At 39.6% G+C, this 72,089-nt stretch overlaps 1 protein-coding gene across 4 annotated transcripts; it reads right to left on the bottom strand.

The window, feature by feature from the left end:
- Positions 1–11,870: 11,870 nt before the first annotated feature.
- LOC122028864 (mitochondrial thiamine diphosphate carrier 2-like) lies at positions 11,871–59,205 on the bottom strand. 4 transcript variants are annotated; one of them, XR_006124982.1, is made up of 9 exons: positions 58,764–59,205; positions 50,775–50,891; positions 48,828–48,939; positions 48,096–48,223; positions 42,938–43,090; positions 38,324–38,476; positions 37,372–37,602; positions 13,037–13,236; positions 12,160–12,951 (listed from the first exon to the last, which is right to left on the bottom strand). XR_006124982.1 is itself a non-coding variant. In XM_042587803.1 (8 exons), the coding sequence occupies exons 1-7, from the start codon at positions 58,878–58,880 to the stop codon at positions 37,384–37,386; spliced, it is 999 nt and encodes a 332-aa protein (XP_042443737.1). In that variant the 5' UTR covers positions 58,881–59,205; the 3' UTR covers positions 11,871–12,153; positions 37,372–37,383. The 4 variants fall into 4 exon arrangements, 3 of the variants coding, with proteins under 3 accessions (XP_042443737.1, XP_042443736.1, XP_042443735.1); XM_042587803.1 differs by lacking the exons at positions 12,160–12,951; positions 13,037–13,236 and adding an exon at positions 11,871–12,153; XM_042587802.1 differs by having other exon boundaries at positions 12,160–13,236.
- Between the last annotated feature and the right edge of the window lie 12,884 nt (positions 59,206–72,089).

Here is a 72,089-nt window from a genome sequence, read left to right as displayed (position 1 = left end):
ATAACTCATACCACTAAAGAGTTATTATTGCACTACCGCACAAATCCCATATTACAATATAGGCTCCTTCTTATCATGAGTGTGTTAGTCTCCCTGTGTTTAAGATATTAAATGTCTACTAATTAAATGAGTTACTGACAGCTCACTTAATTAATATCTAGCTCCAAGAGTAGTACCACTCATCCTTATTATAATGTCAGACTAAGTCCACCTACAGGGTTTACATGACAATCCTTATGAGCTCCTCATGGGGACATCATCAACCTAGATTACTAGGTCATAGTTTCATTCTATAAACAACAACACACCATATAAATAATATCATTTCCCATTTTATCGGGCCTATTGATTTAACAAACTAAATCGCACCCTTTGATAAATTAACGAAATAAATATTAAGTATACGTGCTTGTTATTATATTATGATTAAGAGTACGTACTTCCATAATAACATAGGTTTTGTTCTTTTATGTAGCTAGTATAAAAAAAAACTACCTCAAATGGTCATGCTCAATACACTCATAGTGTACTAGTATAATTTTATAGTCAAGATAAACTAATACCAAATTACACTACAACCACTCCAATGGTTTATCCCATTCCATCTTGGTTGTGAGCTACTATTTATAATTTATAAGGAACTGATAACATGATCTTCTGTGTGTCTCCTCACACCATGTTATCTACAATATAAATTAAATAGACAACTACACTTAGCATAAATGTTGACATTTAACCAATGTGATTCTTATTTCAAAATAAATATTTATACAAAAAGCTAGAATTTTAGTATACACTCTAACAATCTCCCACTTATACTAAAAGACTATGTTGCCATAAACGCTGCCATACATCTGATTCTCATCCCCTCAACATGCCTATCAAAAGTTTTCACTAGAAGGGCCTTAGTGAAAGGATCTGCCAGGTTATCTGTTGATGCAATCTTGGCGACAATAACTTCTCCTCGCTTTATAATATCTCGTATTAGGTGGTACTTGCGCTCAATGTGTTTACTCGCCTTATGGGCTCGTGGTTCCTTCGAGTTTGCTACTGCACCACTATTATCACAATAAATTGTGATGATTTTGGGTAAACCAGGAATCACATCTAAGTCCATTAAAAAGTTCCTGAGCCATACAACTTCTTTGGTTGCCAAAGATGCTGCCACATACTCAACTTCCATGATTGAGTCTGAAACGCATTTCTGCTTAACACTCCTCCATGCTATGGCTCCACCTCCTAAAGTAAACACATAACCTGAGGTAGACTTACTATTGTCCCTATCTGATTGGAAGTTAGAATTCGTGTAACCTATAAAGAGCAAATCATCTGCTTGATAAATCAGCATATAATCTCTAGTCCTTCTCAGGTACTTCAATATAAGTTTTACGGTTGTCCAATGTCCCTGTCCTGGATTACTTTGATATCTGCTAACCATGCCCACGGCAAAATAGATATCCGATCTCGTGCATAACATTGCATACATTAGGCTTCCTACAGCTAAAGCATAAGGAACTGCCTTCATTTCCTCTATCTCTTTTGATGTTTTAGGAGACATCTCTTTAGATAAAGACACTCCATGCCGAAAAGGTAGAAAACCTTTCTTGGAGTCTTGTATGCTAAACTGAGCTAGGATTGTATCAATATATGAAGCTTGGGATAAGCACAACATTCTTTTCTTGTGATCCCTTATTACTTTGATCCCGAGAATATGTGTGCATTCTCCCAAGTCCTTAATATCGAATTGCTTGGACAACCATACCCTTACTTCTGACAATACTTTGATATTGTTGCCAACTAACAAAATGTCATCTACGTATAGTATAAGAAATACCACCACGTTTCCATCACACTTCTTGTATACACAAGACTCATCCAGACACTAAATAAATCCATAAGACTGGATTACTTCATTAAACCGGATGTTCCAAGACCTTAAAGCTTGCTTCAGTCCATAAATAGATCGATTAAGCCTACATACAATGCTCTTTGCCCTTTGCAATAAACCCCTCTGGTTGCTTCATATGGATGTTTTCTTCAAAACTTCCATTAAGGAAAGCTGTCTTGACATCCATTTTCCAAACCTCATCATCCATATGAGCAGCAATAGATAAGAGTATCCGGATAGACTTAATCATAGCTACTGGTGAAAAGGTTTCCTCATAATCGATTCCCTCTTTCTGAGTATACCCCTTCGCAACAAGCCTTGCTTTGAAGGTTTTCACCTTCCCGTCTGTCCTTCTTTTCCTTTTGTAGATCCATTTACATCCAATAACTTTTACACTATTTGATGACTCTACTAGCTCCCAGACTTTGTTAGAATACGTAGATTCTATTTCTGAATTCATTGCTTTTTTCCAAGATGCTGCATCTTTATCTTGGAGTGCTTCGTCATATGTTCAGGGATCAGGTTCATGTTTACCTGGGATCAAATCCAAAGACTCTCCTAAAAACATGAATCTTTCAGGTTGTCTCACAACCCTCCCACTACGACGAGGCGTTGTCTGTAGTTGTGTAACATTTGTGATATGTGTTATAGTTTCTTGTGATATTTCATCTTGCACTCTTGGTACTAAAGTAGGCATGCCCTCTCTCATTTCTTCTAGAACAATTTCACTCATGGGCTTGTGGTTTATTACATAGTCCTCTTCTAAAAATCGGACATTAGTGCTAACAATGACCTTCTGATCTTTAGGACTATAAAACAAGTCACCTTTCGTTCCTTTAGGATAACCTATAAATAGGCAAACTTTTGTATGAGATTTCAACTTATCAGCATCTCCCTTCAGCACATGTGCTCGACTACCCCAAATCCGGACATGACTCAGACTAAGCTTATGTCCATTCCACAATTTCATGGGAGTAGAGGGTACTGATTTAAAAGGTACCAAGTTCAGAATGTACACTGACATTTCTAAAGCATATCTCCAGAACGAATTTGGTAATTATGAATAACTCATCATCGATCTTACAATTTCCATAAGAGTCATATTCCTTCGTTCTACCACACCATTCTGTTGGGGTGTACCAGGTGTAGACAATTGGGATTAAATCCCAACCTCTGATAAGTAATTCCTAAACTCTCCTGAGAGGTACTCGCCACCACGATCAGACCGTAGTGTCTTAATACTTTTACCATGACGTTTCTCCACATCAGCCTTGTACTCTTTGAACTTATCAAAGCACTCAGAATTGCGGCGCATCAAGTAAATGTACCCATATCTCGAATAATCATCTATAAAAGAGACAAAATATTTAAAACCACCTCTCGCCTGGATAGTCATAGGTCCACACAAATTAGAATGAACAAATTCCAACACATCTTTTGCTCTATACCCCTTGGCCTTAAAAGGTCTCTTGGTCATTTTTTCTTCCAAGCAAGATTTACAAGTTGGAAAGTTTTCCAACACTAATGAACCCAAGAGTCTATCAGCTATAAGCTTTTGAATCCTACTCAAGTTAATATGACCAAGTCTTGAATGCCAAAGATATGTTTGGTTCATTTTCGAAGGTTCCTTTCTCTTATTAGAATTAGAAGATGTGTTATTAATTTCCATTTGTTACTTTGCGGGAGTTATTGGATTTAGAGTATACAAATTACCAACTAATGTACCAAAACAGATAATAACTATATTTTTTTTGATAACCACTTTGTCATCAAAAGAAACAGCATATCCATCCAAAAACAGTTTAGAAACTGAAATTAAATTCTTTCTAAAACATGGTACATAAAGATAATTTCTCAAAATCAAAGTTCTATTCCTATCAAATAATAAGTAGACATCTCCCACTGCAACAGCCGCCACTTTTGTAGCATTGCTAATGTAGACGGTTATCTCTCCCTCATATAGTCGTCGGGTTTCCTGGAACCCCTGCAATGAATTGCAGACATGATCAATGGCTCCTGTATCTATACACCAGGTACTGGTAGATAACACCGCTAAACATATTTCAACTACTAGAGAATAAAATATACCTTTATTATTCTCTTTCCTACGAGGACAGTCCGCCTTCCAATGTCCAAACTGCTTGCAAATAAAGCACTTGCCCTTCGGGTTCTTTATTCCTACTTTTAGTCCAGTACCTAGAGATCGATTCACTTTCTTTGTCGAGCCAGCTTGTTTCTTCTTCTTCTTTTTGCCTTTCGATTTAGAAGTAGAAACATTTTCAGCAAAGTGAATTTGAGAATTATGACGAAATAACCCTTCTGTTGCATGAAGTTCTGTAAGTAGTTCTTCCAATGAATAAATCCTTTTATTCATATTGTAGTTTAGGCAGAACTGCTCAAAACTTTTGGGTAGCGTTAGGAGAATAATATCGACCTGGGTTTCCCCATCGATTTCACCTCCAAGGATTTGTATCTCATTCAAGTAAGCCAACATTTTGAGGATATGATCCCTTACGAGTGTCCCCTCTGACATGGTGGTTGTCATTAAGTTTCTCATAGTCTCTTGCCTAGCAGCCCGATTCTAGTGTCCGAAGAGTTCCTTGAGATTGTACATCATGTTATAGGCAGTAGGCAAGGACTGATGCTGATATTGCATCACATTTGACATAGAAGCCAAAATGTAACACTGATAACCATGATTTTGGCTATATTATCTTGATTCATAATGCATGCTTTTGATGGTTTATTCATAGCTTAATCTTACATATACATTAGATTTCATAATTACATATGATCTTGGACTTAATTGTAATTTAGCCAATTATCATGGTATTTGATGCTAATATTTGTTTATTATTTTGTAGGCATCAAAAGGGTCATGGACCCGAGCAAATCAGACCGCATTTGGGCTCAAATCAAAGGCTTAACGAGGCGATCAAACCTTGGAGCATTATGGACCATCCATTGAAGATCAAGCAGATCTGAGCCATCCTTTGAAGATCTGGCTCATCCAAACTAATGAGGAGTAGATCTGGACCATAGATGAAGATCAATACCTTTTGATCCAGATCTGAGATGTTTTCCACCGTTGATCAAGCGCCGAGACTCCTCAGCCGTCCGATCAGAATTGAAGTTGTTTAAATGCCGCGTGAGAAGCTACAGTGATGTTTGAACTCGGCTCGCAATTTTTCTACTGTAGCTGTTTCTACTTCTTCGCGTCGCCGAGATCCCATTCCAGAATTCCAGATCCAAAGGCAAATTTCTTCACCAACGATGATCTCTAGCTTACGACGTCCATCTTCCGAGTTCGGAGAGTGTCAGAGGGAGGTTTCTCTGCGCAATTTTGGTTCTGTTTCATTGTCGCGATCCTCTTCAAGGGAGTTTTCTTGAACGGCAATCTTCGTGTCCAACTGAGCTCAAAGGGAGGTTTCTCTAAGTCTCAGATCTTCTTTCGACTCTTATTCCGCAGCTAAATTGGTGCGATCTGATCAATCACATGAGTTTGGGAAATTTCAGAATTCAAACTCTGTTCTTCGGCTGTTTGGGGTTACCAGATGATTGTGAGTTTGAGGGGAGGTTTCCAAGAGCTGTGAGCGATCCCTGGTAATAGAAGGAAGCTTGGTGATCATTGTTGAATGCTTGAGGGGAGGTTTCCGATGGCATTTCTGTTGCACAGCAGATTGATGAGATTTGTTCCCGGATTGGGTTTGTGGAATGCTTAGGGTTTATGTTTTCTTTACCTTTGTCTTTGAATTGTCTCAAACTTGCTCAGATCTAATGATCTGATGTCTTTGTTTGACAATTTCAATTCTGATTTCCTACGTGCAATTTTGATTTTGATTAATTTCTGCAATCAAACCATGTTTAGCTTTAACTTAGTTTGCAATTCTTTTTTTTTGTTCTGTTTTGAATTAGAAAGATCTGATTACCACATGTTTATTTAGTTTTGGTTATGTAGCTAGCTAATCTTTGCTCTCGGAATTTGATTGGTATTGATTGAGATGGAGTTTAAATGTGGAATGCTTACTTAAGCTTTTAATTGTTACCCAAATTGTATGTTGATGAACATGTATGAGATTGGATAATTTGTTAGTTGAAGAGCTTGAGTCAATGATGATAGTTTGATGTTAATTTGATGAAATGAAGGAGATCATCTTTTGAGAAGAACCATACTTCTTGAATCTGTTCTTGATTTTATTAGATGAGATTAATTTGAATTGCAAGTTAAAGGGAAGTGCTAGGTTGACCTTGTTTATGTAATAACTCAATTTGAATTAATTCTAAGATATGCACACATTTATTAGTTACCCTTGGAAAAATACGACTTGGGACTCCTTACTACGCGTGTTTCATTTAGTTTATTTGAGTTCCTGATTTTTATTAATTTGATGTGCCACGTGACATGCAAATCGTTGACACCAAATTTTGGCACCGTTGTCGAGGAATAACTAGTAGTGCAAGTTTATTTTAGATTGATCATTGAGTGATTTTATTTGTTAGCATTTTTCTTGATTTGATTGCCTATTCTTTTGAATTTTCATGTTGGTTTATTCTTGAATTTTTAAGTACTTTTACTGTTTATATTTTCATATGATTGAAAATTTATGCTCTTGAATCTTCTAATCTTGATTTTTAGTGTTGTAGTGAAGAACAGGAGATTTCGTTAGCATGGATCCATATTTTCAGAATTTTTGAGGTGAAATGGAGAGTTATCAGCGTTTTCAACCTGAGTATCAAATTTACCCAAACATGGATCAACAAAATTGGTATGAGTCATTTTTAAATGGTTTTAATACTAATTGGGTAGATAATTCATGTTTCAGGTATGAAAGTGCACAGAGACCATTTATTGAGCCATATCCAGCTTACCAGAGTTCATATGGGTTCCAAGAAGTTTCAACAAATTTTATGTCACAATCTTTTCAACAAAATGACCCTCAGATGGATGAGTCAACATGGAAACTCAGAGAGATTATGCACCAAATGAGTAAGCATCAAGAGCAACAATTTTCAAGGATACAGAACATACAGATTCAATTAGATCAAATTGCATCATCCATCAATCAGCTGCAAGCAAAAAATTTCAGTGGAGAGATGGAAAGTAGTGATTCTATCAGGCCTGACCCTACTCCCATTACTTCATATAATTTTACTAGTATTTTTTGTGATGATTATGTGATTATGCAAATTTCTGATCCTAGTGATATTGTTGCTGAAGATGTTGTGAGTGATTCAGGTTCTGAACATCTCTTTGAAGATGATTTAAGTGTAGGGGATTACTTACTGGAAGCATTACCTCAAGAATCACTAAGAATTGAGGATGAAAGTGTAGGGACTTATGCTATGGAGCCAAGCACCCAAGGATCACCACAGGAGATTGAACATTCACCAGAACCAGAGCTTGAGCATTTACATGATGAGAAGGAGGTAACAATCACCACTCCAGGTACTTTTCAAAATGACAAGGTGAGTATTTCTTGTGACTTATCAAAAAATTCAATAGAGGTACCATTTATTGATTTTATTAGGTGTGATTCATTTCTTGATAAATTTTCTACCCACACTAACATTCTCCTATTTTCTTATCCCACATGTGTATGGGAGGTGTTTTTTTAACGATGTTGTAGGAGAATACAAGCTCCCGGAGTGGATGCTAGAACTGAATCGCCTCCGTCCGCCAGAAAAAGCTTTGAAAGGAAAAATGAAGAATAAAAAGAATTTTAGTGGAACCACAATTACACCTCTACTGGTGTGGATTTTGTTGCTAAATCTTCTTCGACCACCGGAATTAAAGGGGAGTTGGTTCCAATTTCATTTTCTTATGCATTTTAATTCATGTTTTGTTAATAAATTCTTTTTATGCATTTTACTTCCATACTTTGCATTTTTGTTTAGTACATAGCATTTTATTTTGAATAAATCCTCCATGGAATTTTCTAGTAATATTTTTAAGATGGTAAAAGCTTCTTAAATTTGATCATCAATTTTAGGTCATTTAACATGATTGGATGTTTTTCTTGCATGATATTGGTTAATTTGGTGGTGGATTCCAATTTGATCAATTGAGCTTGATTGCATATGAAAATACCTAGAGAGGACCACCTTAAGCCTAAACACTATTATATCTTTGTGTGACATGTACTCATAGCAATTGAAACTCTAGAACTTGCTTAGTTTCTTTTCAAAATCATAATAGCATATGTATGCATGAAAATTGAGGATTTTGTCAATTTTGTTCCTCCTCATAATTTCCAATTTCTTTCCTCATGATTATAGATTCTCATCTAGCACTTTAATCTTTGATCATCTTTGCTTGTCATTCTTTAATTGAGAGCTTTGGTGGATTTACTTGATGAGTGGATTGTTTTAGATGGATAAATTTCAAGTGTGGGAGAAGGATTTGGATTTAATCAGAGGTCTTGAAAATCTTTGATGACTTCATGAAGATTGATCTTTGATTTTTGAGCATAATATGGTAGTGAAAGGAGTTCTTTAATTGTATGATTTACTGGAATTTTTATTGCTATGAGTTGGTTGGTTTGGAAGAGAGTTCCGATCAAATTATGGTTGGAAGTTTGTTTTAACAACTGTTCAAAGTGAATCAGTATATGCATGAGCTGTAAGTTGAGCTTGTGAGGCTGATGTGCTGAATTCTGTTGCTGAACTTGTAAGCTGGAATTAGTCTCTTATTCTTGTTGCTAATAAAAGAACTATCTTGATATTTTATGGGAGTCTAATATCTGTGAAGGGATCATATCTCTTTTCAAATGAAGCATACTTGACAGGACTTAGATTATTCATATCTGGAACCAAAATGTTGAAACCAGAATTCAGAATTTAACTTTGAATTGGATTCTGGATGATGGGCTGCTTCTCTATAGTTTACAGTATATTTAGACTGGGAATTGGGTACGAATCAGAAATATGTGCAATTGAAAGAGATTGTGGTTAGAACTGGTTGTAAATTGGAATTGTACATAAATGAATTTTACTTTTGAATGCTAATGAAGTTACTAGAAGTACTTGATAAACTTTTGATTTGTTGGAAGTGAAGCTGATAACAGGCAGAAGTTGACAGAATTGAATCTATATATCTGGATTTCTGATGAAAAGTCAATGTTGTAGGTGTCTAGGGAGATCAATTCGGTTTTCTACTAATGTAATAGAGTTGCATGTCTCTAGCCGAGTGTTAGTTGAAAGTGAATATTTTCTGTTTGGGTTTGCAATCACACGAAGTGAGTGTGCTATCCTAGCTAACCAAGTTTAATTTTTGTTTTCAAGCTTGAAGCTGAAAAGAGTGCCAGCTGCTAAAACTAAAGAAATCAAAAGAGCAATCTATTGAAAAACACAAGGGAAGGGACTGTTGGATTATTCAGCAGTGAAGGAAATGCTTATGAAAATGAAAGTTGTTGTTGTATAGATCACACAGATGAAATCATTTTTCATCCAACCAAGGAACAAGTGTTTAAGATACATGAAGGAATAGTGGTAAAAGGATGAAAGGCTGTAAACTGTAGAATGAAGCAAACAGAATTCAGATTTAAAAGGTGGTATCAAATTTGTGCCAAGCTTACTTGCTGATTTTTAAAAGCAGAAATTTTTAAGTAGAAGAGTTAAGCATGGAGTTCAGAATTCAAAAATCCGCAGAAACATTGAAGTGATAGAAATGTGCAGGAATTATTTGAAAGTGCAGAATTTTGTGCCAAGGAAATCAAAAATCAGGTCCAACATTTAAATGATTGAGAAGCCTAAGTGAAGCTTTACGAGATGTAGAAATATATGGTATTTCAGCTTCCTATGATCTTTTCAAATTTGAGAAACTGTTTGTGTTAAGTCTCTTAGAAAGCTGAAATGTTCTTAACTATCAAGACCTGAAACTTGAGCCAGGAAGTTATACATTTTCTTCTTGTTGTAATTCTGGAAGTGAATACAACAGCCAATAAATTTGGAAAACTATACCAATTGCTGAAGTTGTCCTCATCAACATTGTTTTGAACTGAAGCTTGCATCATTCCAGAGCTCTGAAATTAAATTTATCAATTCTGTGTTTGGTTTTGGTTTGCGTCTGTTGTGGATAAAAGGTAGTCCTGATTTGCTGAGCATTTGTGATGTGTGAGTAGGAGTGTTGTGAATGTATGGATGACTCATAAGAAGGGTGCAGAATTCAATCTGATCAATACTTCTGTGCAGTTATGGAATTCAAATGAAGTGAAGAGCAGTGACACAAATGTGTATCAAAATTATATTGGGTTACTGAAATCCTGTCTTCATCTTGTTGTGGCTGCTGTTGAGGATGTTTTAAAATGGGAATTAAATGCTCAATTTATGTGGTAGTTCAAAATCTTCAAACTAAGGAAGTTTTGAATTTCTAGTGGTAAAAGACATAGGAACTAATGAACTCGGAAACTGGAATTTAGCATGATGCATTAAAGTTGTAAATGAATGTGTCAATCTATGCATGGTACATGCAAATTCTAGTTGTAACCAGTTGCTTCTGATTTATATGGTGCTGAGTTTTGTTGCAAGCTTCTAGATAGTGAGGAGGATTTGAATTTCCACTATCATTGCAGTGCAAGAAGGCAGTAAAGAAAGTTGGTCTGAGTTCTAATTCTAAAAATGAATTCTGCTGGATTCCATGGCATCTGCAAAAGAATGAAGGATGAAATTCAGATATTCAATCTGAAATGAAGGAAAGAAACGATAGTGAGAGTAGAGTTCTGGAATCAAACAAAAATTGATTGGTGTCAAACTTTGTTCCCTTTTTTTTTTGCTAAGGATAAGAAGCTCCTGTATTAAGGTTGTTATATTACCAGAAATGGTTTTCAAAATTGGTTGCTGGAACTAGAATTCTGAGGTATCAAAAATTCATAAGTAGTAAGTCTATGGGAATGATTGTAAGTCTATGGAAATTAATTGTTGAAGCTTGAAGTGAGGTTGATATGGAAATGTAGGATTGAGTATCAAGGTGTATCGAAAATTAGAAACAACATGTAAATCAGTAACAAGAAAGCTCAAAATTCCTAAACAACTTGTAGAAACTGAAACATCATCCCATTTAATTGTAAGTGATGCAAGAATCTAGTGAAATAGCAAGGTAAGGTTGCCGGATTTGAGTTACTTGTTGCTGCAGCATAGGAATTCAGTTTAAGGTGTGGTTTATAAAGTATGTATCAGTTTTTATAACTAGTTTTCAAGATATTGAGGGAGAACAAGTAAACTCTTGTATTATCTATAACAAATGGTTTTCATATCTCTTTATGACTCTTCAACCCAGATGGAATGAAAACCTGTAAATTCTGATTTTAAAGACTGCTGGAATGCAGAAACAGTGATGTTGATATGCTGGTAATTTGATCATTATGGATCCAAATTCGGAATTGAATTGGTGAGCATCATTTTAAGCTCTTATGTTCTCAGAGATAAGGAAACTTAAAAGTACTTACTGCACAGATTCTTTACCAACTTCAAATTGCTTCTCTGATCTGAAAAGAAATGAAGGCAGACAGCGATGGATTTCAAGCTGTGAAGTGATACTTCATTCAAGGATTGTAATCTAAATTTCAAAATGGAACAAATGAAGACAAGGGAAATGTTTGCTGTAAAGACAGGAATGATCAGGGAGTAGGAAATCAGGAAATGCAGAATTCTACAAGACCTATTGAAGAAGGAAGCCTTGACAATGCAGAACCCTTTTTAAACCATGGAATCTGAAACTTAAATTTAATTTCTGAAATCCTGGAACCTGTGGAGCTTCAATTCTATAAGATCCAGCTGGAGTTAAGTCTTTGAATTCAGAAATTGATAGGAGATGCGAGATGATGTGAGGAGTTGCTGAAGGGTAACACAATGTTGAAGTGTTGAAACTTTGTAAAATCTAGACTAAGCAGTGGAACTCTTCATGCAGCAAGGAGCTCTGGTTAGCTGAACTACTATTATTGACTTCACATTCGTTTGCTTGAGCAAAACCAATTTTTTGGAACTGTTGAAACAGAATTTGTTGTGGTTTATAATTAAGAAAGAAAAAAGATAGTGACCACAATTCAGCCAGTAAAAGTTGTGAATGAAAGAACATGCTGTTTGTCAAACTATTTTACAATTTCTTTACTAGCAACAACTTCAATTTAAGCTCCTGTACCCTAGTATGAATTGATATCTTCTTCCATGATTTAAACTCTTCATAAATTAAGCTAGAATTTCCTTGGATCTTCAATTCTGAAACTCTGAGTTGGATTCTGGAATATGATCTTTATTCTGCGGTGTAGTTGCTGAAAAAAAACAGATTAGCAGAATGGCAATACTGAAATTGATGAATCAATTTGAATTTTGTTGTTGAAGCTGGAAATTCAATGAGCTGGAATTGAGTCTAAAGTTGAAATCTGAGAATCAAGAATTCAGAAGTTGCTGATGATGTACTGATCATCCTGTTAATTTGTCTCCAGCTTTCAAGAATCTGACTTTTTAATTTTCATAACTCAAGCTGCAGAATTTTTCAAACTGTTCTCTCAAAAGAAATATTGTATAGAGCTAATCTGCCATCCAGAAATCAGAACTAGAACTTAATTTCTCAAACTGTTTTCTTGGATTTTGTTACTGAAGTTGTGGTTGCTAGAAGCTGTGTGAACAATTTATCCAAGATATTGTTGTCCGTTAGTGTGCAAGAGAAATGCAAGGAAAGTTTAGACCAAAGAATTATGGAATGTTAACAAATTGAAGAAGTGTTGTAATTTCCAGAAACATACTAAATCTGTGAAAAATATTTGTTGATGTGTTTTGTGCCAAGCTTATCTATGAATTTACAGAGCTTGAGGTCATTCATAAGTAGGGATGGTAGTGACAACAGCCATAGATAAATCTGATTACCGAAATTTATAAAGTGCAGTAATGTAATGGTGCAAAATTTTTAAAACATTTTCTAATCAGGAATAAGAACTGCAACTCAGTAAGGGCTGTGATCAAAAGCTGCAGAATTTTAAGGGAGCAGGATGATGGAAATAGCACAATTGTTTCCTTGAACCATCATTGAATTCATAATTGAGTCCTGAATGGCTTGATTGAATCTGAACCTGAATTCAGAAAAACAAGTTCAGATGTGTAATTCAGTTTCAAAACTTGAGATTTAACAGAATCTGAATCTGTATTGTTGTGGACCTTTTTAGTGCCAGAAATCTGAATTAGATTCAGTCTTTCTATGAGGTCCTTGAAGCACATGAAACGAAGTACATGAATCAGGGAATCAGTCTTAATTCTGGAATCTCATTGAATTTGTTGCGAATTTAGTATTTGATCATGGAGTTTCAATTCTGGACAACAGTAGGAGTAAATCAAGCTTGGGGGTTTGATTGCTGATACTGCAGTGAAACAGTATAGTGTAAGAATTATTTGAAGATGACAATGGAAACAACTGTAGACAATGTTGATTTCTGCACAATCTGAATATGCAAGTTGTTGAAATTCTAATTCTTTGAAAGCTGTAATGATCTAAGTTCTTGTTGGATTTTAGGTTCTGAATCATATTTCTTGGTTACTTTCTAAATTTGTTATTTGAAAAGATGAATCTACAGAAAATAGGAATAGAGAAAGATTGCAGAGTAAGAGAAGAAAAATGGCTAGAAGAGTATCAAATACATTGGATACATGTGGTGTTTCATTGTCCGAGACGGACAATGCTTTAAGTGTGGGGGAAGGGAATTGTTCTTGGTAAGTTGAAGTGAGATTATTTGAGCTTTCAAGCGATGGAATGAAGTGGAAAAACAGTGAAGTGAAAGAAAAAATTTTGCAAAACGACATATCAAAAGCGTATCAAATGTGGAGATAGAGTATCAAGATTCTTTGTTTGCCATCAAATTGAAGGAGAGGTTAGCTTGATACTTTGAAGTGGTAATGACAAATGATATCCAATTCTTTTTACATCGAATTGGTCAACTCATCAAGTATATGTTAGGACCTTCGGACGTGGTTAGAGAGGGGGGGTGTGAATAGCCGACCCCAAATTCACGTTTCTTCCAACAATTTTAGTTAGCGCAGCGGAAATAAAAGATAGAAACGAAAATGGAGAAGATCAAACCTCAAACGCGACGATATAACGAGGTTCGGAGATGATACTCCTACTCCTCGGCGTGTCCGTAAGGTGGACGAATCCTATCAATCCGTCTGTGGATGAGACCCCGGAGAACCGGCTAATAAAAACTCCTTCTGGGTGGAGAAACCTCGCCACAAAATCTCTTGCAACAGCAAGATCAGCATACAAGAAATACAGCAAGAAGCCAAGAACAATATGAATGTAAAAACACTAGTTTGCTTGCCTTCTTGTCGACTGTTGATGAAGCAGCAACTTCACGGAGGCCAACCACAGCAGCAACTATCAGTTAGAGACCCAGCCGAGGGAAGCTCACACGAAGCTTCAGTAATGGAGAGCTCAACAAAGCTCAGATCGCAAGGAACAAGAACAAGTCAGCTCTTCCCTGTAGTGGCCCTCTTATATGAACCTGCGAAGAAGAAGACACAAAATGAAATCTAGCCGTTGTGACTCAACGGCTAGACCTGGACCGATCAGGCTCCACCCTGATCGGTCCAGGATGGCTCTGATCGGTCCCCAGACCGATCCCAACTCTAACAGAGAGTTAGTTGTGATCCCGGATTAGTCTGTGGACCGATCAGGCCCTAGGCTGATCGGTCCCCGGACCGATCCCAACTCTCACAGAGAGTTGGTTGCCAGAGCCATGATCGGTCTGTGGACCGATCAGGCCATTCCTTCTCCCAATCTGTTTGGTTTCTGATCGATCACTAGATCGATCAGATGACCCAGTGTATCACTGGATCGGTCAGCAGACCGATCCAGATACCCATAGTATCACTGGATCGGTCAACAGACCGATCCAATTTCTCAGCCTTAAACCTAAAGCCTTCCTGATCTAGAGAACGAGCTACCGAGCCCTCTCTGACCTAGTCCGGAGAACGAGCTACCGAGCCCTCTCCGACTTCCACGTCCGGTCCAGAGAATGAGCTACCGAGCCCTCTCTGACCTAGTCCGGAGAACGAGCTACTGAGCCCTCTCCGACTTCCATCCAGTCCAGAGAACGAGCTACCGAGCCCTCTTTGACCTAGTCCGGAGAATGAGCTACCGAGCCCTCTCCGACTTCCACGTCCGGTCCAGAGAACGAGCTACCGAGCCCTCTCTGACCTAGTCCAGAGAACGAGCTACCGAGCCCTCTCCGACTCCATCCAGTCCAAAGAACGAGCTACCGAGCCCTCTCCGACCTCCCATGCCAAGCTTCCATACTTGGACTTTTCCCCGTGTCAAGCTCCCTGCTTGGACTTTTCCCGTGCCAAGCTCCCTGCTTGGACTTTTCCGTGCCAAGTCTCCATCCTTGGACTTTTCCCGTGCCAAGCTCCCTGCTTGGACTTTTCCCGTGCCAAGTCTCCATACTTGGACTTTTCCCGTGCCAAGCTTCCTACTTGGACCTTTCCGTGCCAAGTCTCCATACTTGGACTTTTCCCGAATCAGGTCAACACAAGTCGGGTCAACCAGGTCAACCTTGACCAAAGGTTGCACCCACAATCCCCCAAGTTCCTATTCTTGTCAAACATCAAAATACAACTTCTCTATTCTTGTCAAACATCAAAATATACCTCGAGTCAGGTCAACTCGAGTCGGGTCACCGAGGTCAACCTTGACCTAAGGTTGCACCAACAATCTCCCCCTTTTTTATGTTTGACAAAAACCATAATCAAGTTAGGTTAACCCGATAACCTAACTTAGGTTTTTCAATAGTTCTCCAATGTTCTTCCTTGAACCTTCTCTGAACATTCTCCCCAAACTCTAATGTTCTTCCTTGAACATTCTCCCCCTTTTTGACACACATCAAAAAGAGTGAATCAAGGTCAAGAGTTTCTTCCTAATGAAAGTCACATACCTTTCATTGAAACCCTTAATTTCCCCCTTGATACTAAAGTCAACAATCAACTTAGTGATAATCCCATATCACTCATCCTCAAAAATCTTGACGAGTAAAAACTCCTCCTAAAAGTCAACTCCCCCTTGACCAATAGGTAAAACTCCCCCCTAAAGGTCAACTCCTCCTTGACCATTGCACCAACAATGTCTTGGAGAGTTTCAACCCTTTAGAAATCTAAAACACCAACTTCCACCGCTGAAATTTCAGACAATCAGTCGAAAATCAGCATTTTGGCACGCCTTGATCGGTCACCAGACCGATCAGGCCTCCACTGGATCGGTCCAGTGACCGATCCAGACTTCCCTAGACCGATCAGGATCTCCTCTGATCGGTCCACAGCTCTCTGATAAGATTTCTGATTTTTTTCTCCTGAAATTCAGAAATCCCTAAAAAATTACAGAAAATTCCAAAAATTATAAAATTTTGAGGATACATTCCTCATAACATATATTATCATGGAAAAATAGTTTTCTATGAAAATAACTCCCATTTTTTAATCTTGATACAAAGTTCGAAAGACTTTGAAATAGCTCAAGGTTAATCCATCTTTGTATCAACTTGCTCAATAATAAATGCTATCACTAGAAAAGCTTCATCAAGGTTTTTCAAATCAATTTTGAAATGATCTTAAACCATTCAATTTGGGACCACAATCTTAGGGCTAAATGTACATGACTTGTACACAAGTTTTCCCTATGATCCTCAAATTTGAATTAGGCTCATCTAGGTACAAGAACTATGCACCTTGATCCTAACTCATAATCCTAATATCTCACACACATCTAAGGTGTATCAAACACATCCAAGTCAATTTTGATGTGAGATATAGGTTTAGGTCATCTTAAGCTAAGTTCTCATGCATTTTCTAAACAACAATTTGATCTCCATATCAAATTGTGTTTCTATCCTTAAATCAAATTAATTGATCATAAATTCAAGAGATGATGACATGACATAAAATAATATCATAAGTGGAAACATGTGCCAATGTCATGATGTCATGTCATCAAGTATGAAACTTAAATAAGGCATGACATATAACTAACCTAAGCATTATCATGACATTTCAAATGATAATAAAATAAATATGATGTCATGACATGGCATATATCAAACAATGTATGGCAAATAACATATAAAGGTATAGAAAATACCTAATTCTAGCCTTAGTTGCCATTTTTGATAATTTTGATCATTTTACCATAAATTCTATATTCCTAAGTATAATAGACCTAAAATCATATACTAAAGATTTTTAGATCACTATGTGCCAATTAGATTGACCCTGGAAAACTCCTCAAAAATGTGGTTGGCACATCCTAATCACCTTAGGAATAATTTTTAATTTCATTTTCAAGGCTTGATTACACCTTGAAAATTCCTAAAATGCCACCTTTTGCCATGAGTAGGTTAACTACCTATCCAATTAAGGTTGGCACACCCTAAACCATCTAGCGTGAAGGAATCACGCTCCTAGGAACCCAATACCTATTTGAGCTCATTGGGTTCACTAAATATTCACTAGGGATGACTTCCCTAGCAACCCTCCTAATGACCCTCCTAGGCTTTAAAGCCTTGGTCATTTGGGACTCATCAAGATCAACTCTAGGGGTGACTCCCCTTGTGACCTTGGTGATGGTCTTCTTAGCCCTAGGTCTTGTTCCATAATCGAATGGAACATTATGATAAGCGGGCTTGACCACTTGAGACTTAGGTTTGTGACCCAAACCTCTCATGTCCTTGGGCTTTGATTTTTGACCCTTAGACCCTAGAGTTGACTTCTCCAAATTCTTAAGAGCCTTTTCTAAAGTGTCAAGTCTTGACCTCAAGACTTGATTTTCCTTCTTTAATACCTCAAGCTTTAATTTTCCATTTTTCTTTGAGGTATTCCTAGGCATATGTCTAGTTGTTTTGGGATTCCTATCTAGGTTTTCCTTAACCTTAGATGAGTTAACTCTAGGGTTGGCATTTCTAGCATTGTCCTTATCTAGGCTAACATGTTTGGCACCTAAGCACATGTATTGGTTTCTATGGTTATCATGCTTGACAATTGCAATAAAACTACTAGCATGTGTCTTATTAGAATTGCAAGAATGTGCCTTAAAGGATACCTTAGGGTTTGCCTTAGCTCCCCCCATAGATGTGCTTGGTCTCTTGTCCTTGTGAGGTTGCCTCCCCTATAATGTCCCCTTTGCTTGCATTGGAAGCACACCACGTGCTCCTTGCCCTTGCGTATCGGGACTCCGGCTTCTTTGACCTTTGGCGCCGGTGGAATCTTCCTAATCCTCTTTGGACATTTACTCTTGTAATGCCCATAATCCCTATACTCAAAGCACATTATATGTAATTTACTTAAGATTAAGTTGCTTGAGTTACCTAGGGTTGAGGATGGATATAAGCTCTCTCCTTCATCCCTTCCGGAGGTAGAGGCTTCTTCTTCTTGCTCCAATCTTGAAGAAGAACTCTCCTCCTCTTCTTCCTTAGATGTTGAGTAGCCCTCAACTTCTAATTCCATATTTCCATGATGTGAGCTACTTGGCTCACTTGACTCCTCTACATAACTTGAATTGGAGCTCTTCTCATGGAACTTAGCTAAGTTGTTCCACAACTCCTTGGCATTGTTGTATCCACTTATCTTACACAAGATATCATTAGGTAATGAAAATTCAAAGATTTTCGTTATCTCGTCGTTGATTATGGATTAGTGGATTTATTCCTTCGTCCACTTCTTCTTCTCGAGAGGTTCTCCTTCTTTATCCACCGGAGGAATAAAACCTACTTGTATACAATTCCAATTTACTAGGTTAGTCATAAGAAAATACTTCATTCTTACCTTCCAATACGCGAAGTCGTCGCGATCATAGAAGGGTGGAATCGTGACGTCTTCTCCAAGTTGATCCATTCTCTAGCTCGTGCTCCCCCGGGTGTTAATCCGACGAAGAGTGACCTCACTCTGATACCACTTGTTAGGACCTTCGGATGCGGCTAGAGAGGGGGGGTGTGAATAGCCGACCCCAAATTCTCGTTTCTTCTTACAATTTGAGTTAGCCAAGCGGAAATAAAAAGTAGAAACGAAAATGGAGAAGATCAAACCTCAAACGCGACGATATAACGAGGTTCGGAGATGATACTCCTACTCCTCGGCGTGTCCGTAAGATGGACGAATCCTATCAATCAGTCGGTGGATGAAACCCCGGAAAACCGACTGCCACAATCTCTCTTGCAACAGCAATATCGGAGTACAAAGATAAAGCAAGAAGCCAAGAACAATATGAATGTAAAAACACTAGCTTGCTTGTCTTCTCGTCGATGGTGATGAAGCAACAACTTCACGGGAACAACCACCAGCAACTATCGGTTAGAGACCCGCCGAGGGAAGCTCACACGAAGCTTCAGTAATGGAGAGCTCAGAAAGCTCGGATCGCAAGGAACAAGAACAAGTCAGCTCTTCCCTATAGTGGCCCTCTTATGCAAAGAAGAAGACACAGAAGAAATCTAGCCGTTGTGACTCGGCTGAACTGACCGATCAGGCTCCACCGATCGGTCCAGGGCTCGATCGGTCCCGGATCGATCCCAACCTAACAGAGAGTTAGTGATCCGGATTAGTCGTGGACCGATCAGGGCCGATCGGTCCCCGATCGATCCCAACTCTGAGAGTTGGTTGCCAGAGCCATGATCGGTCCGTGGGATCGGCCATTCCTTCTCCCAATTGTTGGTTTCGATCGATCACTAGATCGATCGACCAGTCCGGTCAGCAGACCGATCCAGATACCCATAGTATCACTGGATCGGTCAGGAGACCGATCCAATTTCCCAGCCTTAAACCTAAAGCCTTCCTGATCTAGAGAACGAGCTACCGAGCCCTCTCTGACCTAGTCCGGAGAACGAGCTACCGAGCCCTCTCCGACTTTACCGAGCCCTCTTTGACCTAGTCTGGAGAATGAGCTACCGAGCCCTCTCCGACTTCCACGTCCGGTCCAGAGAACGAGCTACCGAGCCCTCTTTGACCTAGTCCAGAGAACGAGCTACCGAGCCCTCTCCGACTCCATCCAGTCCAAAGAACGAGCTACCGAGCCCTCTCCGACCTCCCATGCCAAGCTTCCATACTTGGACTTTTCCCCGTGCCAAGCTCCCTGCTTGGACTTTTCCCGTGCCAAGCTCCCTGCTTGGACTTTTCCGTGCCAAGTCTCCATCCTTGGACTTTTCCCGTGCCAAGCTCCCTGCTTGGACTTTTCCCGTGCCAAGTCTCCATACTTGGACTTTTCCCGTGCCAAGCTTCTTATTTGGACCTTTCCGTGCCAAGTCTCCATACTTGGACTTTTCCCGAATCAGGTTAACACAAGTCGGGTCAACCAGGTCAACCTTGACCAAAGGTTGCACCCACAATCTCCCAAGTTCCTATTCTTGTCAAACATCAAAATACAACTTCTCTATTCTTGTCAAATATCAAAATATACCTCGAGTCAGGTCAACTCGAGTCGGGTCACCGAGGTCCACCTTGACCTAAGGTTGCACCAACAGTATATTCCTCCAATACTCTTACCTTCTCATTTTCTTCATTAATGTCTTTTCTTATGCTACAACATTCATTTCAATTGCACCTTTTGCTTCTATTTCAATTCGTGATGATTAATCATTTTGATTCATGTATGCTATGTTTATAGTGGTGGAGAATTAGGAAATAAGCAAGCTTATTATAGTGAAATGTTGTGAGTGACATTGAGTGAGCTCCACTAATATGCATTTTTGAGTGTGAGGGCTAGAATAGGTAAATTCTTTGTGAGATTGCATCTTGCTTAATTTTTCAATTGGATTGAAACTACCATACCTACTGATTATTGTTTGGATTGTATTCATGATTGTTGGTGATCTTTAAGATGACCTTAATTAAATTCTTTTTACCATTTTCTAGATATTGCTAGGGAATTACTATGGAGATGATTTTTAATTTTTTTCTTGACTTGAACGGGACGTCTAAGATTAAGTGTGGAGGATTTGATAACCATGATTTTGGCTATATTATCTTGATTTATAATGCATGCTTTTGATGGTTTATTCATACCTTAATCTTACATATACATTAGATTTCATAATTACATGTGATCTTGGACTTAATTGTAATTTAGCCAATTATCATGGTATTTGATGCTAATATTTGTTTATTATTTTGTAGGCATCAAAAGGGTCATGGACCCGATCAAATCAGACCGCATTTGGGCTCAAATCAAGGGCTTAACGAGGCGATCAAACCTTGGAGCATTATGGACCATCCATTGAAGATCAAGCAGATCTGAGCCATCCATTGAAGATCTGGCTCATCCAACCTAATGAGGAGTAGATCTGGACCATAGATGAAGATCAATACCTTTTGATCCAGAACTGAGATGTTTTCCATCGTTGATCAAGCGTCGAGACTCCTTAGCCGTCTGATCAGAACTGAAGTTGTTTAAATGCCACGTGAGAAGCTACAGTGATGTTTGGACTCGGCTCGCAATTTTTCTACTGTAGCTGTTTCTTCTTCTTCCCGTTACCGAGATCCCATTCCAGAATTCCAGATCCAAAGGCAAATTTCTTCACCAATGACGATCTCTAGCTTACGACGTCCATCTTCCGAGTTCGGAGAGTGTCAGAGGGAGGTTTCTCTGCGCGATTTTGGTTCTGTTTCATTGTCGTGATCCTCTTCAAGGGAGTTTTCTTGAACGGCGATCTTCGTGTCCAACTGAGCTCAGAGGGAGGTTTCTCTAAGTCTCAGATCTTCTTCCGACTCTTATTTTGCAGCTAAATTGGTGCAATCTGATCAGTCGCATGAGTTTGGGAAATTTCATAATTCAAACTCTGTTCTTTGACTGTTTGGGGTTACCAGATGATTGTGAGTTTGAGGGGAGGTTTCCAAGAGCTGTGAGCGATCCCTGGTAATAGAAGGAAGCTTGGTGATCATTGTTGAATGCTTGAGGAGAGGTTTCCGATGGCATTTCTGTTGCACAACAGATTGATGAGATTTGTTCCCGGATTGGGTTGTGGAATGCTTAGGGTTTATGTTTTCTTTACCTTTGTCTTTGAATTGTCTCAAACTTGCTCAGATCTAATGATCTGATGTCTTTGTTTTGCAATTTCAATTCTGATTTCCTACTTGCAATTTTGATTTTGATTAATTTCTACAATTAAACCATGTTTAGCTTTAACTTAGTATGCAATTCTTTTTTTTCTGTTTTGAATTAGAAAGATCTGATTACCACATGTTTATTTAGTTTTGGTTATGTAGCTAGCTAATCTTTGCTCTCGGAATTTGATTGGTATTGATTGAGATGGAGTTTAAATGTGGAATGCTTACTTAAGCTTTTAATTGTTACCCAAATTATATGTTGATGAACATGTATGAGATTGGATAATTTGTTAGTTGAAGAGCTTGAGTCAATGATGATAGTTTGATGTTAATTTGATGAAATGAAGGAGATCATCTTTTGAGAAGAACCATACTTCTTGAATCTGTTCTTGATTTTATTAGATGAGTTTAATTTGAATTGCAAGTTAAAGGGAAGTGCTAGGTTGATCTTTTTGATGTAATAACTCAATTTGAATTAATTCTAAGATATGCACACATTTATTAGTTACCCTTGGAAAAATACGACTTGAGACTCCTTACTACACGTATTTCATTTAGTTTATTTGAGTTCTTGATTTTTATTAATTTGATGTGTCACGTGACATGCAAATGGTTGACACCAAACACCGTGCCATCTCATCTGCCTTGACCCATTTCTTATGATACTCAATCTCCTCTTCACTAGAATCACTATTAGGCTCATTAGGACAGACCTCTAACAGTACAAACTTATAGCCTTCAGCAGTTAGAACAATGCCAAAGTTTCTTTTCCAATCTATGTAATTAGGACCAGTAAGTTTGTTCTCTTTCAGAATAATAGTCAGTGGATTGAAAGTCATCCTAAGAATCATAAAATAAGTTTTGGTCAAAACTTTAGAATTTAGAATAATATTGAGTCCACAAACAATATTATTTAAATTCGCCAACACCTTAAAACACCGTGAATTTTGTATGCCACGATAGTATGGACGTATACAAATTCAAACATTTGTAAAAGGAGGTTTTACCCATTAATTTTATTCTTGTCAACCTAACTTTATGACAAAAAAATTAATAGTTGGTATTCCTTCAGTCAAACAAATAATAGCAGTGACTCCGATGGGGAGGATATTTTTAAATGCGCCTAAGTGTATACCATTACTTGATACTTAGTCCATTAAATAGGATTGTGCCCCTTCAGATGGAGAAGATCACACACTCCTAAATAATTTCCTATAATCATCCATTAAAGAAGTTTGATCTAGTGATCCACAAACAAACTCATCCGATATGAAGGAAGGCACTCAGAGCCAACGCGCAAATTTGAATGCATCACTTACAAACCAGTAATGGAGACCATGGAATTTATCTATAAATCCCTCTCCCACTTAGTTATTTAAGATGAGGATTTTAACATACACACACACACATCACAGCAAATAAAAGCAATAAATATGGAAAAACAATTTCCAACTATTATGGTCTCTTCCATCACTGTCCTTTGTATGTTGTCAGCCCTAGCAGTCATCAAAACTAGCTGCCAACCCTAAGGCTCATGTCGTCGCGTCCATCGAGCTTCCTTTTCTGCTGTGCTTCTGGTCCTCAAATAGCACCACGCTTCGCAAGGATACGATCCGCGACAAAAATAAAATTTTAAATATATCGATTCTATATTCCACAAAGGAATGTACATAAAGTCTAGATCGAACAAAATGTAAAATCCTAAAACTAATACAGCTCCTGCTGTATTTAATAAATACAATCATGCACACACATAAAATGCCCTTGACATGTCCGAGGCTCCAATCACACACAATCACATTATGTCATAATAGTTGGAGCCTACAACCATAGAGTTAATTTATTTGCACATCCTACTATTATCCTGCCTAAATTATGTATGATATGTGCATAATTAAACTAAAAACCAAACACACAGAGGCTAAAACCTAGCTCTGATACCAATTATTGATTGCTACTCGAAATACCGTCCTAGTTCCCCTGTACAAAAAATTGTACAAGCATAGAACTATCCTAGCTACCCATGTGCTCTACTGAAGTTAAATTTGGATTGCAAACGATGCTTAATATTATTAATCCAAATTGTCCTTTAAAAGTTAGACTTGGATTGGAAACGATACTTAACATTTTTACTCCAAGTTTAACCGATGTGATCTTCCTAAGTTAAACCATATTACAGAAGTTATCAAATATCTATTTCAAAGATCGGCTTCCAGGTTAAACATGGCGAGGCACTAGGCCTTCTTGGATATGGGATCATCCACCACTTCCTAGACAAAGCCTCTCAAAGAAATCGGATATTTAACTTCTTACAGTAAACTAGGTTTAACTATAGAGACCTCAATAGAAAGACATTATTGAAATATGAAATCGAAAAATAAAATCGATAACAAAAACGATAACTTAAAATCGATAACCTCTTGTGTTTGGTTTTTCAAGATCTATACAAAAGATGAACTAGTTATGATGCGGAAACTAATAACTAGTTATACCTTTTGTAGCTTATAGACATCTTGATCTTCTGTTGTATTCCCCTCCTTCTCTTGAACATCATGTGGGCGACGATCTTCCAAGATGAAATCCAATCAAGCTTCTTCCAAGGCTTCCAAGATCCGGCCACTAACTAACCTCCAAGGGATGTTAGACAAGAGAGCTTCCTTCTCTTCTTCTTCTCCTTCAAGCAATCAGCCACCAAGAGATCACCAGCTAGATGCCGCCAGCCACCAAGGAAGAAAACAAAAGGAGAAGAGAAAAGGAATAGGGTCGGCCAACAAGGGATTGGAAGAGAGGAATAGAAGATGTTTTGTCTCATGAGGCACCCCTCCCTCCTGTTGGTGTAATATCCTTTAGGTCGAGGTTGACCTGGTTGACCAAGCTTGAGTCTTGGTTTGGGTTTCGATGTTTGACAATATATTGGGTTTAGATGATATGGACAATACAGGTGCAGTTGAGTTCATTTGGGGAGATTGTTGATACAATTCCCGCTTGGTCGAGGTTGACCAGTTGAGATGTGAAGGAAAGTCGAGTAGGTCAAGGTTGATCGGATACCTGACTGGAAAGTCCTGATGAGTGAATCCAGGCAAAAGAAAGTCCTAGTGAGTGAAGCTAGGCAGAAGGAAAGTCCTGGTGAGTGAAGCCAGGCAGAAGGAAATCCTGGTGAGTGAAGCCAGGTGAAAATCCTAGTGAGTGAAGCTAGGTGGGAGTCCTGGTGAGTGAAGTCAGGCAGAAGCAAAGTCCTGGTGAGTGAAGCCAGGCAGAAGAAAATCCTAGTGAGTGAAGCTAGGTGAAAGACCTGGTGAGTGAAGCCAAGCAGAAGAGAAGTCCTAGTGAGTGAAGTTAAGCAGAAGGGAAGTCCTGGTGAGTAAAGCTAGGCACGGGAGAAATCCAGATGGATCAAGGCTGATCAGACATCTAGTATTGGTAAGTCCAAGTAGGTCAGAGGGATTGACCGGATACTTGGCACGAGGAGAAAAGTCCAAGTAGGTCAAAGGGATTGATCGGATACTTGGCAAAAGGAGAAAAGTCCAAGTGGGTCAAAGGGATTGACCAGATACTTGGCAAGGGAGACCTAGCAGGTCAAGGGTGACCGAATGCTAGGCATGAGGAACCAACAGGTCATGGATAGACCGGATGTTGGTTTGGGGGCTTGGGACTTGGTTTTGGGCAAAAACCAGCAGATGGATCGATCAGCCGATCGATTGGCTGAAGCCAAATCGATCGGCCGATCGATTGGCTGAAGCCAAATCGATCGGCCGATCGATTGGGGAGTCCCCGCGAGAAGCCTTCGTCCCAATCGATCAGTGGATCGATTAGGAGGCAGTCGCGAACGCACAGAAGCCTGCTGGATCGATCAGTTGATCGATCCAGAGGTCCCAATGATCAATAGATCGATTGGGAAGCTGCGATTTGTCGCGACAAGCCCTGGATCGATCAGCCGATCAATCCAGGCAAATTCCCAGAGCACAGAGATGTTCTGGATCGATCAGTTGATCGATCCAAAGCCTCCCCGATCGATTGGGAGCAATCCAATCGATCGGGATCCGACCGTTGGCTTCGTTTATAGCTGCAGGCGTTCGAGAACTTCGGCAGAGTTCACACGATTCATCTCCTATCTTCACCAGCGACTCCACAGCTCTCTCTCAAGTTCAGATCGCCAGTTCTTGAAGATTCTTGGAGGTTCTTCCAAGTCAAGAGGCGGATCAAAAGCAAGAAGAGAAGTTAGGGTTAGGGTTTATTGTAAGCTTTTGCTTGTATTTCATATCCTTTTCTTTCCTCTTGTACTGAGAGTTTGTAAAGGCTTCTCCACCTTCGGTAGTTACCGTAGAGGAGTGTGTTTCATAGTGGAGGGTGTGTGAGTGTGTGGATCCTTGGATTAGTCACCTCTTGTGAGGTGGATACCAAGTAAAATCCATTTGTTAGCATTGTATATTGTTTCTTTGTATTTTCTGCTGCACATCTTTGAAGAAACAAGCAATGAAGAACACGGAGCACGCGCCGAGCTATTCCCCCCCCCCTAGCTACATATTTGGTCCCAACAAGTGGTATCAGAGTGAGGCCGCTCTTCACCGGAATCATCGCCGAAAGGGGCAAACATAACAAGAAGAGCTAGAGGGTGAAGAAGTTGGGCAAATTCATCAAAGTCAAAGAATTCAAGAAGCTCAACTTCAAGATGCAATTCCAAGATGGACTTGGATTTGACACAAGGGTGGCTCCACCATACGCTTTAACAAGCTTCGATCTTTGGAAATCAAGAATCGAGAATTTCTTAATGGTGGAGATAGAGCAATGGTTTGCTCTCATGGAAGGCTTCGAGACTCCAAGAAACTCCAAGGGAAAAGTCCTCAAGAAAAGCAAATGGAGCAAAGAGCAGATTCAAAGGAGTGAGGCAAATGATAAAGTGACCAAGCTTTTGGTCAACTTATTGTCTAGCCACATTTTGGCTCAAATTGGAGAATTCAATGATGCCAAGGAGCTTTGGAGCAAATTGGCAAAAATTCATGATATCCCCTCCATTGTACCAATCCAAGAAAAATCCAAAGAGGGTGACTCATTGGAGCAAGACCAAAAGGAGGAGAATTCCGAAGTTGAGAGATGCTCAACTTCCGAAGAAGAAGTCTAAGAAGAAGCTTCATCTTCGAGGAAATACAATGAAGATGGCAAGGAGAGGGCATACTCCTTGTTCCATGTCCAAGATGAAGATGAAGAAGTCTCCACCTCTAGGATTGAAGGGGAGCAACTTTTGGTGACACCGGATCAAGATCAAGAAGAAGCCTCCACATCCGGGTCAAAAGACGAAGAGGATGAAGAAGCTTCCACCTCCACAAGTCAAGACAAATCAATAGGAGGGAAATCAATTTTGGATCAAGAAGAAGCCTCCACACCCGGATCAAATGGAGGAGCAAGTGCCACCCCTACACAAGAAGGTACAAATAGTTCATTTAAAAATAAAAATCATATTATTTGTTTTGAGTGTAGGGAACACGGGCACTACAAGAGCAAGTGCCCTAAATTGGCCAAGAAGAAGGGACAAGTGGCACCTAAGGGCAAGGAGAAGTCCAAAGAGACCGCTCCCGAAACCAAGAAGAGCAAGGAGCACATTGTGTGCTTCTCTTGCAATCAAAAGGGACATTATCGGAGTCAATGTCCCAAGGGGAAGAAAACGGTCAAGGCTCAAGGAGGAAGCTCAACTTAAGGGGGAGCTTCCAAGGTAAAAAGGTAGGTAACATTTATTGAGCCTACCCCTTTAAATAATGGTAAAAGGCATGCTAGTTCTAATTTATATCATTTTAATGCTATTTACCATGAAAATAGGAGGCATGATAAAGTTAAGGAAAATCATGTAGCTTATCATACTAAAACCTCTCAACCTAGGTTTAGAAAGGTAGATAGGAATTTAGGCAAGAACTCTAAGGATTCTAGGTATTTGTCTAAGAAGAAGAAAAATCAAGATTTTAGTGAAAAACCTAAGGTTGAAGAATTATGGAAGGAAAATCAAGTCTTGAGGTCAAGACTTGACAAATTAGAGAGGACTCTTAGAAAAATCACAAATATAACACAAGGGTCCAAGAGTCAAAACATAGGTCTAGAAGTATCAAAGTCATCCAATGGTCATAAGAGTTTGGGATACAAACCTAAAACCAAGAAGGATGTAATTTCTTACCATAGGGTTCCATATAGTTATGGAACCAACCCTAGGTCTAGTGATCAAGTCAAGAATACTAGGAAGGTTGTTCCTAAGAGTATTTTTGTCACAAATGTGACTAAGACTTCTAAGAAGTCTAAGAAAGTCACTAAGAAGGTCACAAGGGAAGCAATCCCTAGGGTTGACCTAGAAAATGTGACCAAGGCTTCTAAGAAGCCAAACAAGGTCACTAGGAAGATATCTAGGGAAGTTATCCCTAGTAAGTACCTAGAGCATCCAAGGAGCACCAATAGGTTTTGGGTTCCTAGGAGCATCTTCTCTACCCCATAGATGGGTTAGAGAGTGTCAACTCTAAGTGAAAGGATAGTTAACCTACTCATGAAGAAGTTGACACTCAAGGAGCATTTTCAAGGTTATTATTAACCTTTGAAAATGAAAATGAAAATGATAAAGGATTTACTCTTGAAAAGAGTAAGATGTGTCATACTTTAAGAAATTGGATGAAATTTTTAAAATGACACAAATTTGAGAAAATCATAAGAACTACCAAGTTGGGATTTTGATATTTTCGTATGATCACTCTTGTGGAAAAATGAAATGTGCCAAAATTTGAGGAATATGCTTAATTTAAATTGGCACAAATTAGGAAAAGCAAAAGAAATGTCAAATTTGGTTTTTGACATTTTCTTGGGAAAATTGGGCAATCTAGGGTTTAAGTTTTAGGATTAGCTATGTGCTTAAGGATACTTAGATAGATAATCTAGGTATATTTTATTTATGCTAAACATTGTCATGCTTTGCTTGCCCATCAAATGTCATGACATCATATCTATTTAATTGTATTTGCACTCATGAATTATTATGAAAAACACAAAAATACCATGTCATGTCATCCATATATCATATAGCTATAGAAAATTTTCTTTTGAAAATTATTTCTTTTTGATGTATGCCATAACATGATTTCATGCATTAATTTTTAATTCCTTGTTTATTAAGGACTAATGGCATTAATTAACAAGTAACATCCTTGGTGGATGTCTATTATTCAAAAATGTCTAGATAGATGTGCATGATCCCTAGATTAGGGCAAAATCAAACTTTACATCTCACAAAGACTCATAAGGTGACTTGTATATGTTTTAGTGCACATCAGATACAAGTGAAATATTAGGATGATGAACAAAACTTAACATGCAGATTTAGTGCATTTCCTTGAGTTTTAAGTTCATCAAAATACATAGTTATGTGTTTTCCCATTATTGGAAAAACTAATGTACAAGTCATGTGCATTAAGCCCAAGGAACATAGTGGGATATTGGTTTTGAAAATATTTTTAAAATGATTTCGAAAAACCTTGGTGAAGGCTATCTTTTGATAGTAATCACCATTGAATAGTTAGACACAAACTTGGAGAAAACACTAAAGCTTTTGCAAGTTTTCAAGTTTGTGACAATCTTTGAAACTATGATGTATTTTTATAGAAAACTATTTTTCCATGATAAAGTATACCCTAAATAATGTCTACACAAATTTTCACAATTTTTGGATTTTTGTAGAATTTTCTAGGGGTTTCTGAAGTTGACTAAAATAAAATTTCAGCAACTATCAGAACTCCAATCGATCACCCGATCGATTGGAGTGCCTCAATCGATCGGACGATTGATTGAGAAGGCAAACCCCGCGAGCAGAAGCTCGCTGGATCGATCCACACTATCTGAATCGATCAGTGGATCGATTGAGGAAGCTGATTTTGGCTGGGAAAGCCTGATTTCAGCATTCCAAACCAGGTTTAGTCTAGGTAACCATTCGAAACCCATCAAAATACATTTGTATACATAAAAAGGGTACTTTCATGTTGAAAACAAGGATGGATTGGTTGAAGAATACTAAATTGAAGTGTAGGTTGAGGTTTGATTCAAATTTTGAACTTTTGAACATCAAAACTTCTAAATTTAGGTTTCCTAAAGGTTTAGGGATTCCAAGTCATTGTTGGTGCAATGACAGAAGGTACGACCATGTCTTTAGGGGGAGGTACTCTTTAAAGACATGAAAATTATTTTTCATGAACCTTGGAAGGTGGTTAACCTTCTTTTAAGAACATGATCAAGGCTAAGCATTAGATTACAATGGAGAGTGGATATCTTCATTGTTTAAGTTGTAAATGCTCAAGGTTGGGCATTTGTCTACATTGGGGGAGAATGTAGGGTTAAGGATAATGAAGGGTATGGGACCTTCATTATCGTGTTGATCACAACGAGTGAAGTTGTGAACAACGATGAGCAACTCTTCAGGGGGAGAGTCTCTAAGGGGAGAGTTTTTTTCAACAAGTGAATTTGTTGATGTGTGCCCAAAGATGGGGGCATGTTTATGATGTGTGCCAATAGAGGGAGAATGCATGGTTAAGTTAGGCCTTCAGTACCTAAAGGGGGAGTTTACCCTCTAGAAAAGGAGAAGAATGAAGGGAACCATCATTCAGACATTGACATGAAGGGAGTTGAGGATATGGGATTAGCTTAATTTTCTAACTTAACATGTGGTATTGTCAAACATCAAAAATGGGGAGATTGTTGGTGCAATATTCTTTAGGTCAAGGTTGGCCTGGTTGACCAAGCTTGAGTCTTGGTTTGGGTTTCGATGTTTGACAATATATTAGGTTTAGATGATATGGACAATACAGGTGCAGTTGAGTTCATTTGGGGAGATTGTTGATACAATTCCCGCTTGGTCGAGGTTGACCAGTTGAGATGTGAAGGAAAGTCGAGTAGGTCAAGGTTGACTGGATACCTGACTGGAAAGTCCTGATAAGTGAAGCCAGGCAAAAGAAAGTCCTAGTGAGTGAAGCTAGGCAGAAGGAAAGTCCTGGTGAGTGAAGCCAGGCAGAAGGAAATCCTGGTGAGTGAAGCCAGGTGAAAATCCTAGTTAGTGAAGCTAGGTGGTAGTCCTGGTGAGTGAAGCCAGGCAGAAGTAAAGTCCTAGTGAGTGAAGCCAGGCAGAAAAAAATCCTAGTGAGTGAAGCTAGATGAAAGACCTGGTGAGTAAAGCCAGGCAGAAGAGAAGTCCTAGTGAGTGAAGCTGGTGGAAGTCCCGGTGAGTAAAGCTAGGCGGGAGAAATCGGATCAAGGATCGAGGCATCCAGATTGAAAGTCAAGTAGTCGGAGGATTGGGGATACTTGCACGAGGAGAAAAGTCAGTAGGTCGAAGGTCGGATACTTGCAAAGGAGAAAAGTCCGTGGGTCGAAGGTTGACGGATACTTGTGAAGGAGTCTAGCGGTCGGGGTGACCGGATGCTGGCGTGAGGAACCAACAGTCGTGGATGAGCCGGATGTTGGTTTGGGGGCTTGGACTTGGTTTGGGCAAAACCAAGAATCGATCGATCGATTGGTTGGAGCAAATCGATCACCGATCGATCGGGAGTCCCGCGAAGCCTTCATCCCAATCGATCGATGGATTGATTGGGAGGCGATCATCGATCGGGGAGTCTTTGGATCGATCGGTTGATCGATCAGAGGTCCCAATCGATCGATGGATCGATTGGGAGATTCTCGTAATCGCACAGAACAGCCCTGGATCGCGTCGATCGGTTCGAGCGTAGGCGTTACGGATCGATCGTTTGATCGATCGAAGCCTCCGATCGATGGGAGCAATCGATCGATCGGGATCCAACCATCGGCGTCGTTTATAGCTGCGCAGCGTTCGAGAACTTCGGCGAGTTCACACGATTCATCTCTATCTTCACCGGCGACTCCGGCTCTCTCAAGTTCAGATCGCCAGTTCTTGAAGATTCTTGGAGGTTCTTCCAAGTCAAGAGGCGGATCAAAAGCAAGAAGAGAAGTTAGGGTTAGGGTTTATTGTAAGCTTTTGCTTGTATTTCATATCCTTTTCTTTCCTCTTGTACTGAAAGTTTGTAAAGGCTTCTCCGCCTTCGGTAGTTACCGTAGAGGAGTGTGTTTCATAGTGGAGGGTGCGTGAGTGTGTGGATCCTTGGATTAGTGACCTCTTGTGAGGTGGATACCAAGTAAAATCCATTTGATAGCGTTGTATATTGTTTCTTTGTATTTTCCGCTGCACATCTTTGAAGAAACAAGCAACGAAGAACACGGAGCACGCGCCAAGCTATTCAACCCCCCCCCCCTCTAGCTACATATTTGGTCCCAACACCTCCATCTCTTTTATAATCCTTGGTCTTGGCAAAAAAGGAACGTTTTAAACATAATTAACACTTCCTTATATTCCTTGCCAATGACTAAAAAGGAAAGTTTTAAAATAAAAAATTAAAACTTCCTTTTATACTTGTCATGGTCGACCACCTACTTGTGCTCCAAGCAAGGAAAGTTTTAAAAATAAAATTAAAACTTCCTTATTTGTTTTTGGTAAGAATTTTTTTAAAAAAAAATCTCTTTTAAATCCCTTGTTTGTTATAAAAGGAAAATTTTATAAATTAAAATCTCTCTTTTAAAACATGTGGATGGTTACAAAAAATGAAAGTTTTATCAAAAATTAAAATCTTCCTTTTAACTACAAATAAGGAAAGATATCAAACCTTTCTCTTAATCCTTTGTAGAAAACTATAAAAGAAAATATTTTAAAATTTAAAAACTCTCTTTTAAAACCATGGCTTCCACAAAAGGAAAGATTTTAAAAATTAAAACACTCTTTTATTTTAATGTGGTCGGCCACCTTGCTTGGGCTACAAGCTTGATCGGCCACAATCTTGGCTCCAATCTTTGGCTTGGCCGACCCTAGCTTGGGCTCCAAGCTTGGCTTGGCTGACCACAATAAGATGGGTAAGAAGCTTGTCTCTAAGTGGATATAAGACTTTATAAATAAAAGGGTACAATAGGGACCGAGAGGAGGAATTGGTTTTGGTCTCCCGATGAGCTTGAGCTTCCCGTGTTCACCCCGAACACCCAACTCAAGTTTATCAATAATAACTCATACCACTAAAGAGTTATTATTGCACTACCGCACAAATCCCATATTACAATATAGGCTCCTTGTTATCATGAGTGTGTTAGTCTCCCTGTGTTTAAGATATTAAATGTCTACTAATTAAATGAGTTACTGACAGCTCACTTAATTAATATCTAGCTCCAAGAGTAGTACCACTCATCCTTATTATAATGTCAGACTAAGTCCATCTACAGGGTTTACATGACAATCCTTTTGAGCTCCTCATGGGGACATCATCAACCTAGATTACTAGGACATAGTTTCATTCTATAATCAACAACACACCATATAAATAATATCATTTCCCATTTTATCGGGCCCATTGATTTAACAAACTAAATCGCACCCTTTGATAAATTAACGAAATAAATATTAAGTATACGTGCTTGTTATTATATTATGATTAAGAGTACGCACTTCCATAATAACATAGGTTTTGTTCTTTTATGTAGCTAGTATAAAAAAAACTACCTCAAATGGTCCTACTCAATACACTCATAGTGTACTAGTGTAATTTTATAATCAAGATAAACTAATTCCAAATTACACTACAACCACTCCAATGGTTTGTCTCATTCCATCTTGGTTGTGAGCTACTATTTATAATTTATAAGGAACTGATAACATGATCTTATGTGTGTCTTCTCACACCATGTTATCTACAATATAAATTAAATATGCAACTACACTTAGCATAAATATAGACATTTGACCAATATGATTTTTATTTCAAAATAAATATTTATACAAAAAGTAAGACTTTTAGTATACACTTTAACACAGACACCTTCTTCCGAGCGGATTATGCCTCTTTCGCATTAATGCACTCAGTTGTCTGGCTAAGTAAATGATCAAAGTCTCTGGGTGGCCTCCTAATGAGAGAGTAAAAGAAATCATTGTTGGTGAGCCCTTGGGGAAAGGCGCTCACCAAAATATCTAGGGTGGTCGAGAGAACATCCATGACCACCTGATTGAATTTCTTGATGTAAGCCCGGAGCATTTCTTTAGACCCTTGCTTAAGCGAAAAGAGGCTCAAGGAAGTCTTATGGTAGTGATGACTACTAGAGAAGTGATAAAGGAAAGCCTTGCAGAAATCCTTGAAACTACGGATGGATTCAGCTGGCAATCACTTGAAGCGCCTCTGTGCCGGGCCAGAGAGTGTGGTGAGAAACACTCGACACTTTATGTCATCTATATATTGGTAAAGAAGAGCAGCGTTTTGAAACTTCAGAAGATGATCTTCTGGGTCTGTAGACCCTACATATTCCCCTATCTCTAGGGGACAGTAATATTTAGGTAGCTTGTCATCCTATACCCCATAGCAGAACGGTGTGCTAATCCAATCAGGAGAGCTGCCAATAATCAGGGCTTTCCCTTTACGTAGATCTCGAGCAGGCGCGCCTCTCGAGGATGATCCTTGAAGTCACTCATTTTGTCCCATATGCTCGGCTGGCATGCGAAATAATGCCCGATGATATACAGGCGATTGGGGCGCAGACGGTAAGTGGATTGGTGGAACATATGGAGGCACCAAGCCAACCACCGGAGGAATTGGTTGACGCTCTGTTGGACCTCCCACCCGGGCTCTTCGCTTGGTATGAGGGACTGTTGTTGATGTAGCGGGGTCGTGCGACAGGGTACCACCGGTCCCCGCTACTTGTTGCTATTGCTGCACCAATTTTACGCTCGTGTTGATTAATATCTCCAATTCCTCTTGTGGCAATGTAACTGTGGTGAGTCGTCTAGCTTCTTCCATATCTGAGTTTTATATTTAAACAAAGTTTCCACAAACGACGTCAAATTTAATCATGTCTGAAAGTTGGAGATGGCGCGCTGGGCAGATGGTTTGAAGGTTAACTAGCAGAAGACTTTAAATTAAACAGGATATCCTTCTCACTGGAATAAAAAATCCTCTCTACACACTAAATCGAGTGGACAAACATTAGTGTCAAAAACTAGGGAGGGGTCCCTAGCGAAGGCCCTTTGACACTCAAATCAGTATAGTGCTCGAGCAGGAAGAGGAATAGTGGTCGAATAACGAGAGTTTGCGTGTAGTGAAATATGTGCTCAAAGTGTACCTTGTCAACAGAGAGGACCCCTTTATATATCATCTCTCTCATAATCTTCATAATCATGAGGTGCCAAAGAATATCGAGTGCCAGAAGTTGTTGGGTAAAGGAATATGTACAGCCTGGGAGGCGAGTAGCCATCGTCCGAGGAATTCTCCATTACCCGTGTGCACCCTTTTTCTAACCAACGCCATTAATGAGACGATTCCAGGAATATACTATTGGCTGCTGGAAGAGGTATAATCACCTTCGAAGAAGATCCCAATGAATGCTTATATTATATAGGAGAATATTCTCTAATAAATGATTATTCTTCTCTAATAATTGTTATGATTCTCTGACACTATTGTCTCCTGAGTATATCTTTGTCGAACGCTTAGCAGGTCGATGTATATCAATAAAGTGGTGAACGAATAGTCCTCAGTATAGTAGGATCGTCCAGTCCATAAGCCGGATGACCATGTATTGCATCACACTAGCCTTTTTGATAGTGAATCAATTATGAAGTTAAATTCCTTAGGTCCGATCGATTCAATATGTAGGCGAGCTATTGGGTCCCATAGGGACGCTCGACTTTTAAGAATGCCCTGATATATATCGCGTGACGTAGGTGGTCTAATTGTGAAGTAAAATAGAAAATTGAGTCCCCTAGGTCCAAGCGATTATATGACTGACTAGCCTTATGCAAGGATATTATTCCTAAATAATAGAGGGTTGAACCCTCGAGACCTGATTGGTGCTTTCAGATGATCATCCTTATATCTAGAGGTCCATCCCTGATCGCTGAAGCAATGTCCTGAGTTTTATGAACTCGGTCGGGTTTCTTCTGAGACATATTTACCTTACGAGGAGAATATGAAACCCTGTAACTCCGACCATCTTTATACCCATCTGTCCATACATAGGAGGAGAAAGAAATGAACAATGAAAGTCCATGTGTCTGACCAACTATAAGTTGCACTCTGAGTGGAATGCTGGATCATTAAGACTCGAACACATATATTCTCGGACGACCTTATGGCAAGCCGGTCTATTCTTAAACCCGAATGAATAATGATTGATCGAATGTACGCTAAATGTCTTAATAAAGCCAGAGAGCAATAGACCCCTTTCAATCTGCCCGGCACATAAGCCAACCGTCCTTATATTGAGAGTCTTAACGTTGAGAAGGAGCCAAGCCCGATTAAAAGTGACATTCTGACTGTCACCTTTTCTTAACTTTAACTGTCTAATTACCTTACTCTGACTGTCATGTCATGTCTGGATCTACTCGTAATATCCTGTATCACACTGCATTTTGGGAATGTAAGTTTTATAAAAAAAAAAATGAAGCAAAATAGTGGATTAAACATCCTCTAGATTCACTCATACATAACTACTATGCAATAGCATATTAGCAATGTTGTTAGAAGTTAAAGAAGAGAAAACAAAAGCACACAGTCTTTTTATTATTCCCAATGTAGATTTCTAAGGTTCATCTGTCCTAACTGATTAACCTTGTCTCAATTATCTCCTTTGAGTGCATTGTCTTTGTCCAGTCGATCAAATGCGAATTATTACAGGGTAATCCATCCCTGTTATCGTATATTGATGACTCACTTGAATGATTGCAATTGCAATGAACAGTGAAGATGATTATGTCCCCTGTCTCTCACAGTCCGTCCTTAAATTTTGTTAAGATAAATCATGAAATTAATTTATAACTGACTCTCAAATGACTAAGAGTGAACGATAATCTATATAAATTCACATGTAAGAGTTAATTTTACCTATTTTCATGCTAAATGAAAAGATTCATATGGTCAGTATCAAATAGTTGGCACAAATAATAATGCCTTGCTCATCTGAGACAAATAAACCACAAAGACGGGCAAGGCAGGGTTAGAAAAGAGGCCAGCTAGAAGGCAAAGGGAAAATAAAGGGCAAAGCACAACACTATTGTAACTATGCAAGTAACTAACAGTGTATATTCATTTGCTTATTATTGACCTACTTGTTCCCCTTGAATCATAATTATAGACATGTACAAATTCATGTGCTTTTGGCTCTTCAGTTGCCTGTTCATGTTAGTCGAACATGTTCTCTCGCATTAAGATTTACAACCTTGAGCCATCAGATGGCGATGCACTGAAACTTATGTGGTAAAATAGCTCTTATAAATCTAAATAATAAAATGAAAATGGCATAAATGGTGACTCGGAATAAAGGTTAAAAAAAATGGCCACAGATGTGCGACTGCAGTAAACAAATGAGAAACGAACTATTCATGTTCTTCATGCGAGTCGAGATTCCAGCCAATCGGAAGTATACTCATATGATATAAATGTGATTGCACCAGCTGGAGCAGACTTGAGCAATGATGGGAAAATGCCTTTGTAGAGTCCATGCCACCCCTCTGTATGATATATCTGTAATAGGGCGTGGTACATGTTTCTGTACATATAGCTCTCTACTCTTGCGCCATACCTTGGATGCCTTGGTAGACCTTCAACCTGCAATAACCAAAAGCAGATTAAGCAATGTAGCAGTTAAACCAGGCAAAATAGAACTACAGACAAAGAAGGCATAGTTTCATTTGGTTTCGTTCCAGAAGATATTGATCGAGCTTGGGGTTGTAATTTTTTCGAAAAAAGTTTGAACTCATTTTGGTATTGATAGGCAAATTGGAAATGACTGTCAAAATGTAGCACGAATTAGATAATGTTAGCAAGAAAATTTTGTGGAAACCTCCATACATGGCCTTAAGATTAATCCTGCTCGTTAGAAGCAGCAGTGTGTTTTGAAGCAAGCAAAAAAAATTAGACAACTCCTGAACACACTAAAAGTGACAATTTGAATACTGTATCTGATTTAGATGCATCTTTTTTATGGCAAATTAAATACTAACTAGCATAATATTCCACAAGTAAATGAATATTCTCAATTCAACTAAATTCATAGCCCAAAATGATGTAGATGGTCATAGAAGGAATATATGAACACGGATTTTGTACATGTCCTACTACTTGAGTAAAAGGATTGTGCAAGAAACTCTGCAATTAGTATCAGCACAAGCCCATCGAGCAAATGAAAGACACATATTGAGGCTCCTTCCAAAGTTTTGAGCATAGGACTATGCAAAATAGAAAGGCTAGAGCATGCATTGACACTATAGCATTTAGATATATTCTAGCAGGATTTTTCAGTCATCCAGCACTAAGATATTCATGTTACCTGGAATCTCTTCTTTACAACATCTAGAGGGTGACATATGGCTTTAGCGCATGTTCCAGCTGCAAGCCCACATACAAACAATTGAAAACTAGAAAGAGAATAATCATCAGGAGTAGCTGGTCTCGTAACAGAAAATCTGTATTGATTCCATGCCTGTGTAAAGGAAAAATGGGAGTTAAAAACTATAAATAAAATAACACTTATGCATACTAAGCAGCAAACAACAAAAAAATTTGTCTGAGCTCACGGATCAGATGCAATCCAAATGGATGGTCCAGATCAAACAACTCCCCATAGAAGGTCAAGATGGTTGGATCAAATAAATTTTTTTGTTTCCGTCGATATCATTGCATGTACCAAATCTAATGGCTTCTGGATCTTAGATTCAGGTGTCACTGATCATATAATTGGTATTTCGCAATATTCTCTTCATATACACCAAGTGCAGGGAATAAAAAGATCAAAATTGCAGATGGTTCCTTTGCTACTGTTGCAGGAAAAGCACCGATACCTATTTCTCAAACTATAATGTTGAAGATGTTCTACATGTTCCTACCCTTTCATACAATCTTCTATCCATCAGTAAATTCACCCATGATCATAATTGTAGAGCTAATTTTTGTTCCTCGCATTGTGAATTTTAGGATTTAACCTCGGGAAAGATAATTGGAATGCTAAACGGGATGGTGGGTTTTACCTCCTTAATGAAGGATCAATTATTTGAAGGCAAGACCATAAAACTTGTTTCAGCTCTATTTCTATTCCAAATAATAGTGAAATTTTGTTATGGAATTATAGATTGGGGCATCCTAGTTTTCATATTTAGAGAAGTTGTTTCCCAAGTTGTTTATGAATAGAAGTCAGTTTTTCAATGTGACTTATGTGAATTAGCAAAACATCATCGATCTATTTTTCAATCCTAACCGTATAAAAAATCAGCACCTTTTGTTATGATTCACATTGATATTTGGGGTCCTTCTAGAGTGACCACCCTTTCTAGAAAATGTTGGTACATTACTTTTATTGATGATCATACTAGAGTCACACGAGTTTTTTTTGCTAAAAGAAAAATCTGAGACTGCAATGATATTTAAAATTTTCTAAACCACGGTTCAAACTCAATTTCAGATTCAGATTAAAATTTTTCAATGTGATAATGGAACGGAATTCTTTAACAATGTATTGGGGAATTTTTTTGCTGAGAAAGGAACTGTGAACCAAAGTTCATGTAATTATACACCCCAACAAAATGGGATTGCTGAAAGAAAAAACAAACATCTCCTTGAAGTTGCTAGAGCCTTGAGTTTTACAACTAAGATCCTTAAGTATCTTTGGGGGAAAGTCGTTCTGATAGCAACCTATTTGATTAATCGAATGTCAACCCAAAATTTGGCATTTAAAACTCCACTCCAGGTTTTCACAAAATGCTTTCCCGATTGTCGGTTAGTGACAAACATGCCTTTAAAAATCTATGGAAGTGTTGCATTTTCTCATAATTTTGATCCTAGAAAATCAAAACTTGATCCAAAAGCACATAAATGCATTTTTGTGGGATACCCCACCAATCAAAAGGGTTCCAAATGCTTTGATCGAGTTTTGAAAAAGATATTTGTCTCTATGGATGTCACCTTCCTTGAAGGAACTCCATACAAGAATTCTCATTTTCAGGGGGAGAACAAAACTAATGAAGATGAATGTGTTGATAAATCTGACTTAACATTTGCACTTGTTCCTAATGATGCTCAATCATTAAAAAAGTAAATGAGGTAGAAAATATGAAAAATATTGAATCTACCGACAAACAAGAACACTCTATAAAAATGTCATCTCAAAATGAATAAGCTGAAACAACATAAAAGGGCGTTTCATGATATCAAGGTCTTGTCTATTCAAAGAAAAAGGAAGGCCCTAGTCCCCAGCATCACCATGAATCTAATCAAAGGTTCAATCATGAAATTCATGATTCACAAGACCTTGATCTTCCGGGTAACTCTGAGTCCAACTCTTCTAGTCAACTAGATCTTCCCATTGCTCTTAAGAAAGGTGATAGATCTTGTACAAAATATCCACGATCAAATTTTGTGTCTTATGAAAATATTTCACCTTCCTATTGTACATTTGTTTCACAATTGTCTAGTGTATCCATTCCTAACAACATCCAAGAAGCCCTGAATGTTCTTGAGTGGAGAGAAGCTATTTTTGAGGAGATGAGAGCTTTGGAAAAGAATTCTACTTGGGAGAAAGTGGACCTACCTAATGGGAAGACAGTTGTTGGTTGTAAGTGGGTATTTATGTGAAATACAACTCAGATGGATCCTTGGAGAGGCACAAGGCTCACCTAGTAGCTAAAGGGTTCGCTCAGACTTATGGAGTAGATTACTCGGAAACTTTTTCTCCAGTTACTAAGTTAAACACAATACTAATACTTCTATCTATAGGTGCTAACCTTGATTGGCCATTGAATCAACTAGATGTGAAGAATGCATTCTTAAATGGGAACCTAGAAGAGGGAGTTTATATGGAACCTCCACCTGTATTCACAGAAATTTGGAAGTAAGGTATGCAAGCTGAGAAGGTCTATATATGGACTTAAACAGTTACCCAGAACTTGGTTTGACAGGCTTACAAGGTTTGTTAAAGGTCAAGGATACACTCAGGGTCAATCTGATCATACTTTATTTACTAAAAGATCCACCAAGAATAAGATTTCAGTGTTGATTATCTACGTGGACATAATATTGACCGGTGATGATGTTGAAGAAATGAGCAAATTGAAGCAAAACTTAGCCAAAGAGCTTGAGATTAAAGACTTGGGTCAGCTAAAATATTTTCTTGGAATGGAAGTTGCAAGATCCAAGAAGGGTATTGTGGTTTCACAACAGAAGTATATTCTGAATCTTTTAAAAGAAACTGGAATGAGTGGCGGCAAACCATTAGAAACTCCAATAGATGTTAATGTTAAGCTTGGAGAAGTCAAACAGGGAACTCCTGCAGATGTAGAAAGGTACCAAAATTGGTTGGAAGGTTGATTTACTTGTCACACACACGTCCTGATATTGCCTTTGTTGTGAGTATGGTGAGTCAATTTATGCACTTTCCATTTAAAGAGCACCTTGAAGTTGCATATCCGATATTTGAAGGGGAATCTAGGAAAAGGACTCTTCTTTAGAAAAAATGACAAGAGAGGGATTGAGGTGTATATTGATGTTGATTGGGCAGGATCAATCACTGATAGGAGATCAACTTCAAGGTATTGTACATTTCTTTACAATTTAATTTCTTGGAGAAGCAAGAAACAAAGTGTAGTTGCTAGAAGCAGTGCCAAGGTAGAGTTTAGATCTATGGCTCAAGGTGTTTGTGAGGTTCTTTGGATTAAGAAGGTCCTAGGACATCTAAGGCAATTAACCTTCCTATGAGGCTATACTGTGATAACAAGGCAGCAATCAGCATTTCTCAAAATCCAGTTCAACATGATAGAACAAAACATGTTGAGATTAACTGACATTTTATAAAGGAAAAACTCGATGAGAGAATAATTTGTATTCCATTTGAGCCAACTTCACAGCAAGTGGCAAATATGTTGACCAAGGGCTTGTTGAAACAGGCATTTGAATTTCAAGTCAACAAGTTGGGCATGATAGATATCTTTGCACCAACTTGGGGGGTAGTATTGACAGTATTAAAGAATATTTTGATTTGATTTGATTTGATATGATTCGATAGATTAGGGAAGTAACATAGAGGAAAAGGATAGGTCAATCTGTGATTGAGAGAGATTTTTATTTTCCTTTTCTTTATAACCTTCCTTTTCTAGTGTTTCCTGCATCCTCCTATTTTAGTTGGACTCTTTGTAAATTATGACGAAGATGAAAATATGTTTGTTCTTTTTCTCTTCATACAATTCTACACTTCACGACAAAATTAGGTTTATCAATATGGAGGGAGGTAAATGCATGTACACAGGCGTTAAGTGCATGATGGAATAAACTCGAAGACATCAGTTCATCAGTCTTGAGAATCGACCTTGGCCATTACGCCAGAGATGTCATGTGTCCATCGTCTGCGCTACGCCTGGAGAGGATAACAAACTCTCTAATGAATTGATGGTATGTTGACATCTTACGAAACCACAACAAATGAAGTTCCAGTTGGTTACTTGTATGCCACACCCAGCAACAACACATTTTAGGCTTGCCCCGTGTCACAGATAAGAAAGTGAAACATTGACCAAATAGTAACTTATAGAACTCCCTAGGTTGCATTGTTGGCAAGGCACTATCCAAAGTATTGTATATCAAGGAATATTCACCGTTTAATTTAAACTACAGGTACGTGGATGCCAATTGGAAAAATACCATCAATCAAATCCACCACTATGACAGATATAAACTGCTTGATATATAAAAACAAGGAAAGAGAGATTTTAGAATAGAGAAAATAAAAGAAAAAACACATGAATTATAATGATAAATCATGTTAGTTGTTTTTTGAAACTGGCAATCTTAAGAATGTTGAAAGATGGCACATAGTATCCGAAAGAAACAATTGATAAATCACTAACAATATCAAGCTTCATACAACTTCAAGAAAATGGAAAACTGTAATAACTTTTACCATCATCCCTCGCTTGAAAGTGTCATAAGATCCAAACTGAAGACCAGCATAAGGAATTATTTCGACGAGCGTAGGCGATAATCCAGCATATAGTCCTCGAATACCACGAGTCTTAATGATATCATAAAATGCAGACCTCATGGTAGGATAAACCTACATATTAATACACGACTTCAGTCACTGCCCACATAATCCATTCAATGATTAGATTGCAGCTATTTTCAAAATCTCACATCCTTTCCATATCATTGAGCTTCTGGAGTAAATATTATGGATGGATGAACCAAGCAAAAATACACTTCCTCCCAGTATATGAGTATTTTTTAAATACAATTTTTTTGCTCTTGCAAAATAGTGTATGCCACCAAAAATGGCAGAGCAATCAAGACTTGTCATCAAAAAAAGAAAGAAAAAAAACTAGGATTTAAAGAAAGGTGCAGAGCCAATTGACTCCAACCAAGCATTTAAGAAATATAGGCATGCAAATACAGCATAGTAAGGCATAAAGAGAATTTTTTAAAAAGATTCAAAAGGTGCATAGTAACACTAAGAGAGGTCTAGGATAGTTGGAATGGAACTATCTATCATTGCCCCTCGACAATTTAGGAGAGATCAAAAAAATGCAGCACTGTTAGGAGAGCTTATGCTTGCAAATGAGAAGGCAACCTCCACCTGCTCAAAATAAAAGATGGCTATGACAAAGAATCAACAGTTACAAGAGATGAGTGAATGGTGTACTTGCGATGTGACAGTAGTCTTTCTGGCACAATGCAAAATGACTGAATCGAAGAATGAGCACAGCAAGCCCAGACCAAGAAGCAGCATAAGACCAGAAAAGTTTTCCCTTTTTATATAAAATAAGGCTAGTAGGCTTTAAAGAAAAAGAATAGTTGAAGTGAATTCCTCAAGCAGTGTCAGAAACAGGAAAAGTATCCCTCTCTCCGGCCTCAAAATAAAGGGCCATCACCAGTTTTCTTTCATCCATCTCTTTTTCTCAGATTAGTTATGTTCTTTCTGTTCCAACATCTTCATCCTTTCCTCGCAAAGTCATCATTAGAATTTTAATTTCACTTTTCTGACATGTCCCATTCTTCATTATAGGAGAAATTACCCAAAATTCACTCCTTTCTCTCTATGTATGCTACACGTAAAATTACATCATCAATTCTCTTCATTAGTGGCAAGATTACAGGTAAAGACAAAAGCAAAATTTTACTCCCATTTTTCTAGAACTAAAAACAAAATTTTGCTCAATTTTTTCAAGTAGATACTTGAACCATAAGCTTTCTTGGAATTCTTTGATTTTCTCTTTCATCAGAATCTTTAGGTCCTTGGAATATCTTCACTTTAAGCTAGAAGGGAGTAAAGAAGAAGATTATATTTTTTAAGAACAGATCAAGTTGACAATTGCAATGCCAGAAAATCCCAATCGCTGCACCAATATAGCAGCACGTTCTTAAGCATGACGTTCATATCTTCAACAAATAGCTAGACTGAAATTTTCCTGTTTTCTATTTGCAGCTGCAAAGTTAAGACCTGATGTCAATCTCAAAAATTTATTCGAATGATACACATCAAATACCCTAACACCAATATGTCTATAAGAAAAAAAAACTGAAATAATTCTTCTATTCATGTAAGGACGTATGATTGTATTTGGAACTGCCCGTATGAACGTTAATATTATTATTCAGTATGGACCACCTAGAAAACAGAGATTCCCCTCTCGATCTTTGCTCAAATTAAGTAGTAGACCATACTAGCCAATATATAGCACCAATCCACATTCTCTAGTTTGTTAGTATTAGATTCAGATGTTTAGACCCACATTGTAATTCAACCATGAGTTAAGATGTTGAGATTGCTTATGTATTAGATGGGTGAAATTTTCTCTTTTACATGCAATAATACCACTAATACTTGAAATGGTGTCATAATAAAACATAATGAAAATCAAATGGCTTATCTATGCAGAGAAAAAGTCCATATGAAGTAATTAAATGATTGACATTCACAAACATGAAACTTTCCTTCGGTATGTGTTAAGCTCTGAAGCATTGACCATCGGACTCCATATTTGAGTGCTCTGGCCAACCTTATTTTGGAAAACTTTTAGGCAATTATGTGATTAGGAAAGAATATTATATTCAGTCTTTGAAGGTTAGAACAAGCAATTTTTTACAATGCGTTGGAATATGATTAGAGGAAATGCTGCATGCCTTTCTAGGATATTTGAACATGGTATTGACTTGTTGCATATTCACAAAGGCTTCATTGCATTAATTCCCAAGATAGGAGGAATAACCGATATCTCTCACTTCATACGAATTAGTCTCATGGTCAACATTTAAAATATTTGTTGTCCTCTTTGATCATCTTACAATTCTTTGCTGCAGAATGTTTGGAAAATCTTAATGTGATTTCAATAATAAAATAAGAATAAAAAAAAACAGTTAAGATGAATGAACATGACAAAGTCTTAGACATCTAAAACTGAATATATTATTCAGAAGGAAATAATAACAAAGATATTATTAACAGGATAAAAGTTAAGTGGTCAAAATGGTAACCCATGTATCATTTCAGCTATAAGGTAAATTTTATAAATTATAGTACGACCAACCCCACTTCATAGATCATTCATTGGGCAACTAGGAAACAATTTGAAATAAATAAATAAATAATGTAGCAGGATAAAAATGCTAAAATGAATGTTGGGGCTTACTAGGAAAGAATATAATTTTTAAAAAATACAATGATGAGCAATTAGGTGTAGAAAAAATGAGAAAGAATAGAGATGATGTGCACACATTCAAAGACAGCCAATGGAATCTATATAAATAGTGAATTAAGAGATTTAGCGTTATGGTTGTAAGAGGTGAAGGGAGAGGGTACCAAATGAAACTCTGGTTAATGTAACAAAAGTGATTGAACTGATGCCAATGTTACTAGTTATGTTTGCATCGTCTGCATAAAGCTCGGTGGTGGTGATGATGTTGATGATTTCATCAAAGACACTTGGACAAAAACAACATGGTCAAATAGCTTTGATGTGTGTTAGTTAAGGACTGCATTTGGTGCCAACTGTCAACCATGCAACTCTCCTAGTTCTGAAGGAGCAAATGGTCACATAAAACAAAAAATCTGTTCAGATGTGGAGATATATTCCTATGCTTAAGAGGATGAGTATTTGGACCAGTGTGTATGGATGGTTGGGTAAGATAGAGGCGGTGAAATAGCAATTATTTCTGCAAATACCAATTTATCTACTCTTGCTACAAGCTTAGCAAGGTCAAACAAGAGTTGGTGCAACGAAATAAAAATAAATAAATTTGCACATACCACAATCGCTGACATGATCATATAACATGGTTCGGCGCCCTCGTTGCCACTTCATGGCCTATGACTAGCTAATAAGTCACTCTTAGAAAGCTCACAATCTTCTTATTTGATGATAGCCTCTAGAGGTAGAGAAACCTCTTACAACAATAGCATAGAATGAAGGTTAGAGGAAGGCTTAAAGAGAATACAAGAGAAGCTAAATAAGATTTATTGGATCTCTATTTTGCTACCATTCAAACGTCCACCTTGCTCCCCTTATATAGCCTTCAGTCCCTCGATGCTTCCCTTGTTGTTCTACTCATCTATCATCAATCAATTGACTAGATCCACCATCAATCGATTGGTTTTCTAATCGCTTTACCCTGAATTTGCCAACAACTACTTGAATCAACTGGAACACACTATCAATCAATTGCTCCACTAGAACCCTTAGGTCATCCAACCATTGCAGCACTGCTTTATCAGCGTCCTTCCAACTATCCTACTGTAGCATCAGTCAACTGACAACAAATTAGTCAATTGCCCAGTTGATTTAACAACTAACAGAAACATTCCCTTCGCCAGTGAATTGATCTGCCTAAGTTGACTTTGCTCACCGATTGATTGTCAATCAACTGGAATCCCAACTATAATTATCATAACACCTAATTTGAGATTGATCCTCGCTCAAGGAAACTCTTTTAAACATCAAAATTCAAGGTCGAACTTGATGACTTAAGGCATGATTGCACCAACCCTCAACGTCTCCTACAAAATTGGAAATGAACATGATTATCAATTTTTGGAATGAGCCATGGGACAAATTCCTAATCTTGAAATACAGAATTATATGAATTTTGAACTAACAATATACAACAATTCTAAATGTTCTAAATCTTATAGGTACAGTGAACTAACAATCAATCAATATTTCAATTCACTATCAATATCAAATTCACAATGGTAGATCGAGGACTCTTTGAGGGATCTCTCCGTATCCCACAAACAAAAGATTTATTTGAATGGCAACAAGAAGCTTCAGAAGTTTTTTAATGTTGAATGCATATACAGTTTGTTAATCGACCCTGGTGTATCATCTTTTGGGGGAATTTTATTTGGCACATAAGATTTTCATCCAAAATAATATTTCCTACTGGTTGATTCTTAAGAATAGGCGTACCCCTAAACCTCGTCTGGAAAGAAAAGAGTACACTCAAACGTTACATAGTCTCTTTGTGGATTGGCAGAAGAAACATCATCTGATATATCTTTGGAATGTGAAATTGTTACAAACTTTAATTGCATATTCATTATTTCACGGGTCTACAACCCAGCAAACAATCAGTCTGATTTTCCAGAACCCTCTGATAGAGAAAGAGCTGTTCTCAAATGACTTATAAGTTCTGATTGCTATTGCCTTTGCATGGAGAATCTGGTACTTCAGAACATGGCTGTAACTCTGCGTTCAATACTGAAGGTTCTAGCATCAATTTTAGTAACAAAGTTTTCCTCTCAATTGTTGTCTTCATATTGATTATCTTAGGAAACTGAATTTCGATATTGGTATTATATATATATATATATATATAGATGCAAGTCATAAAATTCTCATCTTATATGAATTATATAATCATGTATTTGTTACAAATAGAAAATTTTTCCAAGGATGGAAGTGTCAGGACCATATAGCATTCTTGTGAATTGTGAGTACCTTGGAAAACCAAAGGATTTTAAGAGATGATAGAGTATCTATGAGAATGATGATAGGTTTGGAGCATATGGTCGATTGACTTAATTCCCTGCATTAAAAAGTACATTGACAATAAACAAAAAATACCTTTGGCTCACCCTGTGATGCTAAAATTGTTCGGAGAAGATCAAAAGGATATGATCCTATTGTAGCAGCACATCCTGCTAATGCCCCACTAAAAAAAGATAAGTGAGGACTCAACTTCATATGATCCTCTGCGAAATAACAACTTATCAGATCTGTCAAGGATGTTGAAAGGAAAACAAATTTGCTGAGAACAGATTGCAGGTGGAGATAACCTAACTGTGCTAGGAATTACCAACCCAGTAAAATATAGAATAGAATACTAGAAAAGTAAACCAATCAAAGCAGCAGGTGTTGAGATGATAAACAAACGTATCCTATATATAGATATAGATATACACTGTCATTAACTCATCATCATGTGTAAACTAATTTTGAAGACATCAAAGCATTCTAATTTTATTATGATTAATTTAGATCCTATTCCATTAATCAATTTTGTAGAAACTGAAGCATCAAGAAGTTTAGCTGGAAAAAATAATCCTACCAAGACCTGCACCATGTTTACTTGGAGGGAAGTAGGAGAGAAATAAAGCAATTTAAGGGGGAATAAATTGATTAAAAAAAAGTAGCAGTACTGCTTATTCAAGCTTTTTAGATGCATAAAGTAGACAAAACATAAGAGAACTAGCCATCCTGTAACTAACTATGTAAAAAAGCACATTCAATTAAATGTGAAAGCTAGTACAATTAATTTTCAGATAGAAAATTCACAGGCTCCAAATAAAAGCATACCAGTTTTGGATGAGCCTGCTGCAAGAGTCTTTAAGTAGTGCAGAGTCGTAAATTGTATAGCTGCATAAGGCATGTACAATAGTAGAGCTGGAACATTCCCTCTCCAAAATCCCTGTTTTGTTTAGACTCTAGGTGAAACAAAATCAACTTGGCAATAATTCATTCAAAAAACAAACATCTGCAACATTCTAAATTATTTTATTCTATTTTCTAGGTTCTAATGTACAACCAATTTTCTAAGAAAGATAGAAATAAAGGGTTAAAAGATCCTCTCACTAAGACCATGGTTTGAATCTCATATCGTGTCAGGTGAAACGGTTGAAATGTATCATTCCGGTAAATTATCGAAACTCCATACAACTCGGCACAAACAATGTCCCCTTCTTGTGTTTGTTCTCCTTCCTCTTTCAATCTCCAACCTGTCACTAGTATCATGCACTGGAACATTGGCACAGTACCGAAAGTCAAAGATCGAAACTCTGATATGGCTCAAGATTTTGCACCTTGACTAAAACTTCTCTAAACTAAATATCCAACTTAGAACATGGTTCATCCAGTTTGAAGAAAGATATAGCCAGCCACTAGCCAATCCCGTATAGAACCATAAGAAGTTCATCAAAGGCTAAATAAGGTTCAGCAGTTCTATTTCAGCAACAGTGACATTGGCAGTTACCTATCCTTCATAGTAAAACATAAGAAAAAGGAGCTCCCACATTTTTCTTAATTTTATCTATTTTTGACAAAATTCCATGAGGCATATATCTGTTCAAGTTCCTGTATTCTTCCTATGCATGCATCTCCTCAATGCCTAATGCATCTGCAAGAATTAAAAGCGAAAAAACAGTACCCATTTAATGCATACACCTTCCCAATGCCTAATGCATCTGTAAGAATAAGAGTGATAAATTTCCTTCCTACATGGAGTTTCTAAGCGTACAAAAAATTTTTTTATAATCTATTCTATGAATTGAAATTCTGAGCCATACACCCTCTGAACAACCAAGATTTTTCCGTTGGAGTTCCAAAACACAACATTAAGAATCAGAAATTTCCCTTGTATACTCATGCAACAAGGTAGCAAGCATACCATTGGGCTATCACATAGGTTCGTTCCAGAGGGCTTTGGCTAGTACAAGTGGAGATCAACAGAATCCGAGGGATTTCAAACCATAAACAATATAATTCTTGCAGTCAATCATGGGGAGGAGACAAAGGAGCGCAAAGAGGCTACAAAAATGATTGTTGAGGAAGTTAAGGAAACAACTAATGAAGATTGATAGATCTTCAACCAGCAGACAAGGTGGAGAAGATCTCGTCTCTTTGGGTCATTAAGGAATCAGCCATGTGAGCTCAAAGGAGGACTCTGGTGACAGTGTCCTTTATTTTAGCTATAATTTGCGACTGATCTAGATCTCATTGCCGCCGGTCCCAATGTCAGCATTTGCAAGTCATGAGTGGTGTAAAGAACACAATGGGAATATGGGAATATGATGACGAGGCCACCAAGGCCAAGACGAGGTTTCTCATGGCAACCAGAACCCATATAGATACACCAAATGTAGTTGAATAACCAAAGGAAAAGGCAACAAGGGTTCTCAAGGCCGAGAAACAAATGAAACCTTAAGATCAACTGCAACAAAATCATCTTCTACTTCAGATCAAGCAGAACAGAAGGCAACGGAAATACATCACCATCCTAGTTGAGACAAACCTTTACTCATTCTTCTTCTCTATAGTTGAGGTTGGAAAGACACCGAGACTAGGACTTGACAAAGACGTCAAACTTGGTTAGCATAATATTGATTACTTAATAGCAAAAGGAATTAGCTCTTGAAGCCAATACATTTATCATGCATTTTCCTGATCAAAATCATACATTAAGCCATAAATAAGGAACATTTGATGGCAATAGAAGCATAAGACAAAAATATCTAACATCGTTCATACCCGCAAACCTTCTTCTCGATAAATATCTTTAGTAGCTTGCAAAATTCCAGTATATTTTGAAGACTTATTCAGGTCTCTTTGGCGTAGGGCCCATGAAGATGTTGGCTCTAGCTGAACCTGAATTGGCCAGTAAAACAGTTTCTCATATACCATCAGGTGCATAAAAATGTCTAGAAATATGAAAAACAATGATTATCTATCAAGTGAAGAAGGAAATGAAGTGCGCACAGAGAGAGAGAGAGAGAGAGAGAGAATCACAATTTCCGGCCAGAAAAATTATTACTTCGGACCAACACAAACATCATTGTTATATTAGATCTTGGAAATATGCTCATTGTTTACATGGTGATGATCCACATCTAAACACTATTACTAACCTACTTCTCAGTATAGGCACGACCTTAGAATCACAACAAAGATAGACTAGACACATATTAGAACAAGTATCTATCACTTTAATTCAACAGACAAATAATAAGTGACTTAAAAAAAAACATAGACTTCTTAAAAGACGCACAAGACTCGTTAAACAAAGAGTTTTGTCAACTAAATCTACTTATTGCTACCAAGAAAGTAATCCTAAGTCTTTTGAAACTTATTGAAGAAAATAAACTTAAGAACTTTGAACTTTAGTCTAAACACTTTGAACTTCAGTCAAGAACTATTCTACTACAAATTAAAGACTTAATTACAACACAGATAGCAGATGACCTTAAGAATTTACATAATACACTTGAAGACATTACATATAAATGAACAAACTGAATTTTAAAAATACATATAACGAAGAAGCCTTAGACTTTTCCAGACAATTTTCAAAAATCCAAGATAACGGCTATTTGTACTCTTGAAGTTACTGGGAAAGGATATCAAGTTTTAATCCAACAAAACAATATTATAATAGCACTACTAGTATCATTACTCCACCGACTCACAATATTAGAAAACAAACTACTTCAAGTTGAAACACAAATTCAAAAAACAAACAAGGTCACCGAGTGGGGAGAAAGTATAGATAATTTAACAAATGACTTAAGCAAACTATCTACATGAAAAATCATCCCCAGACGGCAACCTAAAACTTAGTCCTTCTTATACCACACAGTCGCAATGAGTCTAACAAGAAATCAAACTGGACCTTCACAAGTTCCTCACAAATAGTGAGAGGACAAACGGAAACACATACAACTTCCTGGTTAGATAATATCATAATCAAAGGACATAACAGTACCTCAACTTATCAATTGGCAGATCTTATAGATGTAGAAAGGAACTTAACGATCTTTTCCAATGAAGAATTAAACTCACTTAATCCAAGAAGACTATATAACCAAGGGATACTATCTTTTTCTAAATCACTTTATCGCCATCATAGGACACAACCTCTCCATCTCCCTGATGGAGGAGAAGAAAGATTGAATCTTATGACTGAAGAATCAGTAAGAACAATTTTACAACAAAGACATAATTAAATTCACCTAAGACTAATTATATTTAGTTTTAGAGGATTAACTAGGAAAAACATAAGAGCAAAAGTATTCCTAGTTCTATATGGCACCAGATTTTCAGATGATGAAAAGGCTGTCATTGGACTTATTGAAGTAGATATAAATAGCAACATAGGTATTATATATTTTTGCCCAAACTTTAATATGATCACTCTAGACTTTATCAAACACATTAAAATTCTAGTCTAAGCCAAAGGATATGGAAACTTTCAAATACATAAGGTTCAAATAGAAATAATTTTCTTAGGAAAGACTATAAGCTCTTACATCAAAAGGTATTTACAGCCTAAAACCAAAGGAGTTCTTGTCAGGAGACCTAGTAGGACTAGCCAGAATATGAATCTCATAACTCAAACCCAAACTCTTCAACCTACAGAGTCAATCATGTATAAAGACGAACATGGCAGCTTGACGGTTAGGTTTAATGATTATAAACCTTTTATTTCACAAACAGAGGAAGGTGAAGAAACAGAAAACTATAACTTAATGCATGTTGAAATACTTACATAAAAAATTACAGAAGAAACCTTAAAGAATGCAAGACAAACATTACAACAACTAAGTAACCAACACCTTCAATTAGTTAACCAACTTGTACATCAACAAGACAACATAAACTGTATGTTTCAACAAGAACTACAGCACAAGTTTTTTTGATGATTTAGACGAATACGTATATTTACCGCTAAAATAACAACATACATAGCTTCAGAAGAATTAATAGAACTGGAACAATTTGAGAAACAACAAAAAAACTAGATTTGATGAAGATCAAAATATTATCGCTAGAAAACAGCCTGAAGAAGTAAACCTCATGAACCCAAAAGAATCTACTGCGACATCTACCCCAAGACCACTAGTAACAACTCCCCCATTAGTGATTTAGTATCCCAAAAGTTTAATGGTTACAAGGGATTATGGATAAGGTCATCCTCCCAGAACAAAAATATTCCTTATACAAATAATAATATGTTACTTAGAACCATAGAAAAACAAAGACCACCAAAAATTACTTATTTGGGGAAAAATTTTGTACTTTTAAACATAGGAGAATGTGATGACCCTCGACTATATGATATCTACTTAGAACAATGGATTGGCTCAGTTCAAAAAGATAATCAAGCTAAACATGAACTTGACATAGAAACCGAAGAAGTTATGATGAGAATAGTAGCAAGAGCTAGAAATAGCTTGCATAGCATCACAAGGAAATAACATCTTAAATTTTGTTATACTATCCACATACTATTAACCGCCAGAGATGCTAATACAGAACTAGATCTACAGCAAAGGGAAGTCATGAGAGATCTATAACAACTCCAACTTTTTAGTTGGAACTTGATAAAACCATTTTGCAATGACTTCCTAGGCAATTTAGGCGAACGATTGTTTAGTAAATTACTAGAAGACTTAGGTAAGAAAATTCATAAGGCATAGACAAACATAAAGGTAGCACCCCCAATATGATAATATAGGAGTGTGAATACAACACATCATCTCAATACTAAAAGAGAAATGTACTTACATATAGATACAAAAACAACTTAAAAATCAACAATACTAATTTTTAGCCAAATCTCCCAACAATACAGAGAAAATCAACACCGACAATACAGACGAAGAAAAAGGCCCAATAGGCCTACCAAACCCAAAGTCAGGCCTAAGAAAACGTATTATTTAAGAAAGAGTAGAGAAAAGAAACTATATCTAAATAAAGATAAACATGTCTGACGGTTTAAGCCGAAGAAAACATATGTGAATATCATTACTTGTTTCGCATGTAATAAACCTAGGCACATGCCATCCACTTGCCCAACTAAGAAAAACTTATATACTAGGGAAGCAAAACTAGTAACTTGTACCGATTTAGATTTAGTAGAAGTCCAATCAGACATATCAGACACTTCGTCTATCTACTACTCCATTGTGCCAATAACTAATATAGAAGAAATCTCATCTTCTTCAAATTACAAATTAGTCAATTCCTTCCTATATACCCCTTCTAGGATAACTGAGAAATATGGCTGGTATCATGACAATAGTAATAACCCTACAAATGGCTTTGATGACTTAGAAGAGCACTGAGATGGACCTGATGTTCCAATGTCTCACCTCCAAACACCTCACCTATACAACCACACTGAATGCCTTCATGATTGGACCTTAAAAACGGGGACAAGTAATGTTCCATGTTTTCTATATGGCTTTTACCTTGCCATCGATAAACGAGGCACATGCAAACTTTGTAGACGTAAAATTTGTAACCTATGCCTTGAATAAACTTTTGCTATTTCCATACCCATAACAACTCACGTAGCAGTACTAGAAACACACTTCTTGAAAGTCTTAGAAACCCAACTTAACCTTATAGAAGATGAGCTCGCTAGTCTCAAGCCCCCGATAACCGTCACTTGACACACTAACAAAGGAAAAGGTGTCATGATTACTGAACAAGATATGGATCTGGTTTTTATCAAAACACCAAGTATTTGTAATACGGGTAGAACCTGAGATATATGGGTTAGATGTTTAGTAAACATCCATGGCCATGAATTTACACTTCGTGCCTTCCTTGACAATGGAGCAACAAACTCCATGATCGATGAAGCTACTATTTTAGGTATTTTACTACCTGCTCTTATCAAAATTGTTACACAACCTTTGGTTAGTACTTAATTTGATGGTCAAAAACTGTCATGTACTAAGTTTGTTACCAATATACACTTACAGTTTTATAATAATTGCGATCTTTTTAGTGCTCCCCCATCCCTTTCTAAGCTATGTCTTTATTGCACCCGAATATACACTTAATCTTGGGACTTAACTTTCTTGCTCCTAAGAGAGTCGTCCTCATTATCAAAGACTATGCTATTTTCCTTTCCACTCCCGTTGTTTCCCCATAGTCTCCGACTATCCTTCCACCATGTGTAAACGTGGTGATGTCCCTTCTAATACTCCTACCACTACTGATCCTTCCAATATTCCTTTTACCTCAATGGGCTATGCCCTAGCCATCAGAGTAAACAAAGAAAATTGCAACTGTACAAACAAAAATTGTCCAGGTTTGATAAATACTCAGAACTTTAATAGCTCCTTAGCTATCCAAGAATATCAGGAAAACTAGAAACACTTGGTTGCATTAGCCCTTATCTAAATCCTTATCTAGAAATAGTAACAAAGAATCCTAAAGACTTAGACATCCCTACAAATTTACATTCTCCATCGTATTTACTTCAATTACTAAATACCCAACTCAGCTTAGACGCCCTAATTTCTAGACCAGAGAAAATAGAAATCATAGAGAAAAACCCTACTAAATATTGGGAAAGAGATGAGGTATATTGTAAACTATTCATAATAAATCCATATCTTAGTACAAGACTTCAAGTACACCAGGGAGACAAAAGAATGTACTATGGACATTAAACAATTAATAAACCTGGAGCAATCCAATGATCTACGTCCAGACATAGAAGCTCGACCTTTATAGTAAATAAAAAATCTGAACAAAAACACAAACAATCAAGAATGGTCTTTAATTACAAAAGATTAAATAATAATTATCAAGAGCACGGGTATAAAATACCTAATAAAGACCAACTTCTAAACAAAATACAAAACTCGAAATGGAACTCTGAGTTTGATATAAAATCAGGATTTTGACAAGTAAAGATACATCCTGATTCTATCGAATGGACAATCTTCTCATGTCCAGAAGGACATTTTGAATGGTTAGTAATATCATTCAAACTTAAAGTAGCACCCCAGATCTTTCAAAGAAAGATGGATGACATTTTTAGAAACGACTATCTGTTTACATATGTCTACATTAACAATGTCCTAGTATTCTCTAAAACAAAAGATGAACATTTTGCTCATCTACATACTATCTTCAACCTTTTCGAGAAACATGGACTCAGTCTACAAAAAGAAAATAACACGGGCAACAAAACACATAAAATTTCTAGGAGCTGAAATAGGACAAGGAAAATGACCCCTTCAACCACAAATCACGCCAAATTACTAGTGTTTCTAGATAAAATGGAAGACAAAAGCCTTAAGAGTTTTTCTTGGGCTTCTTAACTATGTCAGACATTACTTAAAAAATATTGGAAAAATAAGTGGACCTCTATATAATAAAACTTCAAAGATATTTTAATCAATGAGATATTAACCTACTAAGACAAATCAAAGCAATGGTAAAAACCATTCTAATTCTGACTCTTCTATTAGACACATACTACATGGTAATGGAAACAAATGGCTGTGAGTCGGGATGGAGAGGAGTCTTATTTAGAAAAACTTCAAAATATGAAGAATCCATTAAGCTAATGATCACACCAGAACAGATGACCAAGCAAGAGAAACTCTAGCTCCAGAGCCCCCTCTTTCTTTGGACTCTGTCGGTGAACACAATTTAGACAACAGAATGGAACCCTAACTTCCCAACTACGTAAGCAATGACATCACAACAAAAGAAACGTAAGCCGTGATGTCATAACTCACTAAGCAGAACTCGATGGATTCTTCACCTACTCCACTGTCCCCTACTTTATTCAGTGGGCATCTCCACTCAGCAAAAGGACAACTACTTTACCATCTCATCCTCCACCCTGTTGAAGGACACCTCATCACCAAGTTACTACGGGACAAAGCAAACTCTCAAGCCATCCCACTCTATAAATACAACCTCAGTCTCATAGTTTAACATGTAGAGTTTGAGAGAGCAAGTGTGTGTAAGTGCAAGTGTGTGCAAGTTTCTTTCTGCAAATCTTCCTTAGGTAAGTTTCTTATGTAATTTCCTTTGCAAATTCCTTACTCTAAGTTCCTAGTCTTTAAGTTCCTTTTTGTAATTTCCTTTCTCCATGTGCGTACTCTCTGCTTAATAAGAAGTTTTTTTTTATGAACTAACACCTCTACTAGATCATATAGGGCTCTACGCATGGTTTAAAGTGGTATACCGAGACGGTCGAAACGGGCGAAACGTCTCGTTCCGCTCGGCGACTGGTACCGGCACGACCCCAGCATTAGACCGGCAACGGCTGCAACGTGTTGCACGACCCCGTGGCTGCAATGGAGGGGTCGCATAACCCTTCCGCTGCCGCCACGAAGGCGTCGTGCGACCCTGCGGCCGCTGCAAAGGGGTCGCATGACCACCACGGTCGCGTCGGAGGAGTCATGCAGTCCCCGTGGCCATGGCTGAGGGGTCGCGCAATCCCGCGGCAGTGCCGAAGTCGCGCGAGCTCGCGAGTGGTGTCGGATTTCAGATTTTTTTTAAATTAAACTTAGGTTAATTATTTTAATTAACTCTTAGCTATGATGGAGATAATCTAAAGAGACTTTATTAAACCCTAATAAAATTATCTAATTAATTTTATATTTCATTTATTTTAATTTAAAAATTATAATAAAATTTTTATTTATTTATTTATCTATTTTCATATCTTTTCCTTTTTTAAAGATTATTTTTTATATTATTTATTTTTTTAAAATATTTATGTTAAATATTTTATTTTTTAATTAATATATTTTATATTTTAAAAATACCAAAATTATATCGGCACGACACGATACGGTACCGAAATCATATCGTTTCGGTCCAAGGTCGAAACATCGGTACAGGTCAAAATTTTAAACCTTGGCTCTGCCTTCTTTTTCTTTCTGAAAAACACTTGGGAAAAAACTCCTCAATCCTTTTCTAAGTAACCTAGATGTGAACAATAATTGTAAAAGGGGTAAACAGAACGGCTAGATAAGTCCTGTGCTAAGTACGGAAGGCAAACAGCCTGAAACATTGAAAATAGTTGAGGCAACGATTCAAGGCCCTTTACAGGTGAGGCTCACTAGAGGACAATAACTAAGTGTTCTAAGTAAGAAAATAAGGTATCCTCTCTGTTGATCTAGTTTTCCCAAAGACAAGACTAAAACATCTCCAAAATGACCCAAACCAACCCAGAATCAACCCTACTTGACTTTTCAAGTACCTAGACTCATCTACACACCTAAGGACATCAAAAACAAAGATTGGTTTTAGTAAAAACACCAAAAACATTAGAAAATACTTCAAAAACACACCAAACTCCAACGGAGCCCCTTAAAAATTGGTATCCGGGCGCCCCACTACACTCAGGCGTGTGTCAATCCATTCCTAAATGAATATAAATATTCTCCAATGCAACCTTTCCAATAGAACGATCCACTCTTTAGGGGAAAGTTAATGACGGATTTAGTGTAAACTGATTGGTTATAAAACCATGACAGCAACAGTTAATCATCTTACAGTTCCTTAAACTTTAAAATGAGAAACAAAAAACTAAAGAAAATCACAAACAACTTACTCATGTTTTTTCTACAACAATACATGAAGAACCAGTAGCTAAACATAGAAATGGAATATCGAGATTACCATTCAGAGACTGATCATGAAAAGAAAAAGAAAAAAAGAAAACAAATCTTAAATCCAGAGAAACAAAGATAGGACCTGAAACCTAATCTTGATCACATCCATGGGTGACGTCACTGTCCGTGAGATTCCACCAGCGATCGCTCCCGCTGAAGAATCGACCAAGGCTCGCTTCAGTTGTCCCGAATCCTCCATACACAGCGAACCTCAAATCCCTAGACCTAAAGCGAGAAAGAGAGGACGACGTAACGAAGATAGGGTTTGGGCCGAGACGCGGGGGTGATTTGTTGGGCGGGTGTGATGGCGATAAAATATGATCTCAACAGAGCATCCAAGAAGAATGACATGCATCGATTCAGGTCGGAGTCCTCCCTGTCCCTCGCCTGTACTCGCTTCGCACCGCGACTGGGTGCGCTCTCCGCCGGAAATCAAACAACCATCGGCGGTGAGCCGGCGGGGGACGGGAGGGAGCTCAATTGTTCAAGAGACCCTCAATTTTAATTAATACCCCTTCGACGACCAGAGTCGAATTAAATTTTGTGTTGTTTAAGGTAATTGAGTTGATATCCGATCTCTGTCCGATTTAGTTTTTTTTTTATTTATTTCTGATTATGTATTTTGTCGAGATCAAATCGTATGTCCTAAGATTCACATGTTATTGTGTCCTTTTGTTGGTGTAATATCTCTTGGGTCAAAGTTGATCAGGTTGATTAGACTTGAGTTGGCTCAAGTCTGAGTTTTGATGTTTGGATTTCGAGATTTAATAATACATGGAGATTGCAGATGCAATCGTCCGTTTGGAAAGATTGTTGATACAATTTCCCTCTGGTCAAGGTTGACCGATTAAATGTGAAGAAGAGTCAAGTAGGTCAAAGGATTGACCGGATACTTGACTGGGAAAGTCTTAATTGAAGGTTAGGCAGTTGAAAGTTTGGGTGAGTGAAGCTATGCAGTTGGAAAATCCTGATGAGTGAAGTCAGGTGAAAAACCAAGTGAATAAAGTTAGACAATTGGAAAATCCTAGTGAGCAAAGCTAGGCAGTGGGAAAGTCCCAGTGAGTGAAGTCTGACAGGTGAAAGTCCCAGTGAGTGAAGCCCGACAGTGGGAAAATCCTGGTGAGTGAAACTAGGCAGGTGAAAGTCCCAGTGAGTGAAGTCGGGTAGTAGGAAAATCCTGGTGAGTGAAATCAGGTGAAAACCCTAGTGAGTGAAGTTAGGTGAAAGTCTTGGTGAGTGAAGCTAAGCAGATGGGAAATCCTAGTGAGTGAAGCTAGGCAGATGGAAAATCCTGGTGAGTGAAACCAGACACGAGGAAATCCAAATGGGTCAAATGTGACCGGACATCTGGTGGAAGTCCAAGTAGGTCAAAGGATTAACTGGATACTTGGCACGAGGAAATCCAGACGGGTCAAGTGTGACCAGACATTTGGTGGAAGTCCATGTAGGTCAAAGAATTGACCGGATACTTGGCACGAGAAAATTTATATGGGTCAAGGGTGACTGGACATCTGATGGAAGTCTAAGTAGGTCAAGGTTGACCGGACACTTGGTACAAAGAGAAAAGTTCAAGTGGGTCAAAGGGTTTGACCAGACACTTGGTGAAAGAGACCTAACAGGTCAAAGTTGACCGGATGCTAGGCATGAGGTTCTAATAGGTCGCGATTGACCGGATGTTGGGTTTGGGAACCTTGGACTTGATTTAGGCAAGTCAAAGGTGGGTTAATCAATCAACCGATTTATTAAATCGTAATCCAATCGATCAGTTGATCGATTGGATGTGTGCTGCGAAGAAGGTTTGACCCAATCAATCAGTCGATCGATTGAGAGCAATTGTTACGAGCACAGAACCTTTCCCAATCAATCAGCCGATCGATTTGGCATCTCCAATCGATCGGTCAATCAATTGGAGACTGTATTTCTCGCGCGTAGACGCGAGAAAGGTTGGATCAATTGGTCGATCGATTCAAAGCGTCCACAATCGATTGAGAGTCATTCAATCGATTAAGATCTGACTGTTGCGCAGGTTTAAAGCTATTGCGAGCGATTTCTTTGACACGGCTTCGAGCGCTTTCTCTCTGATCATCATGATCCGTTCTCCACTGAGCTCATTGACCCACACCAGATCTTGGAGGCTTAGAGAGGAGTATTATTGTACGTCCAAACAAGTTAAGAGGTGTACTCAAGTAAAAAGAAAAGCAACCTAGGATTTCTGTCGTGTAAATCTTGTAACATGTGATATTGTATTAACTTGTGGTTTGCTCTTCTTGTATATCTTTGTGTGTGATCTTGTACAAGGCTTCTCCGTCTTCGATAGTTACCGTAAAAGAGTGTTTTCATAGTGGATGAGTGAGTGAGGGGCGGATCTTTGGATTAGTCACCTCTTCTTGAGGTGGATGCCAAGTAAATCATTAGTGTTAGCGTTGTGAGTGTGTTTCTTGTTGTTTATTCCGTTGCACATCATTAAAGAAGCACATCATCGAAGAAGCACATCAACAAGCGCGAAGAGCTATTCAACCCCCCAGCATTTTTTGATCCTAACACTCTCACTGATCGGATGGGGTAGATCACATCTCAAGGATGTAGTACACATTACGAGGATGTTATGCTCGTTCGATCGATGAGGGGACTCGAAGATACAGGAATCTTAGGACAGAGGATCTGATTTGATATTTTATCTCAGGGTTTAAAGGTTGGATTCCAATATTAAATATATAAAATATTTTAAATAAAACAAATGGTATAAAAAATGATACCTTAAGTATGCAGTATGCTCTGTATATATAAAAAAAATTGGAAATTTTTATGTGCTTAATACTATAAATCAATCTCTAAATTCTAAAATTAAAATTTCATTGACATAATTAGAAATTTAAAAAAAAAATTGAATGAGACACGGGGAGAGAAATTTTTGAGATCGGATTAGAGAATTTTTTGAGATCAAGAATCCGATCTCAATTGAGTTAATCATATACGAGTTCTCTCAAAGACATAATTTAGTAGTAAGTATTTAGGATAAAAATTGTCAGAGAGTTAAAACTCAACTAAGAATCTAAACTCCGCTGACTGCAAGGGACAGAGCCGGGGCAAGTGTAAGAGGTGTATTGTATAGGATATAAGAATAGGAGGTGAAAGAAAAACAAATGGATGTTTAAGGAAGTCAACATAAATATTTTATGTCATTCGATATAAAATAAATATATACTTTTTTTGTCCCTCGATATAAAATTTCTGATTATATCGTGTCACTCTGACAGTCTGATACTTTTTACTAAAATGACACGGTTCCACATTTTGTTTAAGGAAGTCATTTAGAATCTAAAATGAATTGAATCACTGCAACATTTATGGCTTGAGATTTTATTCAACCTCTTAATTAAATTTGTTTAATTATAAAAGTATCTATTTGATGGATACACGTAGTTCCCTGATCCCGAAAAAGAGACGGGCCAAAACTATATAGGCTTAATTTAGTTTTTACCAGAGGTAATTTTTACAATTTAAATCCGTAACTTTAAGTCAAGCAATAATTTTATTTTGCATTAAAACTCTCCTTCAAATAATTGAATTTTACTGATAAATATTTTTATATTTTTCTAAGGATATTGTTTAAGAAATCTTTTATAACTTATATGCTTGTAGGTAGGCAGATCCTTGGACCCTTTTTTCAGTTTAGGGGATAGTCTTTTAGTATAGATTGATGAAATGAATAGTCCCTATTCATAAAATAGGTGGGGACCATTCATCCCCACCAATTCACATCAAGGGATCATCCCCTGGACTGCAAAAAGTGGTCCAGAGGATCCGGGCTGAGGCATAATTATGTCTTATAGTTGTTTTTTCTAAACTATAAAAATTTAAATTGTATTTTAATTAAGATATAGTTATATATATATAATCATGCCCTGAAGCTGAGTAGATGGTCACTGGAGAACAACGTTGAGGTGGCTCTTCGTCTACACTGATGCTCCCTCGCTCCTGCAACCACAAGTCGTTAGTGCCAAGTCGGGAGGGGGTTCCCGACGACGGTCCTCCGACGCTCAAGTCACAGACCGGCAAGTGAAGAGAATAGAGGAAGCAAAGAAGAAGTAAATGGTGGTTCTAGAGGACGTATGCGCGTACCTCTGCAGATGGCTGCTTCCCACCTTATATAGAGCTTCGACGGGCTGACTACACGCTTCCCGGACTGATGCACATCCCCAAACTTTCCCCAAAAGCTAACATCGAGAAAGGATCCCTGACATCTTACCATAACGGGGCGAACGCATCTCTGCCAAGGCGGCGGAATCTTCTTCTGTACGATTTTCTATCCATCCGCGCAGTCAGCCGGCGGCATTGACTCCCAAAAGGATGTTGGCACGTATCCCCCATCTTATTTGTTGGCTGTTAGTCTGATTGGACTTCCCTTGATCGATACGGCCAGCCAACTCTTTGACCTCCTACGAGTATATCTAGACCGATCAGCGTGAGTGCCCCTGATCTCGGTGCATTGTAGGTTCAGCCAACCCTCTTTGAACTCTTCCGGCCGATCGGGTTGTAGGCTTGACCCACCTTCTCCGAACTCTTCTGGCCGATCGGGTTGTAGGCTTGGCCCACCTTCTCCGAACTCTTGCGGCCGATCGGCTTGTAGGGACTTCGGCTCGGCTAGTCTCTTAGCTGACCACCTCTTGACTTTGACGACCACCCAAGCGTTAAACTCCCTTGGAGGTGAGACCTCCTGAGTTATCACTGGATCACATGCCTCCCCTTTAAGTCTAGTCGAAGGAGGCTGTAAGTCCGACTGATTGGACAAAATGGTGAGAAAATGTGATTTCCTGCCGGGTGTTTCGGTCAACTGTACCTCTTGGTCAGAGCTCTATTAACTGGCCTCGATTTTCTTTTCGAAGGGGTGCTTCTGGCGAGCCGATCGGCCGGCATGAAGGATCGTCTAACCACGAGCCTTCTATCTACACGCTTCCCGGGCGGATGCGCATCCCCAAACTTTCCCCAAAAGCTAACATCGAGAAAGGATCCCTGACAATCTTACCATAACGGGGCGAACACATCTCTGCTAAGGCGGCGGAATCTTCTTTCGTATGATTTTCTGTCCATCCGCGTCGTCAGCCGACGGCATTGACTCCCAAAAGGATGTTGGCGCGTATCCCCCATCTTATTTGTCGGGTGTTAGTTTGATTGGACTACCCTTGATCGATACGGTCGGCCAACTCTTTGACCTCCTACGAGAATATCTAGACCGATTGGCATGAGTGCCCCTGGTCTCGGTGCGTTGTAGGCTCAGCCAACCCTCTTTGAACTCTTCCGGCCGATCGGGTTGTAGGCTTGGCCCACCTTTTCCGAACTCTTTTGGCCGATCGGGTTGTAGGCTTGGCCCACCTTCTCCGAACTCTTCCGGCCGATCGGCTTGTAGGGACTTCGGCTCGGCTAGTCTCTTAGCTGACCACCTCTTGACTTTGACGACCACCCAAGCGTTGAACTCCCTTGGAGGTGGGACCTCCTGGGTTATCACCGGATCACATACCTCTCCTTTAAGTCTAGTCGAAAGAGGTTGTAAGTCCGACTGACTGGACAAAATGGTGCGAAAATGTGATTTCCTGCCGGGTGTTTCGGTCAACTGTGCCTCTTGGTCAGAGCTTTGTTAATTGGCCTATATTTTCTTTTCTAGGGGTGCTTCCGGCGAGCCGATCGGCCGACATGAAGGATCGTCTAACCACGAGCCTTCTATCTACACGCTTCTCGAGCGAATGCGCATCCCCAAACTTTCCCCAAAAGCTAACATCGAGAAAGGATCCCTGACAATCTTACCATAACGAGGCAAATGCATCTCTGCCATGGCGGCGGAATCTTCTTCCGTACGATTTTCTGTCCATCCGCGCCGTCAGCTGGCGGCATTGACTCCCAAAAGGTTGTTGACACGTATCCCCCATCTTATTTGTCGGCTGTTAGTCTGATTGGACTTCCCTTGATTGATACGGCCAGCCAACTCTTTAACCTCCTACGAGTATATCTAGACCGATCGGCGTAAGTGCCCCTGGTCTCGGTGCGTTGTAGGCTCAGCCAACCCTCTTTAAACTCTTCCGGCCGATCGGGTTGTAGGCTTGGCCCACCTTCTCCGAACTCTTCTGGCCGATCGGGTTGTAGGCTTGGCCCACCTTCTCCGAACTCTTCCGGTCGATCGGCTTGTAGGGACTTCGGCTCGGCTAGTCTCTTAGCTGACTACCTCTTGACTTTGACGACCACCCAAGCGTTGAACTCCCTTGGAGGTGGGACCTCCTGGGTTATCACCGGATCACATGCCTCCCCTTTAAGTCTAGTCGAAGGAGACTGTAAGTCCGACTGACTGGACAAAATGGTGCGAAAATGTGATTTCCTGCCGGGTGTTTCAGTCAACTGTGCCTCTTGGTCAGAGCTCTATTAACTGGCCTCGATTTTCTTTTCGAAGGGGTGCTTTCGGCGAGCCGATCGACCGGTATGAAGGATCGTCTAACCACGAGCCTTCTATCTACACGCTTCCCGAGCGGATGCGCATCCCCAAACTTTCCCCAAAAGCTAACATCGAGAAAGAATCCCTGACAATCTTACCATAACGGGGCGAACGCATCTCTGCCAAGGCGGCGGAATCTTCTTTCGTACGATTTTCTGTCCATCCGCGCCGTTAGCCGGCAACATTGACTCCCAAAAGGATGTTGACACGTATCCCCCATCTTATTTGTCGGTTGTTAGTCTGATTGGACTTCCCTTGATCGATACGGCCGACCAACTCTTTGACCTCCTACAAGTATATCTAGACCGATCGTCGTGAGTGCCCCTGGTCTCGGTGCGTTGTAGGCTCAGCCAACCCTCTTTGAACTCTTCCGGCCGATCCAGTTGTAGGCTTGGTCCACCTTCTCTGAACTCTTCTGGCCGATCGGGTTGTAGGCTTGGCCCACCTTCTCCGAACTCTTCCGGCCGATCGGCTTGTAGGGACTTCGGCTCGGCTAGTCTCTTAGCTGACCACCTCTTGACTTTGACGACCACCCAAGCGTTGAACTCCCTTGGAGGTGGGACCTCCTGGGTTATCACCGGATCACATGCCTCCCTTTTAAGTCTAGTCGAAGGAGGTTGTAAGTCCGACTGACTGGACAAAATGGTGCGAAAATGTGATTTCCTGTCGGGCGTTTTGGTCAACTGTGCCTCTTGGTCAGAGCTCTGTTAACTGGCCTCGATTTTCTTTTCGAAGGGGTGCTTCCGGCGAGCTGATCGGCCGGCATGAAGGATCGTCTAACCACGAGCCTTCTATCCTTGCTCGGTCGGCTCATGGAGTCGTTGCCTGGGCGCTCTCTGCAAAATCTCTTGGAACCCGCACCAACCCGAGGCATTGATGTGAAGCATGCTTCCTTAATTACTCTGACAACCGCCTTATCGATGCACGCCACTCGTCGCCACCTGTCGGTGCACGTTTGAAGTGACAGGCTGGGATGTGACCTTTGGATTATTTGAATTTTAACGGTCAGATCTGCCTCTAGGTGTTCGAGTTGTCGATCGGACGGCTAGGCGAAATCTCTTGATGTTTATAAGCTCATCGCTGCCGCCTTCCTTCTTCCGTGCTTTTGCTTCCAGCGACTTCATCCGTGCTCTTTAGCGATTTCCTCCGTGTTCTTTGGAAAATCCTCCGTGTTCTCCGGTGAATCCTTCGTGTTCTCCGGCAAATCCCTCTACTTCCCTTGCTGCTTCCATCTCGAGTGAGTCTATTGCCTTCTTATGTGGCTCCTTTATGTTCTATCTTCTTTGATTTTCCGGCGAGCTCCTTTTCTTGCCCTTGTCCCCCTCTTCTTTTTGCACTTCTTCCCGACTCCTCTCGTTTCATTCCTTCTGCCATGGTCGGTGCATCGCAGCCTTTGTCTTCTGCCTCGGGCCCCTGGTACGATACTATGGAGTCCAGGTTCGACGAGGATGATGCTCGAACCTTAACCAATACTTTTGAACTTCCTCCTGGCTACGAGATCCATGTCCCGCTAGCCACCGATCGGCCTTCCGCTCCGCCGACCGGCTGTGTCTGCTTCTTCCGCGACCAATTTGCTGCCGGCCTGCGACTTCCCCTTCATCCCTTCATCCTAGATGTTTGTAAATACTTCGGTTTATCCCTTTCCCAGCTAGTTCCGAATTCCTTTCGCCTTTTATGCGGGGTAATCATCTTATTCCTCTTACATCGCATCCCCTTGACCCCTTCGATTTTCCACTTTTTTTATTACCCAAAGCTTTACAATCAGCCGGGCACCTTCCTCTTGCAAGCTCGATCGGGTCTGGTCTTTTTTGACAGGATGTCTTCTTCCAATAAACATTGGAGAGAATACTTCTTTTTTGTTCACTTCCCCGACCGGCTCTCCTTCCAAACCACTTGGCAACTTTCTTTGGGGCCTCAACCTTCGCTGCCTCGCTACAAGAACACTCCTGCCTATTTGCTTGCTGCCTCCATGCTAGTTGGATAGAAGTTCAACATTCACAAGTTGCTGGAGGAAGGAGTCCTGGCACTCTTTGGCCTTAGTCCGATCAGCCCAGACGAGCCGGTCAACTTAGGTACACAATTCATTTACCTCTTTTCTCTCTATCTAACTGATTTCTTTCTTTATTTTGCAACCGACATCATGATGAGGGTGCGCTTGGTCGGGCAATCAAAGCTTACCACTGCCGATATTGACAAGGTAGTGGTCGAAGTCTTGGCCGAAGGGGGTTTCAGCCGGAAGATCTCCCAGAACTGATACCTTCCGAACGGGGGTCTATTCAAGAGGCCAACAGAGAGTCCGATCAGGCGCCTGTTGAAGGAGCTACAACTGGTGTGCAGATCGTAGATCCTTCGGCCAGTCGGCTAACTCCAGAGGAAGACTTGCAATCGGAGGTGCCACTTGAGCATACACGAAAGAGGCGTCGAGAGGCAAAAACCGCTCATTCCTCATCTTCGGCGGTGAGGGTCGCCGACCAGCCTAGTGCTTCTGGGTCGGCATTGTTGGAGGCAGCCGATGTCTCTTCCGACTGAACGCCCTCCATCCCTCTAGTCGCCTCTCCAATTGCCAACCTACCACCACTATCGGGTCAGGGCCGCATCTTAAGGTCAAGTATCAACCCTGAGCCCTCTGCCTCCTGTGCGGGCCGATCGATGTCTTCCCATTCAGCCCCGACAGGCCGAAGACGCGTTACGGTGACCCTCCACCTTCCTACCGAAGAACTTTCAGCGACCGGGAGCTCGGCCGGTCAGATTGAACACCGAATCATCATTCGGGGCCACTTGGCCGAGGTGTGGGAAGATGCACGCGTCCGAGCGGCGGGCGCGCCTCCGGGTGTGCTAGCGGATAGCCATACTAGGCAGCTTACTGGCGTAAGTTTTTTCTTCAGCTCTCACCCCACCTAACATGGCTCTGTTTCTAACCTACTCCGAGTTTTGATTTTCGCAGTTTTGGATGGACGACCTGGCGATGTGCCAGAGGCTCGCCTTTATAGAAGATGAGCTGAAGTGGCTGAAGGAAGCTTCTGGGCAGTCGGGTACCACTCATGGTTTGAACGACACCCAGGTGGCCCAACTGTAAGCCGACTTAGCCAAGAGCGAAGAGCTACTGACCGCCGAACGGGGTAAGAGCGCCGAGCAGGTCGGGTATATTGACCGACTCAAGAAAGAGATCTCCACCTTCGAGGGTAAAATCACTCTGGCCACCAACTGCAAGCAAAGGGTTGTTGAGGATCTGGAGAAGAAAAATGTGGAAGCCCGGGCTCTCGAACAGAAGTTAAAGCAGACAGAAGACAAGTTGAAAAATGCCGAGGGTCTGCTGGTGTCCGAGCAGCAAGCCCGCGAGTTCGAAGAAGCCACTTTAAGAAGCCAGCTATCCGATAAGGACGCCAATCTTGCGGTGGTGAAGGCAGACCTGGAGAGCACTCGGTCGGCCCTGGAGGCCCATAAAGAAAGCGAGCCTAGCCGATTCGAGGAGATGAAGGTGGCTTACATCCGGTCCGACACCTTTGTGGATAAGTTCGTTGCCCGAGTTCTCAGACTCTTTGGCTGCGCCGTGGACAACATTTTTGATCAGCTCAAGAAAAAGGGGCATCTGCCTGCCGATCTGCCCGGCGCTACAATTGATCGCGACCAGCTCAATGACTCTATCCCCGACGATGCCCTAGTTTATTTGGAGTGAACCCTTTAAAGTGTTTCTTTTTGCTCGGTCTGCTAAGTGATCTTTTGAGCTGTACTTGTCTGCCACCGTGTGTACCCGGTTGGCATAAACTTTTAAGGCATAATTTGATCTTGCCTTATCTTTGACAATTTTCTTCGATATTTCGATTGTCTTTAAATATGATTAGGCGATCGTCTTGTCCTTATTTATCGACCGATCATACGAGTGCAACCTTTACGCTGCTCGATTGTCGATGGCACGAGGGTTTAAGGTTGTCGCTCGACCGTTGATGGCACGAGGGTTTAACGTCGCCGCTCGACCTTTGATGACGCGAGGGTTTAAGGTCGTCGCTCAACCGCCGATGACGTGAGGGTTTAATATCGCCGCTCGATCGTCGATGACGCGAGGGTTTAAGGTCGCCGCTCGACCGTCGATGACGTGAGGGTTTAAGGTCGCAGCTCGACCGCCTATGACGCGAGGGTTTAAGGTCGCCGCTCGACCGTCGATGACATGAGGGTTTAAGGTCGCCGCTCGACCGTCGATGACGTGAGGGTTTAAGGTCGCAGCTCGACCGCCTATGACGCGAGGGTTCAAGGTCGCCGCTCGACCGTCGATGACGTGAGGGTTTAAGGTTGCCGCTCGACCGTCGATGACGTGAGGGTTTAAGGTCGCCGCTCGACCGTCGATGACGCGAGGATTTAAGGTCGCCGCTCGACCGTCGATGACGCGAGGATTTAAGGTCGCCGCTCGACCGTCGATGACGCAAGGGTTTAAGGTTGCCGCTCGACCGTCGATGACGCGAGGGTTTAAGGTCATCGCTCGATCGCCAATGACGCGCTTGTTAAGAAATGGATTGGTGAAATTGATTTTTTTTCTTTCCTTCCTGCGTCTAACAAGAATACATACATGCAAGGGTACATAAATTCACTCGTGCACCTCTCATCCGGCTCTGTAAGGTTGGAGGTGATTTGCGTTCCACGGTCGATCCAGCCTTCTTCCTTCCGCATCTTCCAAATAGCAGGCGCCTGATTGCAGCTTCTCCACCACTTTGAATGGGCCTGCCCATGGAGCTTTCAACTTTTTGACGTCGCTGACCGACTTAATCCTTTTCCAGACTAGATTGCCCACATGAAAAGATCTAGGGATTACTCGCCTATTATAACTTTGCCGCATTCTCTGTCGGTAGGCTGCAAGCCAGGCAACCGCCTTGTCGCGAGCCTCGTTGATCATGTCGAGTTCCATCCGTCTTCTTTCGTCATTTCCCTCGTCGTAGTGCAACACTCGATCGGACTCAACGCCAATTTCCACGGGGACAACAGCTTCCCCGCCATAACCAGATGGAAAGGAGTGATGCCAGTTCCCTCTTTGGGGGGTCGTTCGTAGCGCTCATAATACGCTAGGCAATTCGTCCACCCAACTGCCTCCCAGATGGTCAAGCCACACACGCAATATTCGAAGGATTTCCCGGTTGGTGACCTTAGCTTGTCCATTGCTCTGGGGGTAGGCCACGGAGGTAAAAGCTTGCTGTATGCCATAACCATCACACCATTCCTTTAGCTCTTGACCTGTGAACTGCCTCCCATTATCCGAGACGAGTCGACGAGGAATACCGAATCGGCGGATGATATTCTGCCATATGAACTTCTTGACTATACTTTCCGTTATCCTCACTAGCGGCTCGGCTTCCACCCATTTGGAGAAGTAATCCACAGCTATAAGCAGAAACTTTCTTTAGCCGGTCGCCATAGGAAAAGGGCCGACTATGTCCATTCCCCACTGGTCAAACAGGCATGCGACAGTGGATGTTTTCATTTCGGCGGTCGGTCGATGTGTCAAATTGTAGTGCCTTTGACAGGATAAGCAAGTGGCCACCACTCGGCTCACGTCTTCCTGAAGTGTTGGCCAGAAGTATCCGGCCATAATAACTTTCCGCGCTAGTGACCGGCCATCTGGATGTCCTCCGTAAGAACCCTGATGTACCTCTTGAAGGATATATTCAGCATCCTCGGTACCCACACACTTGAGCAGAGGGCGTGAAAATGCCTTTTTATATAATTGCTCGCCTACTAATGTGAACCGAGTGGCTCGCTTCCTCAGAGTTCGATCGGCTTCATGGTTTCCCTGTTCACCCTCTGATTGGAGAAACTCGATGATGGGTGTTCTCCAATCCTTCGGAAATGGTATCCCTCCCGATCGGTCAACGCGCGCCACTAGAGAGACCTGCTCGATGGGGCAACTGGCGACAATCGGCGTCATTGCACTGGCCAGCTTTGTCAGTTCATCTGTTGTTTGGTTCTTTGATCGGAGAATCTTGTGTATGACAACCTCTTGAAAGTTCGCCTTGAGCTTGTCGAAGGCCTCCGCATATAGCCTGAGCCACGCGCTATTGATCTCGAACGCTCCGTTCAACTGCTGGGCTGCCAACTGTGAGTCTGAGTATAGGAGTACTTTGGTGGCACTGACATGCCGAGCAGCTTGAAGGCCGACTATGAGTGCCTCGTACTCAGCTTCATTGTTGGTGGCTCGGTAATCCAGTCGGATGGATAACTGCATCCGGTCTTCTCTAGGAGATATGAGTAAGATGCCAATTCCGCTCCCATGACGAGCGGACGACCCATCCACGTATACCTTCCATGTGGATTCCGGCTCTGGATTCTGTACTTCCGTGATGAAGTCCGCCAATGCTTGTGCTTTTATGGTTGATTAGGGTTGGTATTGGATGTCAAACTCACTGAGCTCAGTGGTTCACTTGATCAGCCGACCGGATGCCTCGGGGTTGAGCAATACCCGACTCAAGGCGCTGTCGGTCATTACGATTATGGAGTGCGCCAAGAAATAGGGCCGGAGACTCCGGGCGACGAGAACTAAAGCATAAGCGAGCTTTTCGAGACCGGTGTAGCGCAACTCGGTATCTTTCAATATGTGACTCAAAAAATACACTGGTTGTTGTATTTCCCCCTCTTGCCTGACTAATGTCGATCCAACCGCATACTCGATGGATGATAGATAAATCCAAAGAGGCTCCCCTACGCTTGGCTTGGCCAAGATGGGCAGGGAACTGAGATATTGCTTGAGCTCTTCAAAGGCCTGGTCACACCCATTATCCCATTGGAACTTGGTCGCTCGCCACAGAATTTTGAAGAACGGCAGGCTCCGATCGGATGATTTGGAGATGAACCTTGAGAAAACTGTGATTCTTCCGGTCAACATCTGCACCTCTTTTAGATTGCGGGACGGGGGTATGTCTTGGAGCGCCTTTACTTTGCCGGGGT

Source organism: Zingiber officinale, chromosome 10B, assembly GCF_018446385.1.
Source record: "Zingiber officinale cultivar Zhangliang chromosome 10B, Zo_v1.1, whole genome shotgun sequence".
In the NCBI taxonomy this organism is placed as follows: domain Eukaryota; kingdom Viridiplantae; phylum Streptophyta; class Magnoliopsida; order Zingiberales; family Zingiberaceae; genus Zingiber; species Zingiber officinale.
This window is presented reverse-complemented; position numbering and strand designations above follow the sequence as displayed.

Bases quoted from the DNA above. Each gene is read 5' to 3' on its own strand.
- LOC122028864 (XM_042587803.1), bottom strand. From the start codon at position 58,880: ATGGAGGATTCGGGACAACTGAAGCGAGCCTTGGTCGATTCTTCAGCG. The intron at 50,892-58,763 runs GTCCTATCTTTG...TGGCCAATTCAG, and splicing joins TGATCAAGATTAGGTTTCAG to GTTCAGCTAGAGCCAACATC. The intron at 37,603-38,323 runs GTAACATGAATA...TGGTTATTGCAG, and splicing joins TTGTAAAGAAGAGATTCCAG to GTTGAAGGTCTACCAAGGCA.